General features: G+C 44.1%; 2 protein-coding genes across 2 annotated transcripts; both read right to left on the bottom strand.

Annotated features, from left to right (window-relative positions):
- Positions 1-14,705: 14,705 nt before the first annotated feature.
- On the bottom strand, positions 14,706-34,068 carry LOC149437753 (uncharacterized). Its single transcript, XM_089660668.1, has 9 exons — positions 33,879-34,068; positions 31,615-31,664; positions 29,674-29,953; positions 27,192-27,380; positions 24,361-24,410; positions 21,564-21,852; positions 21,051-21,292; positions 18,119-18,398; positions 14,706-15,838 (listed from the first exon to the last, which is right to left on the bottom strand). The coding sequence occupies exons 1-9, from the start codon at positions 34,066-34,068 to the stop codon at positions 15,561-15,563; spliced, it is 1,848 nt and encodes a 615-aa protein (XP_089516794.1). The 3' UTR covers positions 14,706-15,560.
- Positions 34,069-39,331: 5,263 nt separating this feature from the next.
- On the bottom strand, positions 39,332-56,201 carry LOC149437754 (uncharacterized). The gene is made up of 8 exons (XM_089660669.1): positions 56,085-56,201; positions 51,179-51,225; positions 50,755-51,007; positions 47,798-47,986; positions 46,775-46,846; positions 45,725-45,829; positions 45,594-45,631; positions 39,332-39,646 (listed from the first exon to the last, which is right to left on the bottom strand). Exons 1-8 carry the CDS (start codon positions 56,152-56,154, stop codon positions 39,332-39,334), a joined length of 1,089 nt encoding a protein of 362 aa, XP_089516795.1. The 5' UTR covers positions 56,155-56,201.
- Positions 56,202-72,089: the final 15,888 nt, after the last annotated feature.

Consider the following 72,089-nt stretch of genomic DNA (forward strand, 5'->3'; position numbering starts at 1 on the left):
ACTCAGCACTTTGCAAATATATTTTACATTCATATCAGTCCCTGCCCTCAAGGGGCTTACAATGTAAGTTCCCTAGTCCACATTCATACAGTATCTCACAGAAGTGAGTACACCCTTCATATTTTTGTAAAGATATTATTATATCCAAGCATGTCTCCAGACCTAAACCCTATTGAGCATCTTCAAACAGAAGGTGGAGGAGCGCAAGGTCTCTAACATCCACTAGCTCCGTGATGACGTCATAGAGGAGGACTCCAGTGGCAACCTGTGAAGCTCTGGTGAACTCCATGCCCAAGAGGGTTAAGGCAGTGCTGGAAAATAATGGCGGACAGGGGCGGACTGACAACTCATGGGGCCCCCAGTCAATAGGGGATCATAGGGGCCCTGTGTCCTTGTCCAAACTCAAAAAAGCCTATGAAAAAGGTACCAGGGGCATCTCATGGGGCCCCCTACTGACTCCAGGCCCTCGGGCAGTGCCCAAGTTTCCAAATGGTCAGTCTGCCCCTGATGGTGGCTACACAAAATATTGACACTTTGGGTCCAATTTGGACCTTGTCACTTAGGGGTGGACTCACTTTTGTTTCCAGCGGTTTAGACATTAATGGCTGTGTGTTGAGTTATTTTGAGGGGACAGCAAATTTACATGTTATACAAGCTGTACACATTGTAGCAAAGTGTAATTTCTTCAGTGTTGTCACATGAAAAGATAGAATCAAATATTTACAAAAATGTGAGGGGGGGAGGGACTCACTTCTGGTACATACTGTACATACACATACTAGGCCCAATTTTGACAGGAGCCAATTAACCTACCAGCATGATTTTTGGAGTGTGGGAGGAAACCCCCACGGGCACAGGGAGAACATGAAAACTCCAGGCAGGTGGTGCCGTAGATGAGATTCAAACCAACAACCCTGGTGCTGCCAGGTGGAAGTGCTAACCATTTAGCCACTGTACTGCCCTATATACTGTATATTCCAAAAGAGAGAGAGTGGTACTCATAGATCTTAAGAGGCCATGTATTCATATTTATTACAGATACGGTTATTATAAAACCCACTTTAATCTAAGGGGTTCCCAGATTATTATTACAGGGGACATTGAGGTTGCCAAGCTGTTGTTATATTTACATTTTCAAATTGACAAGTAATTCACCAACAAAGTATAGGAAAGTACATAGCATTATATACAGGAAACATGCACAGCTTCTGATAACTAAGTAACCTTTTTTGTATAATATAGAAGCACATAATAAATTCACAGTCACAGTGAACAAAAAAAAACACATAGTAACTTAATATCACCATAGTACAAAGTATCAAGCTCATATTCAAAAGAAGATGATCAATCATTGAGCTCTGATTCTTCTTAATATACTGTAGAGACAGAAGAGATCAGCGTCTAACAAAATTCATTTTATAAAAATAAATATAAACCTTAATTCTTGGTGAGGCCAGATGGATACATGGAAGACGATTTATGGATTCGTCTGACATCCCTCATCCTTCACCTTAGGTATTTCCTCAATGATCATAAGTTGTAGATAATTATTTTTATGATCCTTCTCCATCTGACATGATGAGAAATAGGCAAATTCATTTGTTTTTAGCTGATCAATTGAAACAATCAATTAATAAAGTTACCAAAGAAATGACCTCATTATTGGACTCTTCTGATATCTGGGATCATGTACCAAATAATGTGAGTTGGTGAAAGGGAGACTTTAATCAGTAAATAATTTCTCCTCCTTAAAGAGTTTGAGAAATTATTTAATGATTAAACTGGCCAAAAAAGGGGGTTCATTGGTCATAATGGACCCTCCAGCATGTGTAGCTGAAATTGTGAGAAAACCTGTTGATGAATCAATGTATAAAAGGTCATGGGGGTACCATGTGAAGCGGTACAGACCAACACACTGAGTTTGCCATCTACATTTTGGGTGTCCTTAGAATTATTTTGACACCTGCAGCAGATCAAACATCCAGTGTGTTTTGACATGTCGTGAGGGAAATGTGCACAGAAATGTGCCCATAGTTCAATGAGAAGGGTCATAAAAATACAGATCTACAATTTATGATCATTGAGGAACTGCCTAAGACAACGAGGGCGGGTGATGGGGTGTTATAATTGAAAAAGAAAGAAGTCAAATGGATCATGGCTGACTCGTGTGCTAATGTCCTGCATCCCTGTCTGTATCACCAAGGCAATTGACCTCTTCGCCTCCAACTTCTATGGTCCTGAAGAAGCTAACAAGCAAAACGCATCAACCTTTGGAGGATACAATGATATAGAAGACAGTGCTGATACTACTTGGGCTGGTTAGCCATGTATTGTTTTTAAATAATGTTACTTTAATATGCACTCAAATAAATGTGTAATTTTATAAATGTGTGGTTGTCCTATTCTGTACCAGTAAAGTCACATAATGTTCTTTCTTGGTATTCCTGGATCCATAATTTGCCATCATTGTATCCATTTGGTCTTAGTGTCCGTTCACACTGGAATGTGGTGTGGAAAACCTTCATCCATGCGTGTTTCCTGCATCATGCTCCAAATTCACTGTTTATGCGATCTGCTGTGGATGTCAATAAATTGCTAATGACACCCCAAATTCAGATCACAAACACAGTTCATTTCCCCCCACCAGATCACATGATACCCCAGTACCATGCTATCTGCTTACAGTGCATTTTAAAAGTAGTCCATGCACTGCTTTTGGTGCTATCAAGTGTGATCTCAACTCATCCAAATGAATGAACTGAAAATCACATCACACTGAATCGCACAGGAATTGCAAAGGAATGCAAAGCATGTGCAGAGCTGCCAACACCCTTCTGCAAAATCCCCAACTGCATTGGGAACATGAACAGAAGGGGGAGCTAGAGAGCAGCAGGATCAACCAGGTTTATTCCATTCCTGTGCAACGTCCTGTGTGAACCGGCACTAAGGATTATGATCTTTATTAATTAATTTGAAGTCATTAGAACGGTTCATTAGATGATAATCTTTTCTTTATGTAGATGAAGAAGAACAATCTGCAATTGAACCATTACAGAGATTGCTGTTAATGATCTTGATATGAACATGAGCTTGCTACTTTGTGCGATGTTGGCATTAAGTTACTATGTATTTGTTTTTTGTTTTTTTTCATTGTGATGGATGTGAAGTGAATTAGTTATTATATACTATGCTGTATACAAAAAGGTTACTTAGTTACCAGACGCTGTGCATGTTTCTACTTCTGTTTGAAGTGTATATAATGCTGTGTACTTTGTTGTGCAATTACTTTTGACCTTGAACAAAGATGGGATGCCCCAAATGGTCATTCTATGTTCCTTGTGACATGTAAAATTAAAAAAAAGAAATAGATCTGTGCCTCATTCCTTCTGTTTTTGGATTTTTTGGGTGTAGTCGTCTTTTGGATTTTTTAAAGGACAAGGGGTTACAGCACAGACAGCATAATCCTTTACTCTTATTAAAGAAGAATATTTTCTACTTTATATCCATCATTGATTACATCCTTAATCTCTCCACTTGTAATGGACCGCCTGACAGCACCTCTATCGATCCCCTGGTAGAGCCTCCCCAGAGTGCGGAGTCTAAGCACCGGAGCACTTGTTCACCAGGGCCCCTGATGGTGGGGATGGACTTGGAGCACTCCGGTACCAGGTTGCAGCTCCTAGGTATCTCCAACAGGGGTAGAGGAGTCTGACAGGAGCTCCAGGGGGCTAAGAGTCTGATGTGAGGGAGCCTAGTGATCCCTGCGGGATGGATTAATGGATGAGCTAATTCAGAGTCATACAGGCCGGGTCGGTAACTAGCGGGTCGGTGAGGTACAAAACGGTAGGCAAAGGATAGTCGGGTCACACGCAGGGTCAATACCAAAGATCAGATTTAAAGGGGAACATCCAGGAGCAGAGTCAGGCAGGCCAAGGGTCAGGACAGGAGAAGGCAGCAAGGTCAAAAATCCAGATCAAGATATTCACAACACAGGCAACAGGATACAAAGACCATTCGGCAAGAAGTGTTTGTTCAGAGCTGGTTTAAATAGCCCGCCCTGCACCTGACAGGCGCAGCCTAGGTCCTAGTGCCTGTCTAGTACTGTCAAGATGACGGGTGCGCCTGGGTCCTAGTGCCCTGCCACCTACACGTCTTGGCAGACACTTACGCCTGTGTGGACTCATGCGTCGCGATGGTCCCTGACACCACTATACTTATGTCAGCCCTCCAGGACTTTCCCCTTCTACTCAAGGATAATATTCATTGGTCTACTGTACCACTCTGCAACAAATGTCCTCCAGTGGTTGTTGCTTTTCCTAATCGATATACAGCTCTTTCCCAGCCTGTCTGTAGGGAAACAGTGGCAGGAGGTGCTTCTAGTTCTCTGCTACTGGTCACAAATAAAAAAAAAACAGCCCTAATAAATAATTAATATCAATACATTGTTTTAAATTGTCATACAAACATATATCTGAAATCAAATCTTTATTATTCTTTTGGCAATAACATGGTGTGTGCGGATTTCTGCCAGTCACAGGCTTGTTCACATCCTTACAGCCTGTATCTTAGAATAACAGGAATGTGAAGCCTCCATCAATCAAGATGTAATATCCCACCTCCATTTTGTTTAGCTAGTTGGTGAAGAGGGAGTCGGCTCTCACTTATCACTGTGTAGACTGTGTATACGCCCACATATGTGACTCTGTAGCCACATGGGCTGCTCAGATGAGATATGTAGGAAATACTTAGAAAGAAACTCACTAAAAACTGAGCATGTGCAGAGCTGCCAACACTTATTTGCAAAATCATCAACTGCACTGGGGACATGAACAGAAGGGGAAGGTAGAGAGTAGCAGGATCACCCGGGTTTTTTGCAGAATACAGAAAACAATTCCCATAGTGACTAAATGGGTATGAACAGCATATAATACAACATTTATCCATAGTTTTTTATGATTATTGGCACTTTAAGTGAATATACTGTATATATTAGTTACATAATAATAAGACTGATAAAAAGGATGTCTAATATGTTTAACATACAATAAGCCAATCCTATCTTTCTGCCTGGCATCTATGGCTAACTATGCCACACAGGAGAAAAAACATATATTTCTAACCCCCTCCCCCCCCAAGGGAAGTCCATTCATTTTCCTCAACCAACTTATCTCTCTCCTTTGTTTTATTAATTACAATTACTGTATAATGACACTATTAGTTGAGTTGTCTTTGGAACATTATCAGAGCTTTTCTTTCATTCCAAGTAAGATTTTATATTCCTTCCATTGAATTACCCATCACAATCTTTTTCCGAGACAAAGTCCTTTCTACACTGTGATACCCAAAACCAGACTCAATGTTCTGGGGCAGAATGCAAAAAAAGGAATCTCTTCTCAGAAAGACTTTCTCCAATAAGTCCTGAAAAATGAATCACACTCTGTTTTCCAAGATGATAAAGCTTTGCTTATTCATATTTACATTCCTTGATGGTATTGCAATTAGGAATTAGCAAAGTCAACGGTGTTTGTTTCCCCCAGAATTCCATTGTAACTAAAAGTTTAATAAACCAAACTATCTTAAATACACCCCCTCCTCCGTCAATCATCACCCAAAAAAGGCACTCTCTAAATAAATAAATGAAAAGAATCGATTGATTTATTTTCTAGCAAACTTTTGCCTAAGCAGCTCAATGAGCAAAATTCTCACTTCGGTGAAATTTTGCTTCAAGCAGAATTAGTAATTTTGCAGCAAAATAATTTTATTCGGAAGCACTCCATTCATCCATAGTTATAATGATCTCAGGAAGTTTCAGGTCAGCATAGAAAGCTTAGGCAGAGAGTTCTCTGATATGATGGTGGGCATCTCCAGTGGCATCGCTATGGGGTGTGGGGTGTGTAGACCGCAACTGGGTGACACCCGCCAGAGGGATGACACATCTCTGGTGTCTGCTCTGGCCCAGAGAAGGCCAGGATCCCTGGCTGGGATGAGCCACCATGTTTCCTTAGTGCAACCCCCATTCATCCCTAGAGGGGGAGCCAGAAAAATGGTGGCGCCCATGAATTGGGGACAGGAGATGGAGAGTTGGGGTCAGAGTGTGTATGGAGAGGATGGGGTGAAGATTTATGCTACTGGTGTGCTGGAGATTGGAGAGAAGATGAGAGAGAGAGAGAGACAGAGACAGAGAGAAAGAGAGAGACAGCAGGTCAGTGTATGTGCTGTGTACTTCCTCCTCTACTAACAGGGGGAGACATCAATCCCCTGCTCCACTCTGACATCACTTGGACATGGGGAACTCCAAACCTCCTCTACTGCACCCCTACATGCTGACATGGTACATTCCATCCATCACTTCCCTACATAGTGACATGGTACAATCCATTCATAGCCCTCTACATACTGACATGGTACATTCCATCCATCACTTCCCTACATAGTGACATGGTACAATCCATTCATAGCTCTCTACATACTGACATGGTACATTCCATCCATCACCCCCCTATATACTAACATTGTACAATCCATACATTATTCCCCTACATACCAACAGGGGGAGACATCCATTCCCTGCTCCACTCTGACGTCACTCAGACATGGGGGACTCCAAACCTCTTCTACTCCCTACATAGTGACATGGCACAATCCATTCATAGCCCTCTAAATACTGGAATTGTACATTCCATCAACCCCCCCCCACCACCACATACTGACATGGTACATTCCATCAACCCCCCCCCCCCCCCACATACTGACATGGTATATTTCATCAACCCACCCAACATATTGAAATGGTACAGTCCATCCATCGAACCCCACTCAAATACTAACATTGTACAGTCCATTTATCAACCTTCCTTCCTCATCACATTCTAACATGATACATTCCATGCCGAGCTGGGGGGTGACATCATGTTTTACGGCACCAGGTAACACCAACCCCTAGTGGGCAGCTCATTGAAGCCCCAGTTTTTTTGTTCAAATTTTTCTTTGGTAGTCCTCCCTGAGACCTTTGTTGCAGAATTTTCAGTGGGCTACCTACCTGTGGTGATTAGGATGAGTAGAGTGAGCGCTCCCATTCCTGCACAGTGGATGATATTCAGCAGATTTCTCTCCTACTAATCTGTGGAGAACACAACTTTCTGTTCATAAATGTAAACTTTTACAGCTTCTTCATTTTTTTTTCTCATAAAGTTTTTATATGTTTTCCAAAAGCAGAACTCGTCATATACAAATCAGTCTCTCTGTTTCTCTCTTTCTTTTTTTATTAGAAAACATATTATTCTGCACCAGTCCTGAGTGGATAGACAAGACAAGGTAGGGTTATTGGAGACAACAAAGGTGTAAAGTACAATTTGGAAGAAGGGACGCTAGTTGGTTAGCTTGCTCATTCTTTTTCGGTTTATTAAAGTTTTTACAAGAGCATAAAAAAGGTGCCATATAGAAGTCATTTTATCTCTCTTTATGTTTATATAACCTATAGTTTCTACAACAGTTTTGAAAGGATAGACAAGGCAAGACTCGTAGGGTTAAAGGAGGGAGGAGAGAAAGGTACAAAGTAAAATTTTGAAAAAGAGGTCGCTAGCAGCCATTCTCCTTGTGTTTTCTTCAGAGTTAAGCAGACACCTGTATAAAATGGGCAAACGGTCCCTTGTTATGGTGCATCTGTCTTTTCTAGGAATCATCATGGAGTCATGTGTGGTCATTTAAAGTGGAGTCAGCCAGCCCAGATTTTATAATATTTCTTATACACTCACAGGACTCTTTATTAGGTCCATCTGTTCAATTGTTTGGTAACACAAATTGCTAATCAGCCAATCGCCTGACAGCAACTCAATGCATTTAAGCATCTAGACGTGGGGAAGACGACTTGCTGAAGTTCAAACTGAGCATCAGAATGGGGAAGAAAAAGGATTTAATTGACTTTGAACGTGGCATGGTTGTTGGTGCCAGACGGGCTGGTCTGAGTATTTCAAAAACTGCTGATCTACTGGGATTTTCACACACAACCATCTCTAGGGCTTACAGAGAATGGTCCGAAACACGTCAAACCTTGAAGCAGATGGGCTACAGCAGGAGACCACACCGGGTGCCACTGCTGTCAGCTAACAACAGGAAATGAAGATTACAATTCACACAGGCTCACCAAAATTGGACAATAGAAGATTGGAAAAATGTTGCCTGGTCTGACAAGTCTGGATTCCCCTAGAGATGGTTTTGCGTGAAAATCCCAGGAGATCATCAGTTTTTTAAAAACTCAAAGCAGACTGTCAGCATGCGCTGACCCCGCCGTGTCATGTGATCTGGCCTGCCACTTGGTGGCTGAGTGGCTGTTGTTCCCAGTTGCTTCCACTTTGTTATAATCCCACTAACAGTTGAGCGTGGAATATTTAGTAGCCATTAAATGTCACAGATGGACTTATTGCCCAGGTGACCACCTATCACGGGACCACGCTTGGAGTCACTGAGCTCCTGAGAGCGACCCATTCTTTCACCAATGTTTGTAGAAGCAGTCTGCATGCCTAGGGGCTTTATTTTATCCATCTGTGGCCACGGAGGTGATTGGAACACCTGAATCACATGATTTGGAGGGCGGGGTCAATACGTTTGGCAATATAGTTTATATTTTGTACAATCATTTCAGTCCCTGCCCTCAAAGAGCTTACAATCTAAGACTCCTAACTCACATTCATACATACACATACTAGGGCCAACCTAGATAAGAACCAATTAACCTCCCAGCATGTCTTTGGATTATGGGAAGAAACCCATTCAGGCACAGAGAGGACATGCAAACTCTGTGCCAGTAGTGCTGCAGTTCAAACCAACAACCCTAGGGCTGCTAGGGGGGAGTACTAACCACTTAGCCGCTGCATTTTTGGATATCCAGACCAAAGGATTGTATAATTAGGCAGTCTGAACCCAGGTCAGTTTAAGTGCTTATTGAGTGGCATTACCACCACGGAGAGGAATCACAGGATTTGCATATGAGGTGGAGAAATGTGATAACAGCACAATAGCAACTTCGGCTCCATGCACACTAGCATTTTTTAAGCTCCTAGAAGCTGTTATCAGTATATTTTTTTCTGCTCCTAGAAGCTAAATAATGTTATCCTTTGTATCCATGCACACTATTTTAGGCTGGTAGTGTTTTTCAAGCTTCAGTGTTTAGGAGCAGAAAAAAAACATTTTTGTCGAGTTTTTGAGAGTGTTTTTCCATCAGAAAATAAATGCTCCTAAATGCTTCTAAAACACTCCTAATGGCTTTTTAATAGCTTTTTTCCCCCTTCATGAACTGTAAAAAAGCTATGAAAACCTTAATGCTCCTAAACGTTACCAAAATGCTACTAAAAAGCACGATTACCAGCATTTTTTACAGAATTTTTTCAGCATAAAAAAAATGCTAGTGTGCATGGAGCCTAAATGTGATTTATCTTTTACTATGGAGTTCGAACATGAGGTGTATAACAGTAATAAGAAATGTTGTTGCCTTTATGCTGGTCGGAGGAGGATCCAAGGAGCTCTTTTTCCCATCTTTCCCCCCAAAAAACCAGTTGAGTCTAGGCTCAAGAGGACTTTATAAAGCACAGATATGTAATGCAGAGAACTTGAGGATGTATGCAGTAATGACTAATAATGAGATTTAATGAGACTTAGTTTTGAAACTAACATAGGTTTGAAGAGAACAAAGCCTGTCCACGGTGTGCACTTTTGATGCCTGACATGTTTTTACAGTGGTGGCAGCAGTCATATCTTACACGTGTTCATCTTTCAGAAATTCAACAGTAACACAAGCTGACTGACTGACACCTGATATGTGACACCCCTTCATACTGAAACTTAATGGTGGTCATGCTGCAGATTCTCATTCAATGGTGACCATGCTGCAGATTCTCATTCAATGGTGACCATGCTGCAGATTCTCATTCAATGGTTACCATGCTGCAGATTCTCATTCAATGGTGACCATGCTGCAGATTCTCATTCAATGGTGACCATGCTGCAGATTCTCATTCAATGGTGGCTATACACAGATTATCATTCACTGGTGGCCATGCACAGATTCTCATTCAATTGTGGCCATGCTACAGATTCTCATTCACTGGTGGCCATGCACAGATTCTCATTCACTGGCGGCCATGCACAGATTCTCATTCAATGGTGGCCATGCACAGATTCTCATTCAATGGTGGCCATGTGCAGATTCTCATTCAATGGTGGCCATGTGCAGATTCTCATTCAATGGTGGCCATGCGCAGATTCTCATTCAATGGTGACCATGCACAGATTCTCATTCAGTGGTGGCTGTTCAGTAAAAGTGATTACTGCTTCTCATAGTGGTTCCCAGGCTCTCCTGTTCCTCCAGGAAGGACTGTGATAAACAACAAGAAAATGTAGATGTAGAGGAGAGTGAGGAACATCCATTGTCTGATCTCCTCTGTGACTATCAATCCAGGAATCAATGATGATTTTGCCACTTCTAGTTTCAAAGCTGCCAATCCCCAGCTACTGGGCTGAAACAGGCCCAATATATTTCAAATAGTGCCAAGTTCTGTTTGGAGCATAATTATTTCATATTTGATAAAACAATATTATCCACAAATCAGGCACGGCTATGGGTGCGAGTTTCACACCCGGCTATGTCAAGCTAACAATGGGATACAGGGAATACAACTATATATTGAATAATAAGAAAACATATTTTTCCTATGGAACTTTTATTTCAATAAGTCTTTATTGGAATTTTAACAAATACAAAGACAATGCATTGAAAGAGTGTTAGCCAAGAGGCCGTTGGTCCGTCTTGGGCGGTCAGTACAGATTGTATAACAGTAGTGTCCTAGATATAGGTACATATATTTGAAGTTAAATAAATGATAATCAGAAATTACTAAGTTGCCTCGGAATATATTCTAGACTGAGGGAGGGGCGGAAAGGGAGGAGGGGGAGGGAAGGGATATTAAATTGGTAGGGATCTGGAGGGACAGGAGAAAGGGGGAGGAGGAGAAGGGAAGGTGGTGAAAGACAAAAGAGAGCAAGGTGGTAAATAAATCACCAGCTTAATAGTCATCTGTGTAACTAACAGAAAAATGAAGTATAATTCACAATTGTATGTGCAATTTGGATGGGTGAGCCAAGAAGACCAGTTGAGAGAGAATCGTTTTATTTGCATATTTTTTCTGGCCACTATCTTTTCCATCTCACATTGAAAATTAAGGTCATGAACAGAGAGGGAGTGTTTGTGGTTTTCCATAGCCTACTTATATTCAGTTTAGCAGCAAGAATGCGGTGTATTGCTAGACCTAGTGTTGGAAGGGAGCTTCTCTATGCCAATGTGAAGTAGCTCTAACGCTGGATTGGGAACAATAGTTAGCCCTGTGACTGGAGAAAGCACAGTAAATACCTGCTTCCAAAAGGAACTAAGGGGTTTACAGTACCAGAGAGTATGGGCTAAGGTACCAGTACTACCACATTGTCTCCAACACTCGGGGGAGCTGCCAGGATACATCTTTGAAAGTCGGTAGGGGGTTAGGTACCACCCATGAAGGGTTTTTTGGTAGTCTTCCCAGTGATTAGAGCAGCGTGAAGCTCTGTGAGTTGCTCTAAAGCCGCGTTGCCGCATATCAGGAGTGCAAGACTCGTTTAGTTTCTTTCATCAGATACTCTGCAGAAACATCAATCCTGCATGCAAAATGTCTGTGCCCAAGGTTGGCTGGAGGCTCTATTCACATATAATCAATCAAATGAACAGTTACATGCGGACAGCATCACTGTAGGCTATGGATTTATACAAAGTACAAGTTTGGCACCAACAGCTATTTCTGGTTGCACCCGGCATAAGCAATTAGAGCCACTGGCAAGAGTCTATTGATTCTTGCAAGTGGCCACCCCTGGCTGCCTATACATGTAACCTAAAGGTGAAGTTTGGCAATAGCCCTCCATCAGATGACTTTGAGTAGCAGGAGAACAAAAGTAATTATACTCTGTGAACCATAAGATACGTATGACTGAAAGAGGTTTGGTCATACATCTCTATAAAAATTTAAATTATTAATAATAATGATAATAATAATACAACTGTACCTTTTATTGAAAGCACTATGGTTGATTTACTAAAGGAGTAGAGCATGCTCACTTTGTAAAGTGAATTTTTCATTTAGACCAGTGAATGATGTGAAGCTGTGCTGACTGTGCTATCTTCAGCTACTTATTTATCTCTAATTCCATATGATTGGGTATTCTTTGCAGAGTAAACATTCTCTGTTCCTTTAGTAAACTAAACCCATTGTCTAGGTCACCTGGCTGTTTTTGGTTATATAAATGAGAGAAGAAGAGTAGTTGAGACCAGGATCATCCAGCGATGGTCCTTTCCATTAGAAAGTAAAATAGAAAAGATGTATATGTCTCTTTGTTGTTTATTATTTATTGTTTGGTACCTTTTATCATTTGTTTTACGAGAAAAGACAGTAAACTCACCAACCTTATCAATAAATATTTACAGCGATGTAACCCCCCCCCCCCTAGTTAGGTGCTGGGATTGTATAGTTAGAGTAGTATAGCTGTGTTTCTGTGCTTAACAGAGAGACTGTTAGGAAAATCTAATTGGGTTCTCTGCTTAACAGTGCTGTGATTGATTAGACAGGTCTGCTCATGAAGTTCTGGTGCTGCTGAGTTCTTCCCACCTTCAGGAAGCTATGAGAGCCTTCCAGACCCTGGGAGAGAACTAGACAAGTGAACAACATGAATATAGATACAGCCCTGGCCAATTGCAGAGGAAGTTGGACCCACTGCATGCTGGGAGTGGTATTTATGTTTTGTGAGCACATGGGTTCAGTGTCTTTCCAGGGAGAGGATTGCACCAATCCAAGCTGGAGGCAGGCTGCCTCGTCTAGCACTGGCTGCCATGCAGGCCTCTGGTGGGTGACCTGAGGGCCTGAAGTTATAGAGAGTGGCTCTGGTTTTACAGTGAGCTGACTGAGGGGAGCTGTCTGCCAAAGATCTGTCTGGTATCACTGGAGAGAGTCACTAGGAAGTTTGGGAGGAGGTTGCCATTCTGTCCTTAGACTGAGTGCCATTCTGTCCTTGGAGTGAGTACAGTACAGACATTGAGAGATCTAGGAGACTTTGCGCTTTGATATCACTCTGGTGCTTGATAGTCAGCGTGGGTCTGAAAAGGAAAGGGAACACTGGCTAGTGTTCTGAGGAGCTTGTCCAATGGGTGCTAATGCAAAGGACTCTGTTCAGTTCTATTACTTCTGGACTACCACAGTCTGCTGTAACAGGCATGTATCTGAGGAACAAATATCACAGCCGACAGTCTACGAGGAGCTATCTTTGCTGACTTATAATCTGGTCAGCATGGAGCTCTGGTGAGTGTACCCATTTCATTTGGTGGTGGATTTTTTGCACGGTGTTTGATTTATACAAGATTTCAGAACAGTTTATTACTTTGTGATGCTGGATGGACTTTTATATATTATTATTATTTTTTTTTTTCATTATTTTAAACTAATAATTTTTGTATTTACTTATATTTAGCGCACTCTTTGATTTATTCACATTTTTACCTTTTTTTTGGTTAGGAGTGCAGCTTTTGTTTTAGTTTGTTTGTGGCGCTTTTTTTCTCTATTTCTCATATTATGTATCTGAGGAGTTCAGACCTGTAACTACTACTACGGCTAAAGGGACTTTGCTCTCTCCTAAACTACCTGTTGCTACAACCTAAAGAGATGTCTGCTATCTGCTTTCAGCCAGGACTTCAATAGTGCTCCAACTAAGGGTCCTTTAACATGGAGCGGACCCGTTTAGTGGATCCTCTTGCTCAACGGGTGGGGGGGGGCACCTCTCCTCTGATCCCTGCTGAACAAGCAGATCACAGCTCTTTCTCTGCTCCGCTGCTGCAGAGCAGACACAGATCTGCTCGCACTCCTTAGTGGACGGCTGGATGAAAACAAACCGCCTGTCCGTTTTCATCTGATCCAATCTGACGGACGGAGGGAGAATTGGATTCCCAGCCGTCCCTTGTTGGCGGATTGGATCGGATGTCGGCAGGCGTAAACGGACACGTGTCCATTTATACCCGTCGATCCATAGAGGAAAATGGAGGTTCTGATCGGGTCTTCCTGAAAAACGGGCAGGCGGACCTGAACAGAAAATCCGTGTGAAAGATCCCTAAGAGATCAGCTAGATGTCCTTAGTGTGAAAAGTTCTAATCTTGGAGTATCCTACTACAATTCCCCATCCCTATCCCCAGTGCTACAATAAAACTCCAAAAAACAAACATCCCCTAGACTGGTCATTGGAGACAACGAGCAAGAGTGTGTGTACCTGGCTGTGGAAAATACTTTGTGCCTGGCTGCGGGGTGAAGAAAGGGGGAAACCTGGGGAAACCTACAAGCAGTTCCTCTAGGGGTAGTGCTACTGAGGAGTTGCTAGTTGTCATTGTGCACAAATTGGGGGGTGTCTATAGATGTGTTCAGATGTCATATTTACATATTGCCAACACATGCTACAAGCACCTTCAGTTGGCCATTGAAATTAGGTTATTCATATAGACAGCCAATTAGAGGAATGCAAAGATTAACCCAACAACATTGCTACTAATGGTGAGGCAATGGCTTTGAGTTGTCAACTAGCAACAGTAAGTGGTGTTACTGGCAGGATCTTCATGTAAGAAACTTTGCAACAGATACACAAACAAGATGGTATATTAAAAAAAACTGTATATGGAATTTATGACACAAAACACACAGAAATAACTGATTTTGGGCTTACATACATTTTAAAGATATTAAGGAAAAGAATATATTCCTCGAGAGAAGTAGCTAGTTCAATGAAAACAAGTTTTTAACAAGGCTGTAGACTTATATCTCTTGACGAAAGGTGCAACTAATCTCCTTGGGTGGCTGGCAGTGACATCTGGACTGTGTATGAACCCAATGGTCTCATGGCGTGATGGTAGCTGTCCAAGGAATCTCCTTGGGTGGCTGGCAGTGACATCTGGACTGTGTATGAACCCAATGGTCTCATGACGTGATGGTAGCTGTCCAAGGAATCTCCTTGGGTGGCTGGCAGTGACATCTGGACTGTGTATGAACCCATTGGTCTCATGGCGTGATGGTAGCTGTCCAAGGAATCTCCTTGGGTGGCTGGCAGTGACATCTGGACTGTGTATGAACCCATTGGTCTCATGGCGTGATGGTAGCTGTCCAAGGAATCTCCTTGGGTGGCTGGCAGTGACATCTGGACTGTGTATGAACCCAATGGTCTCATGACGTGATGGTAGCTGTCCAAGGAATCTCCTTGGGTGGCTGGCAGTGACATCTGGACTGTGTATGAACCCATTGGTCTCATGGCGTGATGGTAGCTGTCCAAGGAATCTCCTTGGGTGGCTGGCAGTGACATCTGGACTGTGTATGAACCCAATGGTCTCATGACGTGATGGTAGCTGTCCAAGGAGCTCAGGTTCTCCATACCAAAAGCCTGCTGCCACCGAGAGCGATACCAGTAGAGAAACTATAAGAAATAACAACCTTGATATTATAAAGAATACTGAAGAGGAGTTATACAAAGTCTTCTTTTGAACTGTAAAATGAAGCAGAAGTCATTCCTTCTTTTAGAATTTCCTTAAGTGTATTAAGTTTCTCATACACTGTGACAAACTTCCTGTCTACATGTATACTTTTGTTGGGCTTCTCATGTTGGGATTTTTCTGATTTACTGAAGAGTAGAACATCTCTGGCCAACGTTCCCAGACTGGGCTTATTCTCCAGAATCCAAGATTTTGTTTCCTCGCTGCTGTTACTCACTTCATCAATCACCACAATCACTCTTCTTTTACCTTTAAGAATCACAAGTGATGACATTAGTCAAAAGAAATAATTGGAGGCCTTTAGTCGCGTCATTAGATATTTACGAGGTCTAAATAATCAAGTCATTAGATATTTGCGAGGTCTAAATAAAATCCCCAACACTCGATTTAGCTATTCAGCACAGAAAACCTAATTGAATTCTTCTAACAATTTAGATAAAAAGACAAGTTTTTGTTGCCTAGTTGGGAAGAGCTGAACTGTCCTGAGTTCGATTAGAACAGGGTTTGTCAAACTTCGAAAAAGTTTGGATGTCAAATTCACACTCCATTGAAATCGATTGAATCTGTCAAATCAAAAATTATTTTCTGAGATAATAGTCAAAGGGTTGTCAAAAACAGGTGCACTTCACTGAGGAACATATACCAATGCCAAAAAAGTTAAAAAAAAGTCCATTCAGCAGTAAGCAGTGATTTTTTTCTCAAGAACTGACATTTACAAATGGAGAAAAAAGCATTTATATTGCTGGTAAATTACAATTGCATACTGGCTTTTTTTTCAAACAAGCACAAAGACCCCTCCAAAGGTCCCCCAAAAATACAAAGCAAATCCTTAAGGCTATTTGTTTTTTTAAGAAGGTTGGCAGGCTCTGGACATCACAATTGATGTAGATTTATATTGTCTAAGGGGTCTTCCAGATTCCAAAAAGTCCCCAACTCACAGACCGCCTACAGCACAAGGTCAAGGTTGTAGGGAAGAAACCCTTGTTCTCGTCAACATGGGGACAAGATGCTTTTCCAGGGCATCCCCCATGGCAAGGTACCCCCAATGGTGAGGGCATGTGACCTGGTAGGGTTCAGAAGGGGAGAAGGCAGATATCCTCACCCTTACCCTCTGTCCTGGCCAGACAGACTGGATGCTCAGATTACGGGTCAGGTTTGGATTTTGAAAGGGACCTCATGCTTTTCTTGAATTGCTTGCGTGGGGTCTCCCTTAAAATTCATACCAGACCTAAAGGGCTTGATATCAATTGGGGGGGAACTTCCAAGGAAGATTTGGTATAACTCCACTTCAGTATTCTTTATAATATCAAGGGTGTTATTTCTTATAGTTTCTCTACTGACATCGCTCTCGGTGGCAGCCAAAACTATCCCTGCCCCCTTGGTTACATGACCAAGGATACCCAGCCATGTATGTGAATGGGGCGATGACATCCCTGGTTGTTAAAGTGATACTAAAGTCTTGTTTTTTTTTTTATTTCTTAAAAATAACAAAAATGTAATCCTTCTCTTCTGGTGTCCTCCTGCAGCGCTCCTGGCCTCTCCCTCCTGTCAGGTTTCTCAATAGTAAACAGCTTGGCCCGCTACCTACCTCTCCTGATTGGTTCACTGTGATTGCTGCCTCAGTCAATCAGGAGTGAGAGTCCCCGGTGAACTAAGGCTCTCATGGACATCGCTGGATCAAGAGGAGGCTCAGGAAAGTGTTGGGGGCTGGGGGGCTGCTACATGCAGAAGGTTTTTTACCTTCATGCATGAAGGTAAAAAACTTTGAGACTTTAGAACCACTACTGAGACTCAACGATTCCTGCACCTGCCAGTGTCCTTAACAACCATTGACAGTGGGAAGCTATCATGTATAATAGGGGAAGCAAGACCACCATTATGAATGAAATTTGGCTCCCCCCAAACAGGTCAATGTTCGGCCATTAGTCCAAACACCCGAATAGCCAAAGTTTAGTCTCAGCGTGTGTTCGGACTGAGCCTTGAGCTCATTGCTATTGGCTTGCAAATCCCGTACATGTAAAGTCAACGCCCCTCTGCTAATTGCCCCCCAATTAAAAATGATCTTCTAACTATTAAACATACAGTATATATAGTAATAAATACATTGGAAGCAGGCTTACCTTGGAGGTAGACCCTTCCTTCATTATTTTAAAAAATACACAAATAAAAATAGGGAAAATCTTTATTGAATTATAGGTAACTACATCTTAACCCCTTGACGCCGAGCGCAGACAACTATGCGGCCTCTCGGCTTCTGGGCCTTGATGCTGAGCGGCCGCATATTTGCATGCAATTAGAAAATACATATGTGATGAGAACGCGCGCCCTGAGCGCTCCCAGCGCATCTATCATTGACTCACGGAAAGGTCCTGATCTCCCCTTTCGATCAGGACCTTTTCCGATCATGTGACCATCGTAACGGCGAATCACGGCAGTCACATGACCCTAAAACCCTGCCCGCCTCCCGGCTTCTGAAATTCTTAAAGGGCCGGGAGTTGCCGGTGCAAAGAGGTTAAACTAGAATCTTACCAATTATAGCTGATAAGTATTGCAGCTCCTTATCATACAGAGAATTCTCATTATCCATGAGATGTCTGTAACCCCGATCCATGCAGTGATACAGGATTGCAAATTTACAACGTGATGCAATTGATTGAAATCCCTTCGTATTGTCAGGAGAAATCCGATGGAATATGACCCGGTGGTTTCCATAGTCTTTAGATGACAGCAGTCTGTCCAACCAGTTAAGCTTGGACTTTTCTGAACGGGAGAAGATGGCAATGATAGAACTAGCTGGAGCTGATATTGTCTGAAAAGAAGAAAATATACACTGGAGCCAAAATATTGTTGGTTATGTGTTAGAGAAGACACTGGTAGCTTGTGATGAGGCAGAACACTGTTTCACTTGTGTGGCTTAAGTTGCAAACATACAGAACACATTTTTCAGCAGACATCTTGGTTTTTGAAGAGAGGGAAGAGAAGAAGAGAGAGAACCAACAAGTTTTACACATATGCACAACTAGTGACCTTAGTGTACAGTGCCATCTACTGGTCAAGTGATCTTAACACACAATACTATATAGTACATGCTGTTGTATTCCCAACAAATATGAGAGAGACGGGCTACACGTCATCAGTTATATACTGTACATGACATTTATATAGGACAGCAATGCTCCAACTGCAGCTATAAGGGGTAGAACCTCACATTTATTTGAACTGCAGAAATCACAGATGTTAAGAAGAAGGGAAACATAATTTACACATGTTCTACAATTCAAGAAAAGCATTTGTTTCCACCCATTGTAACCACAGTACAGGGGCGGACTGACCATTTGGAAACTCAGGCACTGCCCGAGGGCGCGGGTTCAGTAGGGGCCCCCATGAGATGCCCCTTGTACCTTTTTCATAGGCTTTTCTGAGTTTGGGCAAGGACACAGGGGCCCAATGATCCCCTATTGCCCATGAGTTGTCAGTCCGCCCCTGCCACAGTAGGATGGTGCTCTAATTCATGGTCTGCTGTCTGAAATACACATAGAATATGAACATGATTAAAACCCAAATCATGGCTCAAAAAAAAACAGATAAAAAAAAAAACACTATATGTTCCCTTTATATAATGTAGGTGTTATTTTATATTCTAAAAAATGTATGATGTTAGTACACTCTGGTCTTTACAAAACGTCTCTCTGTGTATTAATAAAGTACTGCTGTCCATTTACTCACATTTTGTGTTCTCAGTGTTGGTTGAACAGAGTTCATCTTTGGTCGATATTCTGGAAAATATAAATATAAATTATTTTAGTAAATATAAACTGCTAAATCCCTTTTCTCATCAGCAGTATATACCAATCTTGTGACTTCTATCACATTAGTAATTATTTACTGCAATAATTGCATTTCCATGTTCTGTGGACTGTGGGAGATCAGATATAGTGAATGCAGGGTCCAGGGTGAGCATATATACTGATAGCGGGGTCCCGGGAGATCGGATATAGTGAATGCGGGATCCGGGGAGAGTGGATATAGTGAATGCGGGGTCCGGGGAGAGTGGATATAGTAAATGCAGGGTCCGGGGAGAGCGGATATAGTGAATGCAGGGTCCGGGGAGAGCGGATATAGTGAATGCAGGGTCCAGGGAGAGCGGATATAGTGAATGCGGGGTCCAGGGAGAGCGGATATAGTGAATGCGGGATCTGGGCAGAGCGGATACAGTGAATGCGGGGTCCGGGGAGAGCGGATATAGTGAATGCAGGGTCCGGGGAGAGCGGATATAGTGAATGCAGGGTCCGGGGAGAGCGGATATAGTGAATGCAGGGTCCGGGGAGAGCGGATATAGTGAATGCAGGGTCCGGGGAGAGCGGATATAGTGAATGCGGGATCCAGGGAGAGCGGATATAGTGAATGCGGGATCCGGGGAGAGTGGATATAGTAAATGCAGGGTCCGGGGAGAGCGGATATAGTGAATGCAGGGTCCGGGGAGAGCGGATATAGTGAATGCAGGGTCCGGGGAGACCGGATATAGTGAATGCAGGGTCTGGGAAGAGCGGATATAGTGAATGCAGGGTCCGGGGAGAGTGGATATAGTGAATGCAGGGTCCGGGGAGAGCGGATATAGTGAATGCAGGGTCCGGGGAGAGCGGATATAGTGAATGCGGGGTCCGGGGAGACCAGATATAGTGAATGCGGGGTCCGGGGAGAGCGGATATAGTGAATGCGGGGTCTGGGGAGAGCAGATATAGTGAATGCGGGGTCCGGGGAGACCGGATATAGTTAATGCAGGGTCTGGGAAGAGCGGATATAGTGAATGCAGGGTCCGGGAGAGCGGATATAGTGAATGCAGGGTCTGGGAAGAGCGGATATAGTGAATGCAGGGTCCGGGGAGAGCGTATATAGTGAATGCGGGGTCCGGGGAGAGCGGATATAGTGAATGCGGGGTCCGGGGAGACTGGATATAGTGAATGCGGGGTCCGGGGAGACCGGATATAGTGAATGCGGGGTCCGGGAAGAGCGGATATAGTGAATGCGGGGTCCGGGGAGAGCGGATATAGTGAATGCGGGGTCCGGGGAGAGCGGATATAGTGAATGCGGGGTCCGGGGAGACCGGATATAGTGAATGCGGGGTCCGGGGAGACCGGATATAGTGAATGCGGGGTCCGGGAAGAGCGGATATAGTGAATGCGGGGTCCGGGGAGAGCGGATATAGTGAATGCGGGGTCCGGGGAGACCGGATATAGTGAATGCGGGGTCTGGGGAGACCGGATATAGTGAATGCGGGGTCCGGGAAGAGCGGATATAGTGAATGCGGGGTCCGGGGAGAGCGGATATAGTGAATGCAGGGTCCGGGGAGACCGGATATAGTGAATGCGGGGTCCGGGGAGACCGGATATAGTGAATGCGGGGTCCAGGGTTTAATAACACTTTAAAATATAATTCATTTTATGATTAACAAATCAAATACAAGGAACAGGATTATCTCTATAACTTTAGATGAAGGGAGTTGTGGAAAATTACCCGGGGGCTGGCTGAATGGTTTTAGGCTCTTCAGTTTTTTAACCAGCAGCAATCCATCGTACTTTTCTTCCTCACAGATGTAGAGGAGATCACCAGCCCACTTTTCAATTCCGGATTGAATATACTGTGCCCAGGTTCTGTCTGTATATGTTCGCAGATCATCAATCAGCACAAACACATTCCCCCTCCCTGATAACAAGGAAGAGATTAATAATCAATAATGTACAGAATTGATCAAAGGGTTTTTGAGATGTAATCCTCCTCTAGACAATTACACGTATTGCCAATATTTTAGTAAATCTTGGACCAAACTATCAACTATTTCTGTGGTCATAAATGTAATTCTGACAACGAAAGAGTGTCACTCCACATATGTCTATACATTGATACAAGAGAAGAATCCTAACTTTTGATACATCTAGGAAAGTGGATAGAATCTTTTAGTCAGGAAGCCTCTTACCTAGTTTATGTACCAGCTGTTCTGTTACTTTGCGGTACAGAAATTCCTTCTGCTCAGTGTGCGCTGGTCCATCCTTCATAGTGTGATATAGGATTGCTACTACACATTGAAGGCTTCCTTCTCCAAGTTCCACATTATCATATGATGACATTTTATGGTAGGTGACTACTCTTTGTCCAAAGATGTCCGATGACAGCAATCTTCTGAGCCAACTGATATGACCCTCGTCTGATACAGAGAAGATACCAATGATGGATCTCTGAGATGTTGGTGTCTTCTGAGAACAGCTCTAAGATGTGTAAACAAAACATAAGCTAGAGTTTGTTTAATAAAAGATGTAAAGTAATTAAATGATTATATTTAGGAAACCATATATTGCTATTCCATTAAAAAGAAATTGTCCTCCGCAGTCTTCTCAGAAACAACCAGGCCCAGACTGGCTATAAGGCACACCGGGCATTTGCCTGGAAAGGAGGGGCAGCTGGACGGCACATAGAGGAACCGGTCCATGCATTTCACTCCTGCCACCACTGAATGTCCGCTTCTCCTCCTGTCCCTCTTGCAGGCATTCAAATGAGGCAGGAGAGAAATGCATGGACCGGTTCCTCCATGTGCCACCCGACCACCCCTCCTGTCCATCTCCTGCTGCCCTGGGCTCCTGTATACTCCCCCAGCTGCCAGCCCCCCTCGATGCTGCCGGGATCCCCCCTCCCTTCGGCTGTTGCAGGGGATCTGTCAGGACAGACTGTCCCCTGGAGCTCTGAGGAGAGGAGAGAGAAAGCTGGTTCTGCCCCTCCTCCTGCCCTCTCCTCCTGTGTCTGCCCCACCCACACTCCCCGTCAGTCTTCTATTCCCCTTTCTTTCTTTCTTTCCTTCTTTCTTTCCTTCTTTTTCTTTCTTTCCTTCTTTCTTTCTTTCTTTCTTTCCTTCTTTCTTTCTTTCTTTCTTTCTTTCTTTCCTTCTTTCTTTCTTTCTTTCTTTCTTTCCTTCTTTTTCTTTCTTTCTTTCTTCCTTTCCTTCTTTCTTTCTTTCTTTCTTCCTTTCCTTCTTTCTTTCTTTCTTTCTTTCTTTCTTTCTTTCTTTCTTTCCTTCTTTCTTTCCTTCTTTTTCTTTGTTTCTCTTTCTTTCTTTCTTTCTTTCTTTCTTTCTTTCTTTCTTTCTTTCTTTCTTTCTTCCTTTCTTCCTTTCTTCCTTCCTTTCTTTCTTTCTTTCTTTCCTTCTTTTTCTTTGTTTCTCTTTCTTTCTTTCTTTCTTTCTTTCTCTCTTTCTTTTTCTCTTTCTTTCTTTCTTTCTTTCTTTCTTTCTTTCTTTCTTTCTTTCTTTCTTTTTCTTTCTTTCTTTTTCTTTCTTTTTCTTTCTTTCCTTTCTTTCTTTTCTTTTCTTTCTTTTCTTTCTTTCTTTCCTTTCTTTCTTCCTTTCTTTCTTTCTCTCTCTCTCTCTCCCTTTTTCTCTCTTTGTGTCTCTGTCCCTTTTTCTTTCTCTGTTTCCCTTTATCTCACTTTTTCTTTCACTCTCTCTTTCTTTCTGCCACCTACTGACACTAGTGGCAGAACTACCGGGGTCACAAAGGTCACTCTTGGGCCAGAGTCCTGGCATTCTGCTACTGGGCTCTAAGGAAAGGGTCCCCGGGCTTGGGGCTGCTCAGTATAAAATGTTTTGTCCCAGTCTTGGCCTGGAAACAACAACATTTCTGGTACTGTCAGATTCCTGGTCCCTCATTGTGGTTTAGAGCTCCTTCGCTGACCCCCATGCCACTGGAAGACACAATAGTTACATAGGGATCAGAGGGAGGAAACAGAGAGAACAGCGTGGGACTCAGGAAACCGATGCGCCTGCAAGAGACCTTGGAGAACATTTTTTTTAATGGAGGGGAGTTCACTGGCATGGGTAGAGGGAGAGGTAAGCCTCCATGATCTTCTTACAGGGTAAGCTTTGATTTACAAATTCAGTCTAGTGAGAGTCACTACAGCTTTGGTCATCATTGCTTAGGAGAAAAATACATTTTCAGCTAAATTCAACTATGAAAAAAGCACAATGGCCGTTGTGAAAACCTAATCACCTAAAAATCCTGATCAGTGCACACGGCACTCAAGTAGCTGGCCTATTGGGAACTTGTAGTTGCTTTAAAATAAATAAATACATAACATCAACTAATCGCCAACATCAACTAAGGCTTCATGCATACTAGCGTATTTTAAGCTAAAAAAACACTAGATAAAAACACTTGTAATAGCATTTTGTAGTAGCGTTTTATTAGAGTTCAGAATAGTTTAGGAGCGTTAGCGTTTAATTAGCATTTTTAAAGTACATGTAGATGAAAAAAAAACTAGAAAAAAGCTATTAGAAGTGTTTTAGTAGTGTATGGAAGTGTTTCACGTTTTTTTTTTCTGCTGGAAAAACACTCCAAAAAAACTCTACAAAAACAATTTTTTTTTCTGCTCCTAGATTCTGAAGCTCAAAAAATGCTAGCCTCTAGGAGCAGAAAACAATATGCTGATAACAGCTTTTAGCAGCTTAAAAAACGCTAGTGTGCATGGAATCTAAAGCCAGAAGTCACCATGCAGTGGATGTTTCCATATTGGTCACAGAGGTAGAGCAAGTCTCACTGCAATGTTGGGGAGGATGTGAACGGGTGTTGGAGTACCAGTTGGCAAGCTGGGATAATGTGTAAATCAAAAACTCTGCAATTGGAGCTCCTGACACAATTAGGAAGCTCAATAAAAAAAAATGAAAGTTAGACTTGAATCTGCAAAATTCCAAACATTGTAATGTGAAGTGTTTCTGTTTTGTGACTTACCTGTATTGTTTTCACTCTCGGTAGCATTAAGCTTTGCTGCTGAGATTGTTCTGTAAAATAAAAAAAATATATATATGCAAAAATCTTTGACTGCATTTGGTCTCACTTTCCAAAATATCGGTCCCTTGAATTCGACCAATAATACCCACCTTTCAATGCACGGTATGCTCCAAACCTAAGCAAGATTCAACAGGGAATATTTATTGTTTGATTCCTTTACAAAATTCCGTAAATTTTTATAAATGGTATGAATTTATCACACAACCGCATGTAATCGTTTTTATAGGTATAAGTCAGTCATGTGAGCTTACCATTTACCAGGGCCATTGCAAGGATTTTTGCCTCAACAATGCAACCCTGCTACCTCCGCTTTGTACAGCCGTGCTGGGACCTCCTTCACATTGCGCCCGTATTTCCTATGGGGTGCAGAGTGAATATTGTCTCTTCAAATCTCCCCCCCCCAGTTCCCCTCCCAGAAAAAATCCTCTCCCCCCGGTCTTCCCCTCTAGCACAACTCCTCCCCCCCATCCTGGATCAAATCCCCCCCCATCCTCCCAAGCACAACTCCTCCCCCTCCATCCTGGGCCAAATCCTCTCCTCCCCCCCCATCCTCCCCAGTACAACTCCTTCTACTCCATCCTGGGTCAAATCCCCCGCCCAACCTCCCCAGCACAAATCCTCTCCCCAGTTCTGTCACAAATCCTTCCACCCAAAGCCTCCTTCCCAGTACAAACCCTCCCTCCAAACACAAATCTTCTGCACAAATTCTCCACTGACCAAGGAATCACAAAATTGATGTAGTAACTACCCAGTCAATACTAAAGGTGTTCTTTAAAATAACACACATCTTATATTTACTTCCTCTGTGCAATGGTTTTGCAAAGAGCAGCCCCCATGTCAGGGCAGGAGCTGTGGAACGGACAGGCAGGCCTAATGGCAGGGCCACGCACCGACTGACGACAACCACCACCCACAGACCAGAGTGCCTCAGGGCGCGGTGTCTAAGCCCCAGGTTGCCCTTCACCAGGGCCCCTGATGGTGGGGATGGACTTGACACAGCCAGGGACCAGGTCGCGGCCCCCGAGTCACCCCAGCTGTGGTAATGGCCGCCGCCAATGGTGTATAGCTGGTAGAAACCAGATAAGACAATAGCGTAGTCGGGCAGGCCGGGTCGATAACAACGGGACAGACAGTACAGAATGGCAGACAAGAATAACAGGTCACAAGCCAGGTTCAGCAACGGGAGGTCAGATAAAGGGATAACGCTGAGAATAGTCTAGTCAAAGCCGAGTCAGTTTCCAGGAGAGCCACGAGAGTAGGAACAGAGCTTGCTGCAACATGATCATACAGGACACGAATGCAAAGAGCAAGTGCAGACAACAGGCTTAAATGTGATCAACCACACCCCTCTGGGGGAGGGACCGCAGAGGCCTGAAAGCATAAAAGGCTCCCACCATGCTCTGCAGAAACCCAAGATGGATGCCAGCACATGGAGCAGCATAACCTCTGGGAAAAGGTAGGACCTTGACACCCCATCTTCCTTTTTTTGTGTTCCCCCGCCAGCCTTCTTGGCTCCTCCCCTCTGCTGAGTGCCCCCATAAGACACACAGGGCAGAACAGTGACGTCCCTAGGCGGTGTGGAGGGTGACACCTATTGCATGGAGTGACATTGGACCCTCTCCACGAGCTCCACGAAAAGGAAAGTTTTAAAGCAAGCCATCGATCCCCACAAGATGGATCGGATCTGTGGATTGAGCATAATGGATCGGAGTTCGATACATTATGCTCCCCAATCTGCAGATCTGATCCATCTTGCGGGGATTGTCAGCTTGCAACCTGTATGGGGTTATCTGATCTAGGTAAGGCTGTGCAAGATCCGGGACTTCTCTGTAACCAGGAAATGCGGCCACGATAGCAGGAACCTCCTCCATTTGACATCACTTCTCGAGTATGTGGAGACCGGACCGGTGTTGAAAGATCAGTTAACCCTGTATAGGTAGCAAGATGGATCGGCTCTGCGGATTGGGAAGCATAATGAATTAGACTCTGATCCATTATGCTCAATCCGCAGATCCGATCCATGCTACGGGGATTGTCGGAGGGGTGACACCAAGTGTTACCGCACCAGGTGACACCAACCCTAGGGACGCCCCTGGGGCAGGGCTCGGTCCCATGCCTCCTCACTGGCTCTGATTGACTGTCTCTGAGCTAATGAGGAGGCCGAGAGCCGGGAGAGCAGCTGATCTCATGTACATCGCTGGATGGAGATTGAGTTCAGGTAAGTATTGGAGGGGGGGGGGGGGCTGCACACTGAAAGCTTTTTATCTTCATATATAGAATGCATAAAAGTAAAACACCTTTAAAATCACTTTACAACGGAAAGTAGCTGCATCTTCCACTTCCATTGCAGATCCGAAAACAAGACCTTTACTAATTTTATAAAATTGGGAGAAACCATGGAAAACATGTATTTGCCTCGGGGTCCAAAATCCCTGTCTGGTTTTATTTCCTCTTCGGTGCCTAAGTCATACTCATTGTTTCCATACAATGTACTAATCATGTCCAACCATCCTGTCATATGCCATTTGCAGTAAATGGCTCTATATTATCAGGTCCTCTCTGCTGGATGTTTAGTTAGCTCTGGAGAAATTCATGTTTTGGACTTGAGATGGAATTGAAGCGCACAGATGACTTGTACATGATATAAATGGAAAAAAAAGAACTTTTGCTAGAATCCTACTCTTCTACCACTTGGGTCACCTACTGCCGTATCAGTTGTACCCTCCCATATATACTGCTGGGATATTTATTATATGAATGAAAATGATTACCTGAGCGGTTGTTGAGCTGCTTGATATTCTTCAGTTTCCTAATAATTTGTGATTCAGTCTCTGTGCGTAATATGAGGAGTAATTCACTGGCCAGCCTTCCAAGGTGGTGCTGATTCCACAAGGTCCTCATATTTTCTTGGTCTTTGCTATCCCTTAGGTCATCAATAATCACCATTACATTGTTCCTATCTGGATACAAACAGAAGACCATAATTATCCTCATAAATGATCTTGACAAGTGTATAATAGATGCCTTCCAATCTTACCCCAAGCCTCCTAGGCCACCCTCCCCAAACCCAAATATACAATAAAGGAACACAACCAGGTTTGGAGTCAGAAATGGCCATTGCAGTCTTTTATTAACAAATACGTTAATTCAATTTAAATAACATAGCTTTCCTGAACTAGAAATAGAGAAAAACATCTTGGTGGTCTTAGAGGGCAACAAACCTAACCTACAGTATATTCACCGTGGAAACCTTTTGCTTAAACTCAGGCCCCCAGCCGCAACACACAGGGTCGGAGCTAATCCTATTTATCCGCGGTGACTTCCATTTTACATATTCTGAGTTAACCCATCATTAACAGGAATGTACCTAGGTCCCCATACCACCAATGAGTCCCGAACCATTCTGTATCCAGAATTCTTTCCTCCTCCAAAGACCAACCACTGCCAGGCTGCCATAACAAGAACACAGAAAATGATGGAGAGCGAGGGCTGGAAGCTTCTTTTCTTCTGCAATGTTGCCGACTGGACCACCACTTCCCCCTTAACCTCCTGGGACCCCTCCCAGCAACAGGCCACTACCAATTAGGTATGCCCTCACTAATTTAAAACTACACTAACTTTTTAACCCCTCCCAAGTTGTCTCCACTATTAACCCTGTCAAGTCTGTCCCTGTGCTTATTTTTTATTTTTTTATTTCTTTCCCCCGGGCTTACCTATACTGTTGTAGCACATTATTTGTTCATTTGGAACATATTTATTGAAGCATCTTTAACCGCTTCCGCACCACCCTACATCAGAGATACTGCTACAGGGTGGCACAGGTGCGCAAAATCAAGTATAGATGCATGATTTTGCATTTCCGGGTAGGGGGCGTGAACAGAGCCATACAAAGCAGTGTGCTTACAGTTACCCCTTTGATCGCCCCACATGTTAACCCCTTCCTGCCCTGTGCCATTAGTACAGTGTCAGTGCTTTTTATTAGCACTGATCACTGTATTGGTGTCACTGGGGATGTCAGTGACACCAAGACAGTTCCCCCCAGTGTCAGAATGCAGTCCCACTATAAGTCACTGATCGCCGCCATTACTAGTTAAAATACGAATTAAAACAAAATCTAAAAATTTATGACATTTGATTTTTAAAATTTTTTTACTTGACATGTTTAATATCAAAAAGTCAAAAATATTGTTATTTTTTCAAAATTGTCTGTTTTTGTTTATAGCACAAAAAATACAAAACGCACAGGCCATCAAATACCACCAAAAGAAAAATCTATTTGTGGGAATAAAAGGAAGTAAGTTTCCTTTGGGTGCAGCGTTGCATGACTACGAAATTGTCAGTTAAATTAACGCAGCACCGTATCACAAAAAAATGGCCTGGTCAAGAAGGGGGGGGGTCATTTGGGGGGCAAGGGGTTAATGACTGTATTTTTGCATTTCAAAAGTGTAAACAGTCCAATACCGCCTGATGCAACCATCACAAATGTGGTTAGTCAAATATTGTACATTCTGTAATGTGTTTCATAGAATCAACCCACATCCTCCAAAAATGTTCATTCAGGGCTGTGGATAAAGGGGTGCCATCAGTCCTCCTGTAGGGTGCCCATGCCAGCAGGGGGGCCCAGGCAGCTGGGTGAATCAGATGTGATCAGGGAGGGTGATCAGCACAGCGGAGGAGGATAATTACTGGAACCGATCCCCTGTGTGGCTCTCTTGCAGCAGCTGAAAGCTGGCTGCTTCTCCTCTCCCTCCCGCTGGCTTTAAGCTGCTGCAGAGAGATCCATACAGGGGATCGGTTCCAGTATTTCCCCCCTCCCCGTTGCACCTATCACCCTCCCTGGGCACCATAGGTTTCCACCCTGTTAGTGCTACCAGATTCCCTCCCTTCTTTCCCACCGGCAGCTGCAAACACACGATAGGATCCTTCAGGATGGAGAGTGGTGGAAGGATCTGGGAATTATATCACATTATCTAAAAATACATGCAGGAAATGTGAGCTTTCAGGAAACTTTAAATAATAAAAGACTAGTAGTAGTATGGACAAGAGGGCAGTGGTAGAACGGATAAAATATAAATGGGCTTCCTTAGGGACTGGTGTGGATAGTACTAGTTGGTGGCATAGCAAGGAAGTCTACTGAGTCAAGATGGAGTTAATGTCATGAAAACAGAGATGTGCCATTTTGACGTCTACTCATCCATGCACTCTTGCATTACTTGACATTGGTTGGTTGGTTTGCACTAAGAAGATTCTTACCAAGTTTTCTAGACAGCTGTTGTAGCACTCCATCACATAGAAATCCCCCCTCGGATGTGAGGAGCTCTCCACCATTCATACTGTGATAGACGATCCCGAATTTACATTGCAATGGTGTTTCTCTGAGTCGTCCATTCTCATGCAGGAACATCTTTTGCACTGTAACTTGCCTGTGTCCGAATATCTCAGATGACAGCAGTTTCCGTAGCCAGTCAATCTTGACGTCTTCCAGTACGAAGAAAATGATAATGTCATATCTCGGAGGATATGCAGAGGTATCCTAAGAGCAAGATCAATAGGGAACACGCAAAAAGAAATTGCACAATATAAATACCTAGAACACAGAAGAAACTACCAGTCCCTCTCCTCGTGCCTGGGTGCTATGTGTGATCCGGGAATCTGAAATCTCCTTTCAGCCCCACACCCAGCCCCAGTCTAAATCTTGCTACCTTAACCCCCGTAATAGTTATTTCTAAAATACGTCCAGTCCTAACCAATTACACCACCAAACCACTACACCACCTATCTCTCACCTTGATTACTGCAGCTCTCTCCTCATCGGCCTACCTCTACAGAATGTAGGCTGTCCCCCTTCCATTTATCATGAATGTTGTCACCAGCCTTATCCACCTTACTGACCACTCATTGTCCTCCTTCCTTCTCTGCCAATCCCCACACTGGCATCCGATCACCCAACAAATACAATTCTAATTATTATTAATGACATACAGCATATAGACATTCATCACTCTGCACTGACCTACATCACCAACCTCATCTCAAAATGTCACCCAAACCATCCTCTCTGCTCCTTCCTAGACCTCCTGCTCTCTAGCGCTCTTGTCACCTCCAGGACTTCTCCAGAGCCTCTTTCATCCTCTGGAACTTTTCCAACCCATCTATCTCCTACTCTGTCCATTACATGATCCCTGAACACTCATCTCTTCCGGGCAGCCTTACCCACCTCCATCTAACAGTTCCATTCAACTTTTATTTTTTTGAGGAACTCTTCCCCTCATAGTTATTACCATTTTTATCTCTTGCCCTTCCCTTGCCCGTCCCTTTAGAATGTAAGCACCCATGAACAGGGCTCACCTAACCCACTTGTCTTGAATTGTATTTTAACTGTACTCCCGTTCGTTTGTAAAGTGCTGCGCAAGCTGTCGGCTCTACTCTCACATGGACAATTTATTAGGTCCACCTGTTCAATTGCTTGGTAACACAAATTGCTAATCAGCCAATCACATGGCAGCAACTCAATGCATTTAGGCATCTAGACGTGGCAAAGACAACTTGCTGAAGTTCAAACCGAGCATCAGAAAGGGGAAGAAAGGGGATTTAAGTGACTTTGAACGTGGCATGGTTGTGGGTGCCAGACGGGCTGGTCTGAGTATTTCAAAAACTGCTGATCTACTTAGGTTTTCATGCACAACCATCTCTAGAATGTACAGAGAATGGTCCAAAAAAAAGAAAATATCCAGTGAGCGGCAGTTGTGTGGAGGAAAATGCCTTGTTGAGGACAGTGGTTAGAGGAGAATGGGCAGACTGGTTGGATATGATAGAAAGGCAACAGTAACTCATATCAATATTCACTAAAATCTCTGAGGAATGTTTCCAACACCTTGTTGAGTCTATGCCGCGAAGAATGAAGGCCGTTCTGAAGGCAAAAGGGGGTCCAACCCGGTACTAGCAAGGTGGACCTAATCAGGGGCGGACTGACAACTCATGGGGCCCCGGGCAATAGGGGATCATGGGTCCCCCGTGTCCTTGCCCAAACTCAAAAAAGCCTATGAAAAAGGTACCAGGGGCATCTCATGGGGCCCCTACTGACACCGGGCCCTTGGGCAGTGCCCAAGTTTCCAAATGGTCAGCCCGCCCCTGGACCTAATAAAGTGGCTGGTGAGTGTATATACTGGGTATAAATTTGCCTTTATCACTCACCTTTACCGATTTTTGTCTTTGTTCCGGGGGCCTTTTCTTTGAAAAATCTTCTAAAAAATACAAAGTTTGTAGAGATAAAAATATCTGCCTGTATCATTGGTTTCATTAGAACTATAAATGTTATAACTCTACAGCGGGGATGTTCAGATTCCAGTCCCTGAGAACTACACACAGGCCACAATCTTGGTTTAAATAGAATCATTTTGGGACTCTGTAAACCAGACCTTCCATCATAATAAATAGTAAAAATGTGTGCAGACCCCGCCCCTTAAAGTGATACTAAACCCAGGACCCCGCATTCAATATATCCGCTCTCCCCGGACCCTGCATTCAATATATCTGCTCTCCCCGGACCCTGCATTCAATATATCTGGTCTCCCCGGACCCCGCATTCACTATATCCACTCTCCCCGGACCCCGCATTCAATATATCCACTCTCCCCGAACCCCACATTCACTATATCTGCTCTCCCCGGACCCCACATTCACTATATCTGCTCTCCCCGGACCCTGCATTCAATATATCTGGTCTCCCCGGACCCCGCATTCACTATATCTGGTCTCCCCGGACCCCGCATTCACTATATCCGCTCTCCCCGGACCCTGCATTCACTATATCCACTCTCCCCGGACCCTGCATTCACTATATCCGCTCTCCCCGGACCCTGCATTCACTATATCTACTCTCCCCGGACCCTGCATTCACTATATCCGCTCTCCCCGGACCCTGCATTCACTATATCCGCTCTCCCCGGACCCCGCATTCACTATATCCGCTCTCCCCGGACCCTGCATTCACTATATCCGCTCTCCCTGGACCCTGCATTCACTATATCCGCTCTCCCCGGACCCTGCATTCACTATATCCGCTCTCCCCGGACCCTGCATTCACTATATCCGCTCTCCCCGTTCCCTGCATTCACTATATCCGCTCTCCCCGGACCCCGCATTCACAATATCCGCTCTCCCCGGACCCCGCATTCACTATATCCTCTCTCCCCAGACCCCGCATTCACTATATCTGCTCTCCCGGACCCTGCATTCACTATATCTGCTCTCCTGGACGCTGCATTCACTATATCTGCTCTCCCCGGACCCGGCATTCACTATATCTGCTCTCCCTGGACCCTGTATTCACTATATCCGCTGTCCCCACACCCTGCATTCACTATATCCGCTGTCCCCACACCCTGCATTCACTATATCTGCTCTCCCTGGACCCCACATTCACTATATCTGGTCTCCCCAGACCCTTCATTCATTATATCCACTCTCCCCGGACCCTGCATTCACTATATCCACTCTCCCCGGACCCTGCATTCACTATATCCGCTCTCCCCAGGCCCCGCATTCACTATATCCACTCTCCCCGGACCCTGCATTCACTATATCCACTCTCCCCGGACCCTGCATTCACTATATCCACTCTCCCCGGACCCCGCATTCACTGTATCCTCTCTCCCTGGACCCCGCATTCACTAAATCCGGTCTCCCCGAACCCTGCATTCACTATATCTGGTCTCCCCGGACCCGGCACTCACTATATCCGCTCTCCCCGGAGCCAGCATAGACTATATCCACTCTCCCCGGACCCTGCATTCACTATATCCACTCTCCCCGGACCCCACATTCACCATATCTGCTCTCCCCGGACCTTGCATTCACTATATCTGGTCTCCCTGGACCCTGCATTCCCTATATCTGTTCTCCCCGGACCCTGCATTCACTATATCCAGTCTCCCCGGACCCCGCATTCACTATATCTGGTCTCCCACAGTACACACAACATGGAAATGCAATTATTTTTCATTTTGCTCTAGGAGGATGCAGAACCCTTGACTTCTGTCTGGACAGTGCTGATTGGCCTTGTGCTGGTCACACGCACTCTCCCAAGAGAAAAAAAAAAACCTCTCTAGCAATACACACCAAACTGAGCATGTGCATAGTGCCTCCACACGATATGTATTATCAGGAGATAAGAGGGGGACACTGATCCTGTCTTCTCTGATCCTCCCCTTCTTCCAAACAACACAGTGCAGAGTATTAACCCCTCAGGTTCCACAGTGAGTATAACAAGCATGCTTTACTGCATCTACAGACTGATTGTACTGTTGGGGGTTTAGTAACACTTTAAGGCTTGGTGTTCAGGGGTGCCCCCGGGTCTTTAAGGACCCTAACTAAATCCTTGCTAAACACACCCGTATTGTGAAATTTCCCAATTATACCAACAATAGACAGGGATCATAGAATTAAAGGAAAATTACCTGAAGGATGACAAAATTGCTTTATACTCTTCAGTTTCCGTACAATTTCCATTTTATCAGCTTTCTCTGTTTGTGATACGAGGAGGAGGTGGTTCCACCTTCCAATACTGGGCTGGTTCTCCAGGATCCGTGTCTTCTCCTGATCTCTGCTGTCCTGCAGATCATCGACCAGTACGATCACATTATCCATCCCTGGGCACAGAGGAGGAGAGCCGCCAATTAATATAGCTACATTGTAATGATCTATTTCATTATCTGTATTGTTAGAAGTATCTGTCCAATCAGCAATGTCCTTTCAATGACTCTTTCTTTATGTAAGATGTATGAATTGAATGCAAATGTCACCTCTAATGTCTTGTGCAGGGGTGGCGAACAAGTTAGACACAAAGAGCCAAAATTTTAAACTGTGAAAGTCAGAGAGCCACACCACGCAGTGACCTGCCAAAACAGACAAACACTCACACAAAAACACATAATTAAAACCATATTATTCACCATAACACTTTCTTCCCCTTACAAAACAACAATGTGTTCATTTCAAGGTAAGTGTCCACCCTCAACACACATCAAATGCAACTTAGCCAGAGTTACCACATCAACTACCCTGGAGGTTGCTGTGGCACCTGTCTCTCTCTCTCACTCTAACACACAAGTATACAAAAAAAAATTCTGAACTAATGGACTGCAGACATAGTACAGGAGGTGACCAGAGATTGCGGACATAGTACAGGAGGTGACCAGAGACTGCGGACATAGTACAGGAGGTGACCAGAGACTGCGGACATAGTACAGGAGGTGACCAGAGACTGCGGACACAGTACAGGAGGTGACCAGAGACTGCGGACATAGTACAGGAGATGACCAGAGACTGCGGACACAGTACAGGAGGTGACCAGAGACTGCGGACATAGTACAGGAGATGACCAGAGACTGCAGACACAGTACAGGAGATGACCAGAGACTGCGGACATAGTACAGGAGATGACCAGAGACTGCAGACACAGTACAGGAGATGACCAGAGACTGCGGACACAGTACAGGGGATGACCAGAGACTGCGGACATAGTACAGGAGATGACCAGAGACTGCGGACACAGTACAGGAGATGACCAGAGACTGCAGACATAGTACAGGAGGTGACCAGAGACTGCGGACATAGTACAGGAGATGACCAGAGACTGCGGACAGCACAGGGATGACCAGAGACTGCGGACATAGTACAGGGGATGACCAGAGACTGCGGACAGCACAGGGATGACCAGAGACTGCGGACAGCACAGGGATGACCAGAGACTGCGGACAGCACAGGGATGACCAGAGACTGCGGACAGCACAGGGATGACCAGAGACTGCGGACACAGTACAGGAGATGACCAGAGACTGCGGACACAGTACAGGAGGTGACCAGAGACTGCGGACACAGTACAGGAGATGACCAGAGACTGCGGACAGCACAGGGATGACCAGAGACTGCGGACAGCACAGGGATGACCAGAGACTGCGGACACAGTACAGGAGATGACCAGAGACTGCGGACACAGTACAGGAGATGACCAGAGACTGCGGACAGCACAGGGATGACCAGAGACTGCGGACAGCACAGGGATGACCAGAGACTGCGGACAGCACGCGGATGACCAGAGACTGCGGACAGCACAGGGATGACCAGAGACTGCGGACAGCACAGGGATGATCAGAGACTGCGGACAGCACAGGGATGACCAGAGACTGCGGACAGTACAGATGACTGCTGACCTTTGGGGAGGTGGGGAGCGGGTACCTGAATTTGACAGGTACCCGCTCTTACTTCCGCAGAGTTTTTGTTTGATCTTACCTGTTCCTCGATCCAGCCGCGCGCTGTCTTCCCGGCTTCTGTAATGGCGCTCGGCATGACAGCCGGTTGCCCAGTGCGCATGAGCGAGAAGCACTTGCACTTTGTGATTGGTCCGGCGGCTTCTGGGACCTGTCATGTGTCCCAGGTACCGCCTTACCATTCACAAAAAGCACCGCTTCTTGCGCATGCGCACTTGGCACCCGGCTGTCATGCCCAGCGCCCACACTAAAGAAGCCGGGAAGACCGCGCGCCGCTGGATAGAGGAACAGGTAAAAATAAGAGAATCATGACACTTGGAAAAGAGCCACAGTATACAAAATATGATAGGAGGCAAAGAGCCGCATTCATTTTGGCCGGGAGCCGCACGCGGCTCGAGAGCCGCGTGTTCGCCACCCCTGGTCTGGTGTCTTAGAGGGACTATATAGAGGTTCTGTGTATATGTTGTTTCTTTATTATGAAAGGACCTTAATAAAAGATAAAAAAATGTTTTTGTTAAGTAAATATGAAATATTACGTTTTCATAATTTGCAAAATAATATATTTAAATCTATATTTTGAAACTTTTGAAAAAAAATAAAAGACAAACAAAGGTAAACATGCAGTACGTATGGATAATTAATTTATGGATATTATCCTTAAAGTGTTACTAAACCCCCAACAGTCCAATCAGTCTGTAGATGCAGTAAAGCATGCTTGTTATACTCACTGTGGAACCTAAGGGGCTAATCCTCTGCATTGTGTAAAAAGGCTGTTTGATCCTGTCTTCTCTGCCCCTCCTCTTGTTGAAATGTCCACCTGATATGACAGACTGAACCCATAGCCATTCTGTACATGCTCAGTTTAGTGTGTAGAGCTAGAGATATTTTTTTTTTCTGGGAGAGTGCATGTGATCAGCACAGGGCCAATTAACACTGTCCAGACAGAGGTCAGGGGTTCTGCATCGTACTAGAGCAGAAAGAAAACTCCTCCTACAAGCTTTAACCAGTGCTCTGCTGAAGTCACAAGACTAACTGTTGATGAGAAAAGGTATTAATCAGTTTATGTTTACTAAAATAATTGAATTTCCATGTTCTGAGTACTGTGGGAGACCAGATATAGTGAATGCGGGGTCCAGGGAGAGGGGATATAGTGAATGCGGGGTCCGGGGAGACCAGATATAGTGAATGCAGGGTCCGGGGAGAGCGGATATAGTGAATGCGGGGTCCAGGGAGAACGGATATAGTGAATGCGGGGTCCAGGGAGAGCGGATATAGTGAATGCGGGGTCTGGGGAATCTGGATATAGTGAATGCAGGGTCCGGAGAGAGTGAATATAGTGAATGCAAGGTCTGGGGAATCTGAATATAGTGAATGCGGGCTCCGGGAAGAGCGAATATAGTGAATGCGGGGTCCGGGGAGAGCGGATATACTGAATGCGGGGTCCGGGGAGAGCAGATATAGTGAATGCAGGGTCCGGGGAGAACGGTTTAAAGTGAATGCAAGGTCTGGGGAATCTGGATATAGTGAATGCGGGCTCCGGGAAGAGCGGATATAGTGAACGCAGGGTCCGTGGAGAGCAGATATAGTGAATGCAGGGTCCGGGGAGAGCGGATAAAGTGAATGCAGGGTCCGGGGAGAGCGGATATAGTGAATGCGGGGTCCGGGGAGGGCGGATATAGTGAATGCAGGGTCCGGGGAGAGCGGATATAGTGAATGCGGGGTCCGGGGAGAGCGAATATAGTGAATGCAGGGTCCAGGGAGAGTGGATAAAGTGAATGCAGGGTCCGGGGAGAGCGGATATAGTAAATGCAGTGTCCGGGGAGACCAGATATAGTGAATGCGGGGTCTGGGGAGACCAGATATAGTGAATGCGGGGTCCGGGGAGAGCGGATATAGTGAATGTGGGGTCCGGGGAGAGCGGATATAGTGAATGCGGGGTCCGGGGAGAGCGGATATAGTGAATGCGGGATCCGGGGAGAGCGGATATAGTGAATGCAGGGTCCGGGGAGACCAGATATAGTGAATTCAGAGTCTGGGGAGAGCGGATATAGTGAATGCGGGATCCGGGGAGAGTGGATATAGTGAATGCAGGGTCCGGGGAGACCAGATATAGTGAATGCGGGGTCCGGGGAGAGCGGATATAGTGAATGTAGGGTCCGGGGAGAGGAAATATAGTGAATGCAGGGTCCGGGGAGAGCGGATATAGTGAATGCGGGGTCCGGGGAGTGCGGATATAGTGAATGCGGGGTCCGGGGAGAGAGGATATAGTGAATGCGGGATCCGGGGAGAGCGGATATAGTGAATGCGGGGTCCGGGGAGACCAGATATAGTAAATTCAGAGTCTGGGGAGAGCGGATATAGTGAATGCGGGATCCGGGGAGAGTGGATATAGTGAATGCGGGGTCCGGGGAGAGCGGATATAGTGAATGTAGGGTCCGGGGAGAGGAAATATAGTGAATGCAGGGTCCGGGGAGATAGGATATAGTGAATGCATGGTCCGGAGAGACCGGATATAGAGAATGCAGGGTCCGGGGTGAGTGGATATAGTGAATGCGGGGTCCGGGGAGAGCGGATATAGTGAATGCAGGGTCTGGGGAGAGTGGATATAGTGAATGCAGGGTCCGGGGAGAGCGGATATAGTGAATGCGGGGTCCGGGGAGAGTGGATATAGTGAATGCGGGGTCCGGGGAGAGCAGATATAGTGAATGCAGGGTCCGGGGTAAGTGGATATAGTGAATGTGGGGTCCGGGGTTTAGTAACACGTTAAGTATTTAAAAAAGTATATAAACAGTACAATACTAGCTATAAATCATCTTTCAAAATGTATAAACTTACAATAATATGATGTTCATGAGTTCAGTGTTATGGATATTATCTAGTGTTGCACCGATACCATTTTTTCCCCGGCGAGTACAAGTACCGACACCTTTGACCTTTGTGGTGCGATATGAGCATGCAATTTCTTGTATGGGCTCAAAACACACCGCAGAGGTATTGGTTTCAGGTATCAGGTACAATCATGACTACTTGTGTAAGTACTTGGTATCGGCACCGATATTGGTGTTGTCATCGGTGCAACCCTCATATTATCTGTAAGTATTATTTGTAGAGTATACATTTTTATAAACAGCATAAAATTATCTATAAATCATGCTTAAAAAGGTAAAAACTTAAAACAATAATATAGTATATAATATTTGTGGTCAAATTGAAGAAGAGTTGGCCGTGACATGGTAGTCGGGAGGGACTGTGATACAGAACTGAATAGTAAAATATCCTAGCAAGTTCAAAGGCACATTAAAAATAAAAAATTGTTAGGGGAAAGGAGAACAACTCTGCAAGTAGGCATGTTAACTTCCTGATGTTTTTGTGCGTTTAGCTACAATTTTCTAGGTTGGTGGCAAGGTCTCTTTTAGAAGTCCTATACTCGAGCCAGTTACAGGCCTAGAAAGGTCTTCGCTGTCTCATGTAGGAAACGCCATGATTTCTGGCCTTAGATGTATGTGTACTTATGTTGTGATGTTTGCTGTATATTGTGTGCGTATGTTCATTAGTAGCTCCTATCCAAGAAGGAGGGCTGTCTGGTTACTCAGTTTGGCCATGTTCAACCATTTTAATTCCAAACATTTCCATATTTATTCCTATCCAACAATCAGTTTGCTGTATTCTGTACCAAGCATGCTCTTGAGATAATCCAACTCTTCATCATACAGGGAGTCGGTGACATTTGTGATGTTGATTCTTCCTCTGTTCTTCGTGTGATACAGAATCCCAAATGTGCACTGAGACAAATCATTCACAAACTGTTGGAATCCATAGTTGGTGATGTGACAAGTTCTGACTTCCCGGATCGTCTTTCTGAAATATTCTGAGGTCAGGAGTTCCACCAGCCAAGAGTAATCATTGCTAGAAGATCTGGAGAAGATCCCAACAATGTGCCTCTGAGATGGTTCAATCTGACAGAAGATTTAAAAAAAGGAAGAGTAATTGTATTATTTTGGAGGAAGTCTTGTACGTATTGATTCATAATTGAACGTGTGAAGATAAACACAAATGAATAAAATTAGATGTTCCCATCATCCAGTGAAGCTAATCTTACCTAGAACAATATGCTATACACTCACCGGCCACATTATTAGGTCCACCTGTTCAATTGCTTGGTAACACAAATTGTTATTCAGCCAATCACATGGCAGAAACTCAATGTATTTAGGCATATAGACGTGGTAAAGACAACTTGCTGAAGTTCAAACTGAGCATCAGAATGGAGAAGAAAAGGGATTTAAGTGACTTTGAAAGTGGCATAGTTATTGGTGCCAGATGGTCCGGTCTAAGTATTTCATAAACTGCTGATCTACTGGGATTTTCACGCACAACCATCTCTAGGGTTTACAGAGAATGGTCCGAAAAAGAGAAAAATATCCAATGAGCGGCAGTTGTGTGGAGGAAAATGCCTTGTTGACCTCAGAGGTCAGAGGAGAATGGACAGACTGGTTCAAGATGATAGAAAGGCAGCAGTAACTCAAATAACTACTCGTTACAGGCAGCCAAGGTATGCAGAATACCATCTCTGGAAGAACGGTCTGGATAAAAGCGCACAGATGTGTCCCAAAGGAAATAAGTGAATGGTATATGTCAACTATGATTGGTGGGGAAAAAACTCACTGCTGCCATGGTAAAAACACATCGGTTTGTGGGAGGTATGAACAGGAGCCAGGCGCTGTGTAGTTTTGTGATAGAAATAATACACCTTGTATGGAGGTGTGTCTTTAATAAGTCATATGGTAAAACAATAATAAATAACCAGCCTGTGGCTTTAGGAAGCCAGGTTCCAAGATGGATGGCCCGTCCGCTCAGAGGGAAGCAGTGGAGTAGAATGCCTGTCAGTGCAGGGACCACGTTTACCCGACGTCCCAGCGTCCTGGACGACGTCACCACGATGTGGAGAGACAGAGGGGGGGACTTGACAAAGCGCATGCGCGTGAAACATGTTGTCCCAGCAACCGGCCTCTTCCTTCTAAAGCTGCGGCTCCAGCAAGAGTTCCCCCCCTCTGTCTCTCCACATCGTGGTGACGTCATCCAGGACGCTGGGACGTCGGGTAAACGTGGTCCCTGCACTGACAGGCATTCTACTCCACTGCTTCCCTCTGAGCGGACGGGCCATCCATCTTGGAACCTGGCTTCCTAAAGCCACAGGCTGGTTATTTATTATTGTTTTACCATATGACTTATTAAAGACATACCTCCATACAAGGTGTATTATTTCTATCACAAAACTACACAGCGCCTGGCTCCTGAGAATACCATCTCTGAATGCACAACATGTCGAACCTTGAAGCAGATGGGCTACAGAAGCAGAAGACCACACCAGGTGCCACTCTTCTCAGCTAAGAATAGGAAACGGAGGCTGCAATTCACACAGGCTCACCAAAATTGGACAATAGAAGATTGGAAAAAACGTTGCCTGATCTGATGAGTCTGGATTTCAGCTGCAACATTCAGATGGTAGGGTCAGAATTTGGCATAAACAACATCAACATGACAGCATGGATTCATCCTGCCTGTATCAATGGTTCAGACTGGTGGTGTCATGGTATGGGGGATGTGTTGGCACACTTTAGGCCCCTTAGTACCAATTGAGCATCGTTTAAATGCCACAGCCTACCTGAGTATTGTTGCTGACCATGTCCATGTCCATGGAGTCTTTATGACTCCAGTGTCCCCATCTTCTGATGGCTCCTTCCAGCAGGATAATGCACCATGTCACAAAGCTCAAATCATCTCCCACTGGTTTCTTGAACATGACAATGAGTTCACTGGACTCCAATGGCCTCCACAGTCATCAGATCTCCATCCAATAGAGCACCTTTGGGATGTGGTGGAACGGGAGATTCACATCATGGATGTGCAGCCGACAAATCTGCAGCAAATGCGTGATGCCATCATGTCAATATGGATCAAAATCTCTGAGGAATGTTTCCAACACCTTGATAATCTTTGCCACAAAAGATGAAGGCAGTTCTGAAGGCAAAATGGGGTCCACCCTGGTACTAAGTAGGTGGACCTGATAAAGTGGCCGGTGAGTGTATATCCCTTTTCATAATCAAATAGACTGAGCACATGTATTTTATTACAAAGATTTGCAGGATGACAGCAATTACATTCTGACTTATGACTGCATTGAGACTTCTATTAATATCTTATAAACCTATGTACAGGTCGTGCTGTCAAAGGACTTTGAAGAGCATCCCATCCGGGGCTGGGACAAGGGGTGGGCAGCAGGAGCAGCTGCCCTGGGCACAAAGAAGCAAGGGGGAAAAGAATAGATGCAGGGTGGTACACTCACTCTACCGCATGTGATAACAGTGGGGGTGCAGTTCTGGATCCTTGCCGCAGGCACCGGACGACCCTGTGCTGGTACTGATCACATCCCTCTATGTAGTGCTTACCCCTGAAGGGGCCACTGAGAGTATACCCAGGTCTCCCAATATAGTACAGAGGTCACCAGTCACACAAGCGCAGTCCAACCCACACCAACAATTCAGGGTCAGTCTAGGGGATTTCTTTTTTAGTATTTATTGCCAAAGAGCTTTAATAGGAGAGAGGTTTAGGGACACAGGATACTCCAGAATGGTAATAGCATGTAATGGGAGGACAAACCTCTTACTAATCTTCTCTATAACAGCTTATTCTGGAGGTAACAGGAAATGGTATATCTAGAATTCTATCAGAGCAGCCCCAGTCCATATAGTAGCTTCTGGGACATAATTCACTTCTGGCACTTGCACAACTAATAGTCCACAGCAGCCAGGGGCGTTTTACCACAAGGCAAACAAGGCACTTGCCTAGGGCGGCACTTTTAAGGGGGGCAGCACCTCCTCCCAGAAGAAGGGATGAAGGAAGGGAAACGCGCCATGGAAACCAGGTGGGAACATAGAGAGGCTGCGGGCTGCTTGATGGTGTAGGTAGAGCCTGGCTCTCATTCCAGGGGATGTCCGGATCTGTGAAGATGAGTGTCTCTCTATTGCGGTGGGGTAGTCGAAGGCTCTTCTGGGTGGGGGGCAGGGATGTCGTTGGTCAATGTCCGTGGGAGGAGGAAGGGGGGGTTGTGTTAGTTGGTGTCCATGGGGGCAGACAATTTTTGTATTGCCTGGGGCAGCACAAAACCTAAATACACCACTGACAGAAGGGTCTTTATTCCCAAAAACTGTCTGCCACCCAGCATCCACAGGTAAATCCTTAAGATAAAAAAAAGATCCTCCTCCAGACCATGCCTTCCAGCTAGGCCAGACTGGGACAAAAAATAGGCCTTGGCATTTTAGACTGAGCAGTCCTGACACTGGGCGCCTTTCCCTTGGAGCTAGGTAGCAGAATGCCAGGGCAGTCAGAAGTACAACCCTGGTGTCAGCAGTTTTTTATTATTATTTTTTTTTTACATTTTTTTTTTTACAATTTTATTTTTTAATACTTTTTACACATTTTTTATGAGCCCTGCTGGGGGCTTTCGTGATATAACAGACCTCTGACATCTCACCTTTGAGACAGAAAAAGGAGATTGAGGACACAGCCCTCAGTCTCCTTCTTTGCAGCCAACAGCTTTGCACAGAGCTTCCTGTTCATTCACAAACTGAAGTATAGTAAACATAGTTTGCTATGTCTCAGTTATGAATGGGCAAAGTTAGTGATCGTTATCGATCACTGATGGTCAATTTGAACAAGGAGGGGGCCGGTATATTACATATTTACTGACCCCCTTCCCCGTTCTCCATCCTGAAAGGGAGGAGGGGAGGGGGGCAGAGGAGAGTACAAGGGGACCAGGAAAAAGGAAAGGGGTCCAGGGGCAGCAGGAAGAAGATGGATAGGAGGGGCGATGGGGCACCATATAGAGGAACCAATCTGTCTCCTGCAGTCGCTGAATGCCTGCAGGAGGGAGAGGATGAGAAGCGGACCTTGATCTGTGGCAGGAGGGAAATGGACTGATCAATTCCTCTATATGCCACCCCTGTCACCCATACTGTCCAGGCAGGCTCGTCCCTTCGGTCAACTGCCCAGTGTGCCCTATGGCCTCTCTGGGCCTGCCTCCAGCAAATATAATCCTTTGGCAATCTTCGGAACATCGCAAACTAACAAAAGACCTACAGGGGGTTGTCATTACTGTCAAACCCCACCAATACTTTAAGACAGTGGTCTCCAAGCTGCAGCCACTATTCCTCCCACTGATACCAATGATGATGCACTTTTCCTCCCACTGACACCAATGATGGTGCACTATTCCTTCCACTGACACCAATGATGGGGCACTATTCCTCCCACTGATACCAATGATGGGCCACTATTCCTCCCACTGACACCAATGATGAGGCACTATTCCTCCCACTGACACCAATGATGGGGCACTATTCCTCCCACTGACACCAATGATGGGGCACTATTCCTCCCACTGATACCAATGATGGGGCACTATTCCTCCCACTGACACCAATGATGGGGCACTATTCCTTCCACTGATACCAATGATGGGGCACTTTTCCTCCCACTGACACCAATGATGGGGCACTATTCCTCCCACTGACACCAATGATGGGGCACTATTCCTTCCACTGATACCAATGATGGGGCACTTTTCCTCCCACTGACATCAGTGATGGGGCACCGTTTCCCTACTGGCACTGATGATGGGGCACTATTCCTCCCACTGACATCAGTGATGGGGCACCGTTTCCCTACTGGCACTGATGATGGGGCACTATTCCTCCCACTGATACCAATGAAGGGATACTTTTATTATTATACAGTATTTATAAAGCGCCAACAGCTCGCTCAGTGCTGTACATTACAATGGGAGACAGAACATGCAACAGTACAATAACAATACAATGTGATACACGAGTGGTTCGAGGGCCCTGCTCCTTGGAGCTTGCAATCTAGGAGGGAGGGGATGGTGGCACAGGAGGAGATAGCTGTGGGGGATGGAGTGGTAGGAAGAGTGGAGGAGGTCGGCAAATTAGCAGGGGGTGGGGTAGGCTTCCCTGAAGAGATGGGCTTTCAGGGTGCGCCTAAAGGAGAGGAGAGTAGGTGACAGTCTGATGGGTTGGGTTAGGGAGTTCCAGAGGATGGGCGACACCCTGGAGAATTCCTGGAGGAGGGCATGGGAGGAGGAGACCAGAGAACTAGAGAGAAGGAGGTCTTGTGAGGAGCAGAGTGTGCGTGTTGGGTGGTACTTGGATATTATGTCGGTGATGTAATTTGGGGAAGTATGGTGGACAGCTTTGTACGTCAGTGTTAGGATGTTGAATTTGATCCGTTGCGCAATCGGAAGCCAGTGGAGGGATTGGCAGAGGGGGGTGGCGGAAACGGAGCTGTTGGTAAGGTGAATGAGTCTGGCTGCCGTATTCAGGATTGACTGAAGCGGGGATAGCCTGTGGCGAGGCATTACTATTCCTCCCATTGGCACCAATAATGGGACACTATTCCTCCCACTGACACCAATGATGGGGCACTATTCCTCCCACTGACACCAATGATGGGGCACTATTCCTCCCACTGACACCAATGATGGGACACTATTGCTTCAGCTGACACCAATGAAGGGCCACTATTACTCCCCTAATACTAATGATGGAGAGTTGTTTACTCCACTGACACCAGGACGCTTACTTCTCCTACTGGCTACAGTCCAGCCCCCCCTAAAGTCTGGCCCTTTATTTAGAAAGTTTGGAGACCTCTGCTTTAAGATTTCAAGCCAAACAGGGCTTTGAAATACTGCTTTGGAGGAATCTACCTCAACGTTGGTGTAACCTGGCAAATCAAGATGCTCTTCTAGAATCAACAAGGCAAATCTACACTGTTTGGTGATTGAAAGAAGAAACAAAGCAGAATGACTTCTGTACAAATGTTACTTACCTCTGAGGGATCTACGGTGGGAAAACTGGGTGATCTTTCTATATAAAAACACAGATATGACAAGAAGAAACTTACATTCTATTTTAACAGAAGACACATTATTATAATAGTGAATATAAATAAATTCTCACCTTGGTTGTGAGGTTTTTCTGGTGGATGTGTTGGATTGGGTATAGAAGGATGAGCGGATGTGTCTTGGTTGGAGGTGGCCACATTGGAAAGTGGTGGCCGGTTACCTGGAACACATATCACATGGAGGGAGAGGTCAGGAGACAGAAGAAGATGGATCCATTATTAAAGATGAACTCCAGACAAGAGACATTTCAGTAACAGTATACTTAAGCAGAGGTTCGGCCCCTTGCCACCTCCCAAAAAAAAAGATAAAAGTCAGCAGCTACAAATACTGTGGTTGCTGACTTTTAGTAGTAGGACACTTACCTGTTCATGTATTCAGCTGTGTCCTAACCCTGAGCCTATCCTTCAATCGGCTGTCATTTGCTGGCACCGCCATCTTGACTACGGGGAATCGGAAGTGAAGCCTTGTGGCTTCCTACTGTGCATGTGCGAAGCGTTCTGTGCTTTGTAAATGGCCTGAAGTCCTCTGGGACCTTGGAAGTGTCCCAGAGGGCTATGGGGGTGCCAAATTTCCAGCTCAGTTTGCCGGGGTGAACTGAGTCAGAAGTGGGAGCAGGTACTTGTCAAAACCAGGTACCTGCTCCCCCCCTCAACACCAACAGGTAACATATCTGGCAGCAGAGGAGGGAAGGAGGCAGAAAAGTGGAGCCTCCACTTTTGAGTGGAACTCCCCTTTAATGATTATTCCTCTTTCCTTCCTGTGTTTTTTAGTACATTTTGGAGTACAAATTATATTCAAAAATATTTGAAGCAATGCTGGCCAAGAAATATATGCCAACAAGCTTGTCCCCCTTCCTATGGAGCAATGTAATGATGATGGCACCATTCAAGGTTGGCCCACATGTAATTTTTTCTTCTTACTTTCTTCTCCCCCCCAATCTCACCCCCTCCCTGTCATCTTATATTCTATTATTTTTATTAGACAGAACATTTTATCTCTATGAATGTCGGGGGGGGGGTCAGTATATGGCCAAAGGGGTGAACCTAATGATGATGACTCATGTACTAGCCCATAACAATGAATCATAAACAAAATACAAATGTACCTCTTTTTGTCCACTTTCTAAATGTAGAAAATACATTTTTCTTTTTCCGTTCTGTATTTCCAGCATTAGGACCTATAAAATAGATAAATGAAAAGGTTATAAAAATATCTAAAATGATAAAAACTAATACACAAAATCCAAGTACTTCAGGGGGAGTCTCAGTGTTGCCGATCTCCTTCAGCCTCTTCCAGCCACTTTTTGTCAATACACACTCACTCTAGCTTGGGTTCCTGACAGCGACAATGGCAAGATCACCAACAGTTATTTTAAAATAATAGGCTTCCTCTCTTCGGGTCCCCCGCTGGCACTCCTAGCTCCTCTCCCCTGCTGAATGCCCTCATAGAAAGCTGCTAGCTCTGGGGGCACTCGGGTGTGTGCTCGCTCTTGAGCCCTGCTGTATGTGGCTATTGCCACACAGAACAGGGCTTGGCCCTACCCCCACTCATTCCTCACTGCTGTGTCTGAGCCAATGAGGAGGAAGAGAGCTGCAAGCACCTTTGCTCTTGTACACATCGCTGGATCAAGATCGGACTCAGATGAGCAGAAGGGGTGGGCTGGGGGGAAGCTGCATGCAGAAGATTTTTCAATGCAGGGAATGCTTTAAAGCAAAAAACCTTCTGCCTTTACAATCACTTTAATGAAAGTTGCAGATTTAGAAGAATTGTAATCAAATTTCATGTTGCATTTACATCAAATCTGACCTCCAACCTTCCCTTCGTCTTTCACAGGTTTACCGGCTCCTTTTCTGTACTGAAATGGCCTACTCTGATTTCACTGCACACTGTGAGCTTCTCATCAAAGCAATTTGATCTTCTCCCGAGAGCCAGCTTACTGCTTGCTTCAGAAGTGAGGGCTCTTGTGAGGAATCCTGGGCCATGGTGCTGTGATGTTTTCAGGAAGCCATGTACAGCACCATGCCAGTCCCTCCCAACAGTCATGCATAGAGAAACACAGAGACCCAATGTGGACACCCCTGGGTCTAAAATAAGGAATAAAACGAAAGTAGAAAATGTTCAAGCTAACCTCTGGGCTCAGGTTCTATCTGGATTTTCAGATTGAGGTGCTGGGTGTAGGTGTCTTCCTCTAGTCTGGTGAAAAGGAAAAGATGTCTACTTTCTATTCCAATACAGCTCAGGGTTTGTAGAATCCGCCTCATCCCTTTCTCACTGCTGTCCTTCACATCAAGAATCACCACTACCAGGGGCCTCAGTCCTGTACAAAACACAAAGACAGGGAAAAATTAGAACAGGACTTAGTCATGCAAGGCTTTTTCTATTTTATTGTCCCCTAAGATCTGTCTACTTTTATTGATTTTATGTACATCTTCTATTTCCTGTCAAGACAATGAGAAGAGGAGAGGAACAATTAGTTCTAAACTATCTACACCAAGGGACTGCATTGGTATATCTACACCACCACCTAAATGTGTTCAAACTGCAGGGCCCCATACAGCTTGCCTGCCAGTATAGACCCCCTTCTGTCCAAACTCACAAGTATAGTCTCTCCTCCCCCATTCTAACCCCTTAGCATGGACTTCCCAGTACAGAGCCCCCAGTACACACCCCTCCCAGCATAAGCCGTCAATACAGACTCCCTCCCCCACCAGTCCTTCCCAGTATAGACACTGCCTTGCAGCTTAATCCCTCCATAAAGATCCCCCTCCTCCCACCATATTCCATTATCATGGACTTCTCAGTACAGAACCCCCAGTACAAACCCCCTCCCAGCATAAGCCATCAATACAGACCCCCACCCCCTCCCAGTATAGACACTGCCTTTCAGCTTAATCCCTCTGTAAAGATCCCCCTTCTCCCACCATATTCCATTATCATGGACTTCCCAGTACAGAACTCCCAGTACAAACCCCCTCCCAGAATAAGCCCAGTACAGACCCCCCCACCACCCCATCCCAGTATAGACACTGCCTTTCAGCTTAATTCCTACATAGAGATCCCACTCTTCCCACCATATTCCATTATCACGGACTTCCCAGTACAGAACCCCCAGTACAAACCCCCTCCCAGCATAAGCCATCAATACAGACCCCTCCCCACTACCACCTCCTCCCAGTATAGACACTGCCTTTCAGCCTAATTCCTCAGTAAAGATCCCTTCCAACCACTATAATCCCACCTGCCTTTTAGCATACACCCTTAGTAAAGACAGCCCCCTAGTACAGACACCCCTCTTCCAGCATATTTCCCTAGTAGAGACTCCCTGGCACAGACACCTCTGTGCAGACCCAATCAGTATAGACACCCCCAATTACAGACCCCCAACCCAGCTTAACCCTCCTGTACAGACCCCCTAGGTACAGATATCTCCAGTACAGACACCACCTAGTACAGACCCTCCAGTAGAGTCTTCTAGTGTAGAGCTCCTCGCTGATCAGCTGCAGTTCAGAATGAGGAAAGTCGTCCTCTCAGCTGTGTCATGTGACCAGAGCCACGAAAAATTGTTCCCTTGGCTCTGAATAGCTCCTGTAAGACCAGACAGAAGGGGCACTGCAATAGAACCCCCCAAAAAACTAAACATGCTGGTGGCCAGGCAGCACCCCCAGAGTGCCCGTGCCCTGTACACAATGCACCCCCACACCGCCCTACATATGCCACTGCCTGAGCCCCATCAATTCAGCAACAGGTGCGGGAGATAGATTGGGTCTACTTACTTATTTTGGGGATAAGGTAGAGAAATCCTGATTTGTGGCTTCTGACAACAAAATGAAAGTCCTGCCTGCCTCTGAGGATGGATATAGAAGAGGCTGGAACTTGAATTTAATTGTTGGGAGCCATGGCCTCTGCCTTCTCCCCAAAATTAGTAAACAGTCCTCTCTCAATCCCAGCCCCTGCTGCTGAATGGATGGACTGTGAGAAGGAATGGATTGCATCTGCATGGGTGGGAACCAATCTAAGTGTGCGTTCGTGATCTTTCGGGGCTGTGCTACCGACACTCCGTATGTCCTGCCTTCTGCATGGCAATGTATTGAGGACACTCTAATGTATAAGGAGATTCTGGGCAAAAGTCAGGAGAGATAAACCAACCCTTTAAATACTTGCAACCTGTTTACATCCTTGGTCCCCAATCTGCAGCCACATGCAGCCCGTTGGCACTTTGAACGCAGCCCCTGGGGCACCTGTCTACACTAATCTGTGTTCCTTTATATTTTTGTATTAGCAGTGATTTCTAGCAGTCTCATGTAACATGTCTCCAGACAACTCTTGAAGTAGATCCCCCCCTGTCTCAAACAACTATGGCATGTTCACAGTCTCTGACAGTCTCCTTCAGCATGTCTGCAGTCTCTGACCATCTCCTGTACCATGTCCGCAGTCTCTGACCTTCTCTTGTGTTATATCTGCAGTCTCTGATCATCTCCCAGAGGGTGATGGGTGCAGTGGGGCTGGGGGCAATTACTGGAACCGATCCCCTGTATGGCTCTCTCTGCAGCAGCTAAAAGCCAGCAAGAGGGAGAGGAGAAGAAGCCGGCTTTCAGCTGCTGCAGGAAGAGCCATACAGAGGATCAGTTCCAGTAATTGCCCCCGCCATGCTGATCACCCTCCCTGCCCACATTCAATTCACCCAGCTGCCTGGGCTCCCCTGCTGGCCTGGGCCCTGTACAGGAGGACCGGTGGTACCTCCTTATCCACAGCCCTGCCCACAGACCACCACCAGCCAAGCTCTGTGCCAGTTCATCTGCCACCAGCCTGTTCTGCTGCCACATCTACCTGCTGACCGCTGCTGCCACACAGACTACTGGACTGATCACAGGCACCCATACCTCGCCGTGCTCCCGTGGCTCCTGTTTCACTGCCAGTAGCCCCCGTGCCAGAGATGTACGAGAGTCCATCCTCTTCACGGCAGGCTCACTACCCAGGTACGTGACAATCTATGTAAACTGAGTCTTGCAGTTCTTTACTTTTTTTTATTTCCAGTATCAATTAATTGTGGTTTTATGTGACCTCAATGGTCTGTGTGGCTCTTACCCAAAAGTATCTTCACCATCTCTCTCCATGGCGGTTGCACAATGTTGGTCCAGTTTCTCCTATTACAAAGGCAGACGCAGAAAGTGTACTTGGAAGCTTCCTCTTTTATCTTCATTTTTTCTTTAAATACGATGCATTCAAACTTCCTAACTTGATCTTTAAAAAGATTAGAACTTAACACTTCTTGTATCCACCTGGTGTTCATGTCCTGTGAGCAAAGGACCCCAACCTTGTGTCCTGATCGGCTCTGACCCTGGGGAGAAGAGGTTCTATTAGATTTTAGCGAACACAATGTTTAGATACGTATATATATATATATATATATATATATATATATATATATATATTACACTAGTAGCTGGAAAATTCTTTTTTTTACAAAATATAGATAGTATAAGATAAGTGATGTAAATATGTTTTTTACCCCAGCAGCAGATCTTTTTTGCTGAAGCCATCTGGGCCTCTTGGTACCTGTAGAATACATGATACTGTAAATTAATACCTTAATGATAAAGGTAAAAAAAACTTAATGCATGAATACAGCTTTGGAAAGTGTTAGTAGAACTGTCCATATCATTGCAACTTATTAGAGGTCTGTTTGTAAAACATTTGATGGACTAAGCCATGCAGGCTGGATGAGTTGTCCCCATATGTTCCACAATAGAAGAATTCCTATGAACGTCAGCACCATCTAGTGGCCAAAATGTGGTATGATTTCTCATTGATGGAGTTCATAAAATGATACCACATTTTGGCCAGTAAACGGCACTGATGATCACAGGAGTTATACTAAAAAATATACATATACAAATACATGGATTTTCTGAGTGTTATGTGGTTTAGTCCAAATAGGATATTTATACAGCGGCTTGGGGGAGAGGATTGTAGGTCAGGAAGCACAGAACTTTGGAAAGTGTGATCATAGGAATTCATCTATTGCAGAAAATATAGGAAAAATATGTACAGCCTGCATGGATAAAGGGGGATATGATCTCCATATGTAATACATAAGGGGGGATATGATCACCATGTATAATACATAAGGGGGATATGATCTCCATGTATAATACATAAGGGGGGATATGATCTCCATGTATAATACATAAGGGGGGATATGATCTCCATGTATAATACATAAGGGGGGGTATGATCTCCATGTATAATACATAAGGGGGATATGATCGCCATGTATAATACATAAGGGGGGATATGATCTCCATGTATAATACATAAGAGGGGATATGATCGCCATGTATAATACATAAGGGGGGGATATGATCTCCATGTATAATACATAAGAGGGGATATGATCTCCATGTATAATACATAAGGGGGGGATATGATCTCCATGTATAATACATAAGGGGGGATATGATCACTATGTATAATACATAAGGGGGGATATGATCTCCATGTATAATACATAAGGGGGGATATGATCTCCATGTATAATACATAAGGGGGGATATGATCTCCATGTATAATACATAAGGGGGGATATGATCTCCATGTATAATACATAAGGGGGATATGATCTCCATGTATAATACATAAGGGGGGATATGATCTCCATGTATAATACATAAGGGGGGATATGATCTCCATGTATAATACATAAGGGGGATATGATCTCCATGTATAATACATAAGGGGGGATATGATCTCCATGTATAATACATAAGGGGGGATATGATCACCATGTATATTACATAAGGGGGATATGATCTCCATATATAATACATAAGGGGGGATATGATCTCCATGTATAATACATAAGGGGGATATGATTTCCATGTATAATACATAAGGGGGATATGATCTCCATGTATAATACATAAGGGGGGATATGATCTCCATGTATAATACATAAGGGGGGATATGATCTCCATGTATAATACATAAGGGGGATATGATCACCATGTATAATACATAAGGGGGGATATGATCACCATGTATAATACATAAGGGGGATATGATCACCATGTATAATACATAAGGGGGATATGATCTCCATGTATAATACATAAGGGGGGATATGATCACCATGTATAATACATAAGGGGGGATATGATCACCATGTATAATACATAAGGGGGATATGATCACCATGTATAATACATAAGGGGGGATATGATCTCCATGTATAATACATAAGGGGGGATATGATCTCCATGTATAATACATAAGGGGGGATATGATCTCCATGTATAATACATAAGGGGGGGATATGATCTCCATGTATAATACATAAGGGGGGATATGATCTCCATGTATAATACATAAGAGGGGATATGATCGCCATGTATAATACATAAGGGGGGGGGATATGATCTCCATGTATAATACATAAGAGGGGATATGATCTCCATGTATAATACATAAGGGGGGGATATGATCTCCATGTATAATACATAAGGGGGGATATGATCTCCATGTATAATACATAAGGGGGGATATGATCTCCATGTATAATACATAAGGGGGGATATGATCTCCATGTATAATACATAAGGGGGGATATGATCACCATGTATATTACATAAGGGGGATATGATCTCCATGTATAATACATAAGAGGGGATATGATCACCATGTATAATACATAAGGGGGGATATGATCACCATGTATAATACATAAGGGGGATATGATCACCATGTATAATACATAAGGGGGGATATGATCTCCATGTATAATACATAAGGGGGGATATGATCTCCATGTATAATACATAAGAGGGGATATGATCTCCATGTATAATACATAAGAGGGGATATGATCGCCATGTATAATACATAAGAGGGGGGATATGATCTCCATGTATAATACATAAGGGGGGGATATGATCTCCATGTATAATACATAAGGGGGATATGATCTCCATGTATAATACATAAGGGGGATATGATCTCCATGTATAATACATAAGGGGGATATGATCTCCATGTATAATACATAAGGGGGGATATGATCTCCATGTATAATACATAAGGGGGGATATGATCTCCATGTATAATACATAAGGGGGGATATGATCTCCATGTATAATACATAAGGGGGATATGATCTCCATGTATATTACATAAGGGGGATATGATCTCCATGTATAATACATAAGGGGGGATATGATCTCCATGTATAATACATAAGGGGGGATATGATCTCCATGTATAATACATAAGGGGGGATATGATCTCCATGTATAATACATAAGGGGGGATATGATCCCCATGTATAATACATAAGGGGGGATATGATCTCCATGTATAATACATAAGGGGGGAAATGATCACCATGTACGTATAATACATAAGGAGGGATATGATCTCCATGTATAATACATAAGGGGGGATATGATCTCCATGTATAATACATAAGGGGGGATATGATCTCCATGTATAATACATAAGAGGGGATATGATCACTATGTATATTACATAAGGGGGGATATGATCACCATGTATAATACATAAGGGGGGATATGATCTCCATGTATATTACATAAGGGGGGATATGATCACCATGTATAATACATAAGGGGGATATGATCTCCATGTATAATACATAAGGGGGATATGATCACCATGTATAATACATAAGGGGGGATATGATCTCCATGTATAATATATAAGGGGGATATGATCTCCATGTATAATACATAAGGGGGGGATATGATATCCATGTATAATACATAAGGGGGGATATGATCTCCATGTATAATACATAAGGGGGATATGATCACCATGTATAATACATAAGGGGGGATATGATCTCCATGTATAATAAATAAGGGGGGATATGATCTCCATGTATAATACATAAGGGGGGATATGATCTCCATGTATAATACATAAGGGGGATATGATCTCCATGTATAATACATAAGGGGGGATATGATCTCCATGTATAATACATAAGGGGGGATATGATCACCATGTATAATACATAAGGGGGGATATGATCACCATGTATAATACATAAGGGGGGATATGATCTCCATGTATAATACATAAGGGGGGATATGATCACCATGTATAATACATAAGGGGGGATATGATCTCCATGTATAATACATAAGGGGATATGATCTCCATGTATAATACATAAGGGGGGATATGATCTCCATGCATAATACATAAGGGGGATATGATCACCATGTATAATACATAAGGGGGATATGATCTCCATGTATAATACATAAGGGGGATATGATCTCCATGTATAATACATAAGGGGGGATATGATCTCCGTGTATAATACATAAGGGGGGATATGATCTCCATGTATAATACATAAGGGGGATATGATCTCCATGTATAATACATAAGGGGGGATATGATCACCATGTATAATACATAAGAGGGGATATGATCTCCATGTATAATACATAAGGGGGATATGATCTCCATGTATAATACATAAGGGGGATATGATCTCCATGTATAATACATAAGGGGGGATATGATCTCCATGTATAATACATAAGGGGGATATGATCTCCATGTATAATACATAAGGGGGATATGATCACCATGTATAATACATAAGGGGGGATATTATCTCCATGTATAATACATAAGGGGGATATGATCACCATGTATAATACATAAGGGGGGATATGATCTCCATGTATAATACATAAGGGGGGATATGATCGCCATGTATAATACATAAGGGGGGATATGATCTCCATGTATAATACATAAGGGGGATATGATCACCACCACATACATACATAAAGTAGAAATGCCCCAAAATGAAAATAATCCTCATGTGAATTCCAGTCTCAATGGACTTTCACCACCGTGCTTACCAGAAAAATATGACTTTCTAAGAATAGAGGAGTCATGTAACTTTAACCAAGTTTTGTCTCTGGTCAACAATGGTCTTCCAGGCAACTGCTTGGATGGAAAGCAATGGACAACACTGTTTACTGCTTTCTATGTGTTTTTAATTAGAACTAGTGCCCACACTATTTTTTTTCACTTTCACTCTCAATGCTAACAGTAAACATGGCAAATAAAAAAGTGAATTTCCTTAATGGGGGCACAGATGACTATAAAAACGTAACAGGGTTTCTAATCCCTCTCCACTCTATCCAAATCTAAAAAAAAAAGTTTGCCTTTAGTTCTACTAAAGTTCTTCCTGAAGAAAGCCATGACTAATCATGATATTAATGATGGGGGGTAAATTCATAAACAACACAAAAAAAATATGAATTTAGATTTTTCTCCCATGTTTAACCCACATTTGCACATTTAATAATATTTCTTTAGTTGTGTAGAAGGACAATAAAAGCTGGGCAGAGTGATTGGCTGTCCATAGGACTTACTTTGTGTCTCTTCCATGATGCTTCTTATCTGGTGAAGCTTAGAAAATGTTTGTCTTTCAGTCTCTTCCATTGTTCCAATGCTGTTGCTACTAATTTGACTCTTAGTCTGAAATTGTTCTAGATGTTGAATTCATTAGTTGCATTTCTGAAAAACAGGTCAGTAAAAATGAAAAAAAAAGAAAATGGAGTTGTTGAGGTGATGCTTCCAACAAAAGATGTAATCAAATTTCAAAAAATGATTGTTGTAAAATAAATATGACACATTAGACCTGGAACCTTTGAATATCTCATTATCTCTGACAGGATTTTAATTGCTCTTTGACACCCCTAGTCCAAGGAATCCCTGGACGCCCCAAGGATTCAGGAGGTTTTCTATAGGTCTAGAGGCCCTCTTCTCTCCTTTCTCCTTCCTCTCCTTTCTATCCTTGGACGCCCCAAGGATTCAGGAGGTTTTCTATAGGTCTAGAGGCCCTCTTCTCTCCTTTCTCCTTCCTCTCCTTTCTATCCTTGGACGCCCCAAGGATTCAGGAGGTTTTCTATAGGTCTAGAGGCCCTCTTATCTCCTTTCTCCTTCCTCTCCTTTCTATCCTTGGACGCCCCAAGGATTCAGGAGGTTTTCTATAGGTCTAGAGGCCCTCTTCTCTCCTTTCTCCTTCCTCTCCTTTCTATCCTTGGACGCCCCAAGGATTCAGGAGGTTATCTATGGGTCCTGATGCCCTCCCCTCTCCTTTCTTTTTTTTCTCCTTCCTATCCCTGTATGCCTCAAGGATTCAGCGGGTTTTCTTTGGCTCCCAAAGCTCTCCCTTTTCCTTTCTCCTTCTTCTCCTTCCTATCCCTGGATGCCTCAAGGATTCAGGAGGTTTTCTATGGGTGCCGAGGCACTCCCCTCTCCTTTCTCTCCTTCCTATCCTTGGACACCCCAAGGATTTAGGGGGTTTTCTTTGGGTTACAAATCACTCTCCTCTCCTTTCTCCTTCCTCTCCTCCTATCCCTGGATGCCCAAAGGATTCAGGGGACTTTCTTTGGGTCCTAATGCCCTCCCCTCTCCTTTCTCTTTCCTCTCCTTCCTATCCCTTGATGCCCTAAAGATTCAGGAGGTTTTCTATGGATCACAAGGCCCTTCTCTCTTTTTTCTCCTTCCTCACCTATCTATCCCAGAATGCCCTAAGGATTCAGGGGGTTTTCTTTGGGTCCTGAGGTCCTCCCCCCTCCCCTTCCCACCCAACGTATGTTATTTTCATTGCTTCTTCCACCGCCTTGCTCTCTGCTCTAAGAATAAGTGAATATCTCACTACATCTGACAGGAATTTGATTCCTCTGGAAACCCCGAGGATTCAGGGACTTTCTAAGAGTCCCAAGGTCCTCCCCTCTCCATTCTTAGGTGCCGCTTTTCCACCCACATATATTATTTTCATTGCTGCTTCCTCTATCTTGCTCTCCAATCTTGCTCTATGATCTATACTTCTGGTGCTTGCCGAGATTACAATGGCCTGGCAGTTGGGTCACCCCAATACCTAATAATGTAAATTGATGATCTGACCAATGTGGCTTTGGGTAATGAAGCTTTTGTTTTGTGCTCATACGTTTGACTAGCCCCATGCCTCGTGTGTCCCTGTGATTACTCATTAAAATGCAATGTGTCAAAACTTTAAACTCTTCCATATACCCAGTGAACTGACTAGTCTCAAGTGATACAAAGCAATGAAGCAAATCCTCCTACACACGTGGAACCTGTTTATCTGAAGTCTTCTCTTCTCTATATCTCTTCAATGTCTAGAATTTATTTAGCTTGTCTGAGCTGTCAGAGAAGAGGGGGCAGGGAACTGAAGTTACACTCTGCAGAGCTCAGTGAGGAGAGCTTTGGGAGCTGATTGGAGGGAAGAAACACACCTCTTCACACAGCACACAGGAACAGAGCTGAGGCTGTCCCTCTCCTGTCACCTTTTTTCTCTTGGTGTCAGGAAAACCTGTCAGAAGGGACTCATTCAGATAGCAGAGGAACAAAGCAGCAGACAGAAATGACACTTGGTGCTCATAACTGAGACAAGAACACACTATAGAGGGATATGCTTTTTTCATTTTTCATGGCTGAAGTTTACAGCCACTTTAATAGAAATATATGGAAATATTCATGATTCGGAAGAAACATATAGAAGGAAAGCCTTTCCAAATAAGCCTCTACAGGCCTTTTACACCCCGGTCACACTGGATGCAAATCAGTACGCGACTTGCATGCCATGCGACTTGTAAATCGCATGCTAAGTAGCACCCTGTTGTCCGCAATAAGAGCGGTCATATCGGTGCGGTTCTGACTTGGTACTACATGCACTACTTTTGGTGCAATTTGCATAGATATCTGTGTCAGATGTCTTGTAAATCGCACCTGAAATCGGTATCTCATTGGCCTTTGAAAATGTGTGACTTCACTGTAAGTCACTCGATTTTAAAGTCGGGTTTGGTGTGACCGGGGGGTTACAGGAAGAGGGGACCCGGCATAGGATGGAGCAGGAAGTAGGAGTGTATCTGCCCTCACAGGTAAGTTACACATAAGTTCCTCAATCCCCTTATCTTCTAATGGCTCCTGGAAAGGTGGATATCATTAGTTCCTCTTCATGAAACCCTCACCGAGATCAGAAGAGTGAACTGATCTGTCCAGATGATACTTATCAATGGGCTCATAGGAGTGGATGGGAAAAGCAGCCACCAGAGTTCCCCAGGATCATTGCTAGGGGAGTGAATTGGGACTGTCATTAGCAACTTGGTTTGCATGCTAACATGCCATACTAACCATCTCGTATTTTGCTTCACTATCTCATCTCCTTTATTTATTTCAGGTACTTATATAGCGCCGTCAATGTGCACAGCACTTTACATATATATTGTACATTCACATCAGTCCCTAACCCTCAAGGGGCGAACAATCTAAGGGCCCTAACTCCCATTCATACATACACATACATATTAGGGTCAATTTAGACAGAAGCCAGCATGTCTTTGGAGTGTGGGAGGAAACTGGAGTACCGGAGGAAACCCACACAGGCACAAGGAGAACATGCAAACTCCAGGCAGGTGGTGCCATGGTTGGGATTTGAACCAAGGACCCTAGTAATGCCAGGCAGAAGTGCTAACCATTTAGCCTCTGTATGATACATTTGCCATAAATCAGCCCTGCCAACAGACACAGCAATAATTACATTATTAGGATGATAACTTTGATACCATATAGGTAACATTCAGCTACATGCCATTCAGTATCAGTATCTATTGCCGAGCAGTCATACCTCTCTTCCCGCCATGACACCGCTCTTCATACCATGCAGAATGTGGAAAACGGTGACAACTCTCCGGTTCACTTTTGTGACCACAGCATTGATGTTTCTTTGGTCAGATGTGTTCAGGCTACCTAGGATAAGTGACAGTTCCTGGAATCCAGCTTGTGGGCACTTGTTTCCAAGCCTTCCTGCAGGTATTGAAGTAAATGCATTCCCTTGTGCAGTTTGTGCTGCAAGACATTGTACTTTGTAATATTTTATTATCCTTTTTACAATCCCGGCTCATTTTCTTACACTGCTCTCCTTCCTTATAACCTCAGATGTGACCTTTGTTCCTGTTTTATTTTTCATTAACTAGAATGTGTTACATTTCTAAAACGTCCTGATTTTATTCCAATGTAGAAAGAAGAGCACGACACGCTTCAGGTTTTACAATGATTCATCAGGGTTGTAAGAGTTAGAATACAAGTTTTGAATAAATACTGTATGGGTTGTGTAAATAATATTAACATTGTAAAAAAAATATACATTTTCTTTTAAATATATGTAAATAAAAGCACTGTGTAATAAAAGAAGGGGACAACACAAACATTTAGGTCACGGCGAGGTGGTATGAAAGGACCAAAAAGCCCACTTCTGAAATGCTATGAGATAAAGCACTACCCTTATAATATACAGTATCTCCCAGCAGTGAGTCCACCCCTCCCCCAGACTGTATACAATATATATATATATATATATATATATATATATATACAGTATCTCCCAGCAGTGAGTCCACCCCTCACATTTTTGTAAATATGATAGTCAGTGTACAGCTTGTATAACATGTAAATTTCCTGTCCCCTCAAAATATCTCAGCACACCGCCATTAATGTCTAAACCGCTGGCAACAAAAGTGAGTCCACCCCTAAGTGACAAGGTCCAAATTGGGCCCAAAGTGTTAATATTTTGTATGGCCGCCATTATTTTCCAGCACTGCCTTAACTCTCTTGGGCATGGAGGTCACCAGAGCTTCACAGGTTGCCACTGGAGTCCTCTTCCACTCCTCCATGACGACATCACGGAGCTGGTGGATGTTAGAGACCTTGTGCTCCTCTACCTTCTGTTTGAGGATGCCCCACAGATGCTCAATAGGGTTTAGGTCTGGAGACATGCTTGGGAGATACTGTATATATATATTCATACTGGTGCTTCTAACGTCAGCTGGTTCTATTACTACCTTTTGTACCACCAGCCCCTCCCTCCTAGATTGTAAGCTCCCAGGATCAGGGCCTCCTAACCCTCTTGTATTGAACTGTATTGTTGCTGTATTGTCTCCCGTTATATTTTAAAGCGCTGAGCAAACTGTTGGTGCCATAAATCCTGTATAATAATAATAATTAAGCTTTAACAATAAAACCTGAAAGCTGATTGGTTTCTATGTTTCTAGATTTTACATGCTCCAAATTTAGTAAATCTCTCCCACTGTATATATATATATCATTTTTCTTTTTATAGATACTGGATATATGCATTTGTGTACATGTATACATATATACTGATATTATAATAGGGGGTCTTCCTGTTCTGCTATACAAGTCTATACGGGAGCAGCTCTCATCCAAACATCCCCTCAGGATGGATATAAACAATATTGACACTATGATGCAGCGCTACATATACAGCTGGCTGGTGGATATACCCACCCTATATAATGGATAATAGTAAGTAATATATAAATCATACGATACAATTTTCTATATATGGTGTTCAGGGGCGGACTGAAAACTCATAAAAGCCACGTGGGCGTGGTGTAACGCGTAGAGGCGACGTGGTGAGGCACTTCCAGTAGGCGCCATCTTGGTACACCAGGGTGCATCCATTACACCCATGTTGGTGGTGGAAAAAGCCTGTTCATTTCTACAGAAATGCGAGTGGACATTTTGGCAATTTTTATCCTATTTTAGCAATAAATACCAGTATTACACTATGGAGTTTTTCTTTTTATGGTCCCATATGATGTGCTTTAATGAGCTTACCTACTGACGCCTGTGGATGGAGGTATAAGAGGGAGTGAAGGAGCAGGGGCTGTGGAGCCTGTCCCACCCGGAGATTGTGAGCAGGATCCAGGGTGATCCAAAAGGCATTGTGGCCCTAGCGGGTCGCAGTGGGAAGGTGAGCGTGCACGCCTGCTGTGTAGGATTCTCACTTCACTTTCTCACCAAGCACAGGAGCACGCATGAAATCGCATGGCTGGAGTGACCATGCAGCAGTTTGAAAGTTTCATATGGACTTTTATGTGTTATTGTGGTTTGTTTTAATACGGGTCATAGTACGTATCACCTATGAGGTAGTTTTTATCCCTGTGTAGGGATTCATTGTGGTTGTAATCACGTTCATTTCTGCTATAATCAATCCCTAGATGGGAAGGAAATTTATACCACCTATATTGGTTCTATAGAACCTCTTACTCTGCACTGATTATCACTTGTGTATCACCGAATCAGATCCGATTAGATCTAACAACATATATAGAAAATTGTATCGTATGGTTTATATGTTACTTACTATTATCCATTATATAGGGTGGGTATATCCACCAGCCAGCTGTATATGTAGCGCTGCATCATGGTGTCAATATTGTATACATATATACTGGTGCATAGCAGCTTCTAACATCAGCTTGCTCTATTAAGCTTTGACAATAAAACCTAGAAGCTGATTGGTTTTTAGGTTTCTAGATTTTTTATGCTCCAATTTTAGTAAATCTCCCCCACTCTGTACATATACTTTTTTTGTTGCTTTATCATCAGATCCAGCAACAAATGCCACAAGAATATTAAAAAGGCAAACCTTTTATATGTGTAAAAATATGTGTTTTCATCAATATTTCTTGAAATTCTTGTTTCATTTGTTGGTGGATACGATTTCAAATTAAAAAAACCCCACACATATCTGATACAATTGTTTTAAGCTCAATATTTCAGAACAGTTTTTTAATATCCAGTTTGAACATGACTAAAATCAAAGTTTATTGTGGAGGAAACAGATATTTGTAAGAATCTTTGAAATGCGGTAATAAAACAGATCTTACATGGCATAGCAGGAGATTTCCCTTCTGACATGGAGCCGGTCTACATGAGCACTTTGCTCTCTCCAATCAGGTAACAACCTGAAAGAATCTCGAGTGAAACTACAATAAAGTCCAACTAAGGATCTTCTTGTTCTGTTTCCTGATTAGTTGTTTATTGCTTTGTTTGCATAAAATCAATATCAGATTGTACTGATAGCCCAGTGTAGTGACTCGGTGTTCAGCAATATTTCAGGAGGCGGAGTTGTGACACATATAAATGAAGGGGGAGGGGATTATTAGAAATTGTAGTTGCACATGCGAATGCTCCCATAAAGAAAACAATTGTATATATAATAAATAAAGACCATTTTTTTTATATAAAATACTGTTTTTGCTTTTTTTCATCCTTTCTCCCTGCTGATCTTCTCACCCACTCTCTGGACATTCTCCCCTACCTCTCCTGTACTTCCATTGTTTTCTCTGATTTCGTTGCGCACTCGGAGCTTCTATGATCTGTACCAATAATCATGGACGTATCACCCCATAGGGACACAGTAACACATATATGTAGCGTCCAGGGGGTGGGCTTTAAACCTGGGTGCCGCATATATGTGTTCCTGTGTTTGTGCTGGGAGTGCACTGCTACACACGAGATTCTGCACTTCCACATGGGGGGGGGGCGCGTGCACCTTTCCTGCTGTAATTTATCGCAGCAGAAGCAGATCAGTGTGTGCCAGGCCAATGGATGACCGCCGGCACACGCTGATTGGCGATGAGAGACTCAGAACACATTTTTGTAAACAAGGCAGCGGGGATGTGCTGAATTTTGTTCCCCCCACCAAGCACTGTTAGGTACACATTTAACCCTTTGATCGCCCCAGATGTTAACCCCTTCAATAGTGTCATTAGTACAGTGACAATGTGTATCTTTAGCACTGATCACTGTATTAGTGTCACTGGTTCCCACAAATTATCAGTTAGTGTCATATTGTCCACAATATCACAAATCCGCTAAAAGTCACTCATCGCTGCCATTTCTAGTATAAATAAATAAATAAAAATTCCAGTATATATACCATAGTTTGTAGACGCTGTAACTTTTGCGCAAACCAATCAATATACGCTTATTGGGATTTTTTTCTTTAACCAAAAATACATAGCAGAATACATAGTAGCCTAAATGTATGAACAAATACAATTTTTCTTATTTTTTTTTTCATTGGATATTTTCCATAGCAGAAAGTAACAATATAATGTTTTTTTTTGCAGAGTTTTCTTTTTTTTTTTTGTTTATAGCGCACAAAATAAAAAACCCAGAGGTGATCAAATACCACCAAAAAAGGTCTATTTGTGGGGAGAAAAAATGACATAAACTTCATTTGGGTGCAGCGCTGCATGACCGTGCAATTGCCAATTAAAGTAATGTAGTGATCTACAGCAAAAAATGGCCTGGTCAGGAGGGGTAAGTGGTTAAAGAAAACAAATCAGCAGATATCCATTACCATTGACCACCAAATAAACGCCCAATTTGCCCTGTAAAATACAAGGGGAGGAGGAGGAGGAGGAGGATACATGGCAGGGGTCCCAAAACTTTCTAAACCAAATGGCAAGTATTATGTCCTACAGATTTTAGAGGGGGCTGGACTGTGGCCAGTGGGAGTATAAAATGCCTCAGGATTGATTGTCAGTGGAAGTAAAAAATATTACATAAAGCCTGAGGTCAGTATGAAGAGGATTAATGCCCCATCGTTCAATCGTTCATGTTAGTGTCAGAACTATTGCCCCATTTCTGGTGTCAGTGGGAGGAATAGTGCCCCATTGTTGGTGTCAGTGGGAGGAATAGTGCCCCATCATTGGTGTCAGTGGGAAGAGTAGTACTCCATTGTTGGTGTCAGTGGGAAGAATAGTGCCCCATTGTTGGTGTCAGTGGGAGGAATAGTGCCCCATCATTGGTGTCAGTGGGAAGAGTAGTACTCCATTATTGGTGTCAGAAGATGCACACATATTTATCTATTTTATATGTATTGTAATCATTTTTTTTACATTTATTTTTACTTTCTCTCAAATCTGAAGTAGATAGAAAAGGTGTCAGATTTCTCAGTTTTGTCATAAGGGCTTTGGTGTTGGTTTTTTCAGTCTTTGAAATGAGAAGCAGATCACAGGCCAGTTTCTCAATAGTAGGCTGAAGCTCCAGGATCCGAATCCTCTCCTCGTGGCTGCTGTCCTCCATATCATCAATCACCACAATCACATTGTCTCTCCCTGTGGATGCACATCAACCATAATAGTCACACTGCTCTCTCTCTTCTCCATCCCTTGTCCCTTCTCTATTCCTTCTTTCCTTCCCTCCTGTCCTTTTCATCCTTTGTCTCCTCTGCTCAACTCTCCTGTTCCTTCCTTCCTCTCCTCTTCCTTCCTCTCATCTTCTTTCCTGTTCCTTCCTCTCCTCTCCTCCTCCTTCCTCTCTTCTCCTTTCCTGTTCCTTCCTCTCCTCTCCTCTCCTCCTCCTTCCTCTCTTCTCCTTTCCTGTTCCTTCCTCTCCTCTCCTTGCTTCTCCTCTTCTTCCCTCCCCTCTGGAATCATACTGGCTTCCCCCATTTCCTTCCCTCCTCTCTCCACTACTCTTCTGCTCTAGAATCATATCTTCCACTCTCCTCTCCTCCCCTCTCCTCTCTTGTTCTCTTGTTCCTTCCTCTCCTCTTCCTTCCTCCCATCTTCTTTCCTGTTCCTCTCCTCTACTCTTCTCCTTTCCTGTTCCTTCCTCTCCTCACTTCTTCTCTTCTCCCCTCCCCTCTAGAATCATACTGGCTTCCCCAATTTCCTTCCCTCCTCTCTCCGCTACTCTCCTGCTTCTAGAATCATATCTTCCACTCTCCTCCCTTCTCCTCCCCTCTAGACTCAAACCCCACCCTCTTCCCTCTCTTCTCTTCTCTCCTCTCCTTCTTCTAGAATCATATATTCTCCTCTCCTCTTGAATCATATCTTAATAATATCAATAATACAATTATCAGTCCCTTCCCTCAAGCCAGGGTACTAGGTGTATTCCTGGCCTGTCTTTTCAGACCCAAATCCAATGACTGTCAAAAGCTAGTAGACTTCACCTCCTTAATGTCTCTAAAATTCACCTCTTTTTAACCAATAAAACCACCAAGTTACTCGTTCACTCCGTTGTTATCTCTTGCCTGGACTATTGCAACTTCCTTAGGCTATCTCCTCTTCAGTGTATCATGAATGCTGCTGCCAGGATCATCTACCTTACCAACCGCTCAGTGTCTGAACCCCGCTCTGCCAATTCCTCCACTGGCTTCCCATTGCCCAGCAAATTAAATATAAAATACTAACAACAGCATACAAAGCCATCCACAACTCTGCCCCGAGTTACATCACCAATCTTGTCTCCAAATATTGCCCAAACCCCCCTCCCTGCTCCCCTCATGATCTCCTGCTCTCAACTTCCATTGTCTCATCCTCCCATGCTCATCTCCAGGACTTCACCAGAGCATCTCCCATCCTCTGGAGCTCTCTACCTCAAACTGTTCATTTGTCCCCTAATCTTGTTGCCTTTAGGCGATCCCTGAAAACTTATCTCTTCAGGGAAGCCTATCATGCCTCCAATTAAACATTTATCACTTCCAACAGCTCATCCCCCACAGTAATAACCTTTTGTACCACTTGCTCCACCCTATTAGATTGTAAGCTATTATAATCAGGGCGCTGTTAATGCTTTTGGTTTTGCTTGTATTGTAACTGTACTCTCTCCCTTTATAGTGCAAACTGTTGGCGCTATATAAATCCTGTATAATAATAATAATAATAACAATAATACATGTCCTTGTTGCTGATTTCCTACCTGTACTGAATATGTCATCCATCTTCTGGTTCACTTTTGCTCTGAAATAGCCTTTTCATTTTCAAATCAAACCGTTAATTTTGTTTGGTTTCCTGTTTGCAAGAACGGTGGCTGCTATGCCTCCTATTCCCCCAGCCACTGGTTTTGGCACATCCCTTCTGTAGTTCTTTCTCCAGGAAGCAGGGATGTCATTCAGCCCCACTTGCAGTGGTGGGCGGACCGAGACTCTCAGACACATTTAACATGTACAGGCCAAGTGTACCCACCCACATTCACTACAATTCCCTTGGTTCACCAACACTTCTGCCTATCCAGCAACCTTTGGGATCTCTCTATCAGGTTTGATATACTCTTCTTAACAGAAACACTAAATAGAACTTGAAGAAGACCTTTTATCTTTATTCAAACTTTTTTCTAACTCACTTCCTTCACACTCTCCCGTATACAAACACATGTAATATTCTTTTTTAGTCTAGTAAATATTATTTTTTTCTTTACTGTGTTTCCCTATTACATTTCTTATTTATTGTCTAGAGAAAATGTGAAATATGAATATGAAAACACCGCAAGTCTGTAAGTCTAATGGGGATTTATATTTCAAAACAAGAAGTCAGGAGAAAAAGCCAACATGTTTCTGGGGCTCAGGGCTCAGGACTCACTCTTCGTCAGGGCCAGGGAACAAGACAATACAAGACATGTAAACACGAGGAAGATGGAAGAGGATACCTAGGCAAGAGTGACATTCCCTCATCCACCCATAGCCTCTTAGGATATTCACGTTACTTATCCCAGAAGGCGTCCGGTCCGTAAGGCCTCATTCACACTGATGTACCAATCCGTACACCCATGGGAACGGCAGGATGAACAGGTGTGTCTTGCAGGACCTTGTAACGTCGTCTGTTCAACACAAGGACAGTTGGCCAACTGCATGGACCTGTATGGATCTTCATGCACATCCCCACCTGTGCAGGTCTGATGCATGGATCAGGATGCAGTCCCACATGGGTGAATATGGCCCTTGTACAGATTGGTGTGGCTGTGTGAATGAGGCCTTAATGTCAACATTTTGTGAGATTGTCAAAACAGAGGCATCCCTAGGGTTGGTGTCACCCGGTGCGGTAACACTTGGTGACACCCCCTTCGACGATCCCCGCAGAATGGATCGGATCTGCGGATTGAGCATAATGGATCGGACTCCGATCCATTATGCTCAATCCACAGATCCGATCCATCCTGAGGGGATCGTCGGCTTTCTTTACAACTTACCTTTTCTTGGAGCGGGTCCGGTGTCACCCCGTATAGGTTGCATGCCTACGTATAGGTTGCATGAAAGCCTACGATCCATGCAGGATGGATCGGATCTGCAGATTGAGCATAATGGATCAGACTCCGATCCATTATGCTCAATCCGCAGATCTGATACATCCTGCAGGGATCGTCGGCTTGCTTTACAGCCTACCTTTTCGTGGAGTGGGTCCGGTGTCACCCCGTGCAGTCGGTGTCACCCGGTGTGGGCCACACTTCTCGCACCTGCCTCAGGACGCCACTGTGTCAAAGTATTGTGAGATTTTGTGATTGCATAGCATGTCATATGGGGACCATGTGTCAAAGTCAGCAGATGACACATGGCCCGAAATGACCCTGGATCCAAGATGGTGGCACAGAGAAAAAGAAGCATACATAAAACTTCAGCTGCGAGAAAAACATTGATGGATTTGAAGGACTGGTATGTGTTTTTAATCCCTTCCTGCTGGCTGTACACAGAGATGTGGTAGAACAGAGGTGGGTTTGTTCCATGCTACTTATATGCACACAGCCAGCATGTGTTTTGTGCAAGGAGCACGCTCAGTTATGTGCCCCCAGCACTGATAGCTCCCTATAACACATTGATCATTACTAGAGATGAGCGAATCGAAGTATCCGAAGTGGAATTCGAGTCGAATATCGGAAAAATTTCGATTCGTGCCGAATCCGAAAAATAGCCTAATTCGGACGCGCGAATCGAAATTTTTCAGAAAATGGCGGCTGACATGTGCGGCGACGGAGCGGGGATGTCTGGGAAGGCGCGCAGACAAGGCGCGCTGACCCATAATGCATTCCTCAACTACATGTGATCGCATCAGCCTATCAGCAGCCAGCCAGCCAGCACTGTGTAATGGTTGAGCTATAAATAGCGGCCATTTTGGAATTCTTCATTTGCCTGCAGTTATTGAACAGAGGCAGACCGCTCTGTACTAGGGACAGGGACAGAGTTAGGGCCACAGAAACGATAATTGGGGACAGAGAAAAGTTACTTAGGGACAGAGAACCATTACTCAGGGACACAGACTTGTTAATGAGGGCCACAGAATCGTTATTTAGGGACAAAGAAACGCTAGTTAGGGCCACAGAATTCATAATCAGGGACAGACAGAATTGTTACTGAGTGCCAGAGAATTGTTACTTAGGGCCACAGAAACGTTATTAGGGCCACAGAATTGTTACTCAGGGACAGACAGAATTGTTACTGAGTGCCAGAGAATTGTTACTCAGGGACAGACAGAATTGTTACTGAGTGCCAGAGAATTGTTACTTAGGGCCACAGAAACTTTAATTAGGGCCACAGAATTTTTACTCAGGGACAGACAGAATTGTTACTGAGTGCCAGAGAATTGTTACTCAGGGACAGACAGAATTGTTACTGAGTGCCAGAGAATTGTTACTCAGGGCCACAGAAACTTTACTTAGGGCCACAGAATTTTTACTCAGGGACAGACAGAATTGTTACTGAGTGCCAGAGAATTGTTACTCAGGGACAGACAGAATTGTTACTGAGTGCCAGAGAATTGTTACTTAGGGCCACAGAAACTTTACTTAGGGCCACAGAATTGTTACTCGCACAGACACAGAATTGTTACTCGCACAGACACAGAATTGTTACTGAGGGCCACAGAACTGTTACTTAGGGCCACAGAATTGTTACTCGCACAGACACAGAATTGTTACTCGCACAGACACAGAACTGTTACTGAGGGCCACAGAACTGTTACTTAGGGACAAAGAAACGCTAGTTAGGGCCACAGAATTCATACTCAGGGACAGACAGAATTGTTACGGAGTGCCAGAGAATTGTTACTCAGGGACAGACAGAATTGTTACGGAGTGCCAGAGAATTGTTACTCAGGGACAGACAGAATTGTTACTGAGTGCCAGAGAATTGTTACTTAGGGCCACAGAAACTTTAATTAGGGCCACAGAATTTTTACTCAGGGACAGACAGAATTGTTACTGAGTGCCAGAGAATTGTTACTCAGGGACAGACAGAATTGTTACCGAGTGCCAGAGAATTGTTACTCAGGGACAGACAGAATTGTTACTCAGTGCCAGAGAATTGTTACTTAGGGCCACAGAAACTTTAATTAGGGCCACAGAATTGTTACTCAGGGACAGACAGAATTGTTACTGAGTGCCAGAGAATTGTTACTCAGGGACAGACAGAATTGTTACCGAGTGCCAGAGAATTGTTACTCAGGGACAGACAGAATTGTTACTGAGTGCCAGAGAATTGTTACTTAGGGCCACAGAAACTTTAATTAGGGCCACAGAATTTTTACTCAGGGACAGACAGAATTGTTACTGAGTGCCAGAGAATTGTTACTCAGGGACAGACAGAATTGTTACTGAGTGCCAGAGAATTGTTACTTAGGGCCACAGAAACTTTAATTAGGGCCACAGAATTTTTACTCAGGGACAGACAGAATTGTTACTGAGTGCCAGAGAATTGTTACTCAGGGACAGACAGAATTGTTACCGAGTGCCAGAGAATTGTTACTCAGGGACAGACAGAATTGTTACTGAGTGCCAGAGAATTGTTACTTAGGGCCACAGAAACTTTAATTAGGGCCACAGAATTTTTACTCAGGGACAGACAGAATTGTTACTGAGTGCCAGAGAATTGTTACTCAGGGACAGACAGAATTGTTACTGAGTGCCAGATAATTGTTACTCAGGGCCCCAGAAACTTTACTTAGGGCCACAGAATTTTTACTCAGGGACAGACAGAATTGTTACTGAGTGCCAGAGAATTGTTACTCAGGGACAGACAGAATTGTTACTGAGTGCCAGAGAATTGTTACTCAGGGACAGACAGAATTGTTACTGAGTGCCAGATAATTGTTACTCAGGGCCCCAGAAACTTTACTTAGGGCCACAGAATTTTTACTCAGGGACAGACAGAATTGTTACTGAGTGCCAGAGAATTGTTACTCAGGGACAGACAGAATTGTTACTGAGTGCCAGAGAATTGTTACTTAGGGCCACAGAAACTTTAATTAGGGCCACAGAATTTTTACTCAGGGACAGACAGAATTGTTACTGAGTGCCAGAGAATTGTTACTCAGGGACAGACAGAATTGTTACCGAGTGCCAGAGAATTGTTACTCAGGGACAGACAGAATTGTTACTGAGTGCCAGAGAATTGTTACTTAGGGCCACAGAAACTTTAATTAGGGCCACAGAATTTTTACTCAGGGACAGACAGAATTGTTACTGAGTGCCAGAGAATTGTTACTCAGGGACAGACAGAATTGTTACCGAGTGCCAGAGAATTGTTACTCAGGGACAGACAGAATTGTTACTGAGTGCCAGAGAATTGTTACTCAGGGACAGACAGAATTGTTACTGAGTGCCAGAGAATTGTAACTTAGGGCCACAGAAACTTTAATTAGGGCCACAGAATTTTTACTCAGGGACAGACAGAATTGTTACTGAGTGCCAGAGAATTGTTACTCAGGGACAGACAGAATTGTTACTGAGTGCCAGAGAATTGTTACTCAGGGCCACAGAAACTTTACTTAGGGCCACAGAATTTTTACTCAGGGACAGACAGAATTGTTACTGAGTGCCAGAGAATTGTTACTCAGGGACAGACAGAATTGTTACTGAGTGCCAGAGAATTGTTACTTAGGGCCACAGAAACTTTACTTAGGGCCACAGAATTGTTACTCGCACAGACACAGAATTGTTACTCGCACAGACACAGAATTGTTACTGAGGGCCACAGAACTGTTACTTAGGGCCACAGAATTGTTACTCGCACAGACACAGAATTGTTACTCGCACAGACACAGAACTGTTACTGAGGGCCACAGAACTGTTACTTAGGGACAAAGAAACGCTAGTTAGGGCCACAGAATTCATACTCAGGGACAGACAGAATTGTTACGGAGTGCCAGAGAATTGTTACTCAGGGACAGACAGAATTGTTACCGAGTGCCAGAGAATTGTTACTCAGGGACAGACAGAATTGTTACTGAGTGCCAGAGAATTGTTACTTAGGGCCACAGAAACTTTAATTAGGGCCACAGAATTTTTACTCAGGGACAGACAGAATTGTTACTGAGTGCCAGAGAATTGTTACTCAGGGACAGACAGAATTGTTACTGAGTGCCAGAGAATTGTTACTCAGGGCCACAGAAACTTTACTTAGGGCCACAGAATTTTTACTCAGGGACAGACAGAATTGTTACTGAGTGCCAGAGAATTGTTACTCAGGGACAGACAGAATTGTTACTGAGTGCCAGAGAATTGTTACTTAGGGCCACAGAAACTTTACTTAGGGCCACAGAATTGTTACTCACACAGAATTGTTACTCGCACAGACACAGAATTGTTACTGAGGGCCACAGAACTGTTACTTAGGGCCACAGAATTGTTACTCGCACAGACACAGAATTGTTACTCGCACAGACACAGAACTGTTACTGAGGGCCACAGAACTGTTACTTAGGGACAAAGAAACGCTAGTTAGGGCCACAGAATTCATACTCAGGGACAGACAGAATTGTTAC

The sequence above is a fragment of the Staurois parvus genome, unplaced genomic scaffold, assembly GCF_062004578.1.
Source record: "Staurois parvus isolate SC_StPar_1 unplaced genomic scaffold, SC_StPar_1.0 ptg001260l, whole genome shotgun sequence".
In the NCBI taxonomy this organism is placed as follows: Eukaryota; Metazoa; Chordata; class Amphibia; order Anura; family Ranidae; genus Staurois; species Staurois parvus.

Excerpts from the sequence above, each read along its gene's own strand:
- LOC149437753 (XM_089660668.1), bottom strand. The coding sequence starts at position 34,068 with ATGGATAATGTGATCGTACTGGTCGATGATCTGCAGGACAGCAGAGAT. Across the intron at positions 29,954-31,614 it reads AAAGACAAAAATCGGTAAAG|GATACCTCTGCATATCCTCC; the intron begins GTGAGTGATAAA and ends TCTTGCTCTTAG. Across the intron at positions 24,411-27,191 it reads GCAGCTCAACAACCGCTCAG|AACAATCTCAGCAGCAAAGC; the intron begins GTAATCATTTTC and ends TTTATTTTACAG.
- LOC149437754 (XM_089660669.1), bottom strand. The coding sequence starts at position 56,154 with ATGGAAGAGACTGAAAGACAAACATTTTCTAAGCTTCACCAGATAAGA. Across the intron at positions 51,226-56,084 it reads CATCATGGAAGAGACACAAA|GTACCAAGAGGCCCAGATGG; the intron begins GTAAGTCCTATG and ends TGTATTCTACAG. Across the intron at positions 51,008-51,178 it reads AAAAAAGATCTGCTGCTGGG|GGTCAGAGCCGATCAGGACA; the intron begins GTAAAAAACATA and ends TCTTCTCCCCAG.